Source organism: Ochotona curzoniae, unplaced genomic scaffold (genome assembly GCF_017591425.1).
Source record: "Ochotona curzoniae isolate NIBS_2020 unplaced genomic scaffold, NIBS_Ocur_1.0 contig_2688, whole genome shotgun sequence".
NCBI lineage: Eukaryota > Metazoa > Chordata > Mammalia > Lagomorpha > Ochotonidae > Ochotona > Ochotona curzoniae.
Genome location: NW_024465553.1, coordinates 26,987,952 through 27,060,040, shown reverse-complemented (window position 1 = coordinate 27,060,040; position 72,089 = coordinate 26,987,952). Strand labels below are relative to the sequence as shown.

General features: G+C 41.7%; 2 protein-coding genes across 2 annotated transcripts; one reads left to right on the top strand and one right to left on the bottom strand.

The window, feature by feature from the left end:
- Positions 1 to 19,794: 19,794 nt before the first annotated feature.
- CUNH14orf39 (chromosome unknown C14orf39 homolog) lies at positions 19,795 to 49,402 on the bottom strand. The gene is made up of 17 exons (XM_040975720.1): positions 49,354 to 49,402; positions 49,196 to 49,252; positions 48,150 to 48,276; positions 44,962 to 45,051; positions 41,989 to 42,176; positions 41,853 to 41,895; positions 38,814 to 38,934; positions 37,282 to 37,370; positions 34,782 to 34,912; positions 34,091 to 34,167; positions 30,694 to 30,755; positions 30,542 to 30,600; positions 28,111 to 28,172; positions 27,000 to 27,175; positions 26,133 to 26,277; positions 22,910 to 22,967; positions 19,795 to 20,001 (listed from the first exon to the last, which is right to left on the bottom strand). Exons 1-17 carry the CDS (start codon positions 49,400 to 49,402, stop codon positions 19,799 to 19,801), a joined length of 1,737 nt encoding a protein of 578 aa, XP_040831654.1. The 3' UTR covers positions 19,795 to 19,798.
- A 20,723-nt stretch (positions 49,403 to 70,125) lies between these two features.
- SIX6 (SIX homeobox 6) lies at positions 70,126 to 71,942 on the top strand. Its single transcript, XM_040975650.1, has 2 exons — positions 70,126 to 70,786; positions 71,767 to 71,942. Exons 1-2 carry the CDS (start codon positions 70,215 to 70,217, stop codon positions 71,933 to 71,935), a joined length of 741 nt encoding a protein of 246 aa, XP_040831584.1. The 5' UTR covers positions 70,126 to 70,214; the 3' UTR covers positions 71,936 to 71,942.
- The last annotated feature ends 147 nt before the right edge of the window (positions 71,943 to 72,089 follow it).

Here is a 72,089-nt window from a genome sequence, read left to right as displayed (position 1 = left end):
TAATTAACTCTGTTAATGCCACGCATCCATTTGTTTCTTCTTTACTGCACTTCAGGCAGCCAATTTAGCATTATTTAGCCTTTGCACTCAAACAACAAACTATTTGTCCTCCATTAGCGTCACGTCAAGGGAGACCCGTGGCGCGGGGGAGGGGAAAGATGGAGAAGCCGTGACTACGTCCTGATTTCCCAGGTGTGTGCTCACAGATTCCCTTCTGCTAATCTCCACGGGAAATCCAGCCCTGAGCCCCGCAGCCTGATCGCGCCGGAGTGGTCGGGCTGTAAAGGCCCCTCCGCGTGGTAGAATTGCTTCCTCCCCCCCAGATGTATGCAACCATGTCATCTGAAACAAATGTGTGGCCTCTACACGTTCCTGCAGGAGGAGTTCTCTATCAGCCAAGGAGACTGGGGCTAGGGATGCAAAGGGGCTCTTGGCATCTGAAAGAATCGGTTCTGGGTTTGGCCCATTATGGATGTGATGTTATGCCCAGAGGGAAAACTATGGTGGCTTTAAGATCAGTGCCATGATGGGCACCATTGCTGCTGGCTGGCTCCATTCCTGGCTCTCTGACTGTCCTGGACCTTCTGTTTTCTAAGACATAATTCCTTAACGGGTACGAAAGGTGATGACTTGCGCTTCCTGCTTATAATGGCTGGCCAGGATGATCCACCAAAGACTTGGCCTGGTGACTTGCCAACCGCCTTGGTTTAAGTCCCGGGTATTCTTCAGGCAGGTGTTTGAGACGTTGCCCGGCTCTCCTGCCTGCCATGCTAGTGTGCCCAGGTTGACTCCCAGCCTGGCTTATGATTCCGGCACCCTGGGAGGTGGCAGGGACGTGGGTCCATGCCACTCACATGGGATGCCTGGGTGGAATTCCTGGCTCCTTGTCACTGTGTTCATGTGGGAAGTGAACCAACAGGTGGAACATCTCTCCCTGCCTCTGTTTGCTTTTCAAATTAATATAAATAACTCATAAGTAAATGTCAGGTATTCCACTTGCATGTCATGTGACCCGAGGTGCTTTCATTTCTCTGTCTCTAAAATAGCGATGCTGATGGCGTCTGTCTTATGCAGTTGTGTGTGTTACAAAGAAAGGAGTTAAAACATGTAAAACCATCAGTCCTTACTGCCCTCACGGAACAGTCATCTGACTCACTTTGTTCCATGTTTGAAGACAAAACTGCATATTCCTGGTGAATAAAAATAAGAGGACGTGGAGATTGAAGACACCTCTCACTTAGGACCCTCACAGCCGTGTGACCCCCCGATCGCATTCATCCTCAAACTCCTCCAGGTTCCCGAGTTCTCCGTCTGTGTACGACAGAGGACCACACCGAAGTTAGCTCAAATGTACATTTTCCTAAAGGGCAGACGCTCTGTGTGTCCTGTAAGGTTATCCTACCTTTTGGATTAGACAAAGTGCTCCATCTGACCCATCTAAATTAAGAAAAGGCAGGGCACGCAGGCTTTTACGCCGGACATCTTTGGAAAGCATTAAGCTGTAATTATCCTAACCGGGTGTAGTGGTAGGTGGTGATGGCCCTGCTTCAGTGGTGGATAAAAGCAGCCTGCACTCTGAGAAGGGGGAGCCAGAGCAGGGACCATTAGGATGTCATTTACTACATTTTCATTTAATCAATTTATACTCTTTCATGTGATGGCCTAGTTTGCACGCTTCATGCAGGTGTTAACTCTTTGCCTTTGACTCTCTTTAAAACACGTCGCTGAAACACGGCAGCTTGCATGTCTGCTGACAAGTGCTGATGGCAAGAGAGCATATTGTTGGGGAAAATAGAGCCCAACCGTTGCTCCCCAACACCCCCAAAACAGCAGGGCTGCTAGAAATCGCTTCTGTCTGGCCTTCTGAGGGGCAGTGCCTCGGCGTGCTGGACCTAACACAACACCTTAAGCTCAATCAAACTGAAGACTGGATTAAAAATAAAAACCCATCAATTTGTTGCCTACAGGAGACACATTTCACCAACAAAGATCAGCGGAAATTATATCTCACGGATTTTGATTTTGTTTTTTGTTAGTTTCAACTCTTCAAAACTCTTCGCATTATATTCCTTGCTGACTCACAGGTCACCCAGTAACATCATTTTCTCCAAGAAAGCTCTTGATTTTTCTTTTTCATTTCTTCAGCAACACATTAGTCACTCAGTAGCACTTTCTTTAACTTCATGCTGTTGTTAATGTCTTTTTTCTTCCTGTTGCTGATTTTGTGTTGTGGCTTTTCATTTAAAGGGATGTATAGTAACTGTAATGGAGACTGTCATATCCAGATGTGAGGATACAATGCAGTATGCATCTCTACTCCCAGACAAAGATGGACTCCCAATGAAACTGGTGGGTATGTATCTTGAGCATAGGATGCTGGACTCTCTGCCAATGTCCGTGTCTGCAATGATGGACATACGACTGGGTATGAAGAACTATACTACAGTAATAATATAGGGGGATTCAGTGCAGGGGATGGGGAGGGGAATTAGTGAGGAGATAAGGGAAATCCAAGGACGTATGGAACTGTATCATAAAAATGATAAATAATGACTTTAAAAAGAAGTAAAAAAAGGAACATAAAAAAACTCAGTAATGTCACTCTGTACTTTGATTTGATCCTCTCGACTCCGTGCTGTCTTACTACAGGGATTTACTGTGCATGTCCGAAGCTGAGTCATGCGGATGCCACAGGAGGAACATGAAAATGCCTCCATTTTTGTCCCCACAACTGTTAAGTGTTTGCTGTATTCCTGCCAGAAGGAAAAATAAACCCCTGACATGAAAAAAAGAGAGAAAAGAACAATAAAGCTGACAGAACTTTGGATTAAACCAGGAAAAAACAATGAGAAAGGATTTAAATACTTAAACCTGTTAGTGAAAGGAGACGTTATAACTGATAGCGCTGGAGTAAGAATGTTTATCAGGAATGCGCTGAACAACTGCATGCCAGTAATTCGGATGACGTAAGTGAAAGGAACAAAATCCTAGAAACAGACAATCTCCCAAAAATCAGTCATGAAGATACAGGAAATCTGATCTTGTCTGTAACTAGTAAAGAGATCCACTCATTAAAATCCTCCGACATGAGACGTCCAGGGTCTGATGGTATCATCAGAACTTCTATCAAACATGGGGATAAGGGTTCATAAAAATTTCTACAGGGCCCGGCGCGGTGGCACAGCGGTTAAGGTCCTCGCCTTGCATGCCCAGGATCCCATATGGGCGCCAGTTCTATTCCAGCAGCCCCGCTTCCCTTCCAGCTCCCTGCCTGTGGCCTGGGAAAGCAGTCGAGGACAGCCCAAAGCTTTGGGACCCTGCACCCGCGTGGGAGACCCAGAAGAGGCTCCTGGCTTTGGATCGGCATAGTATCGGCCGTTGCGCTCACTTGGGGAGTGAATCATGGGACGGAAGATCTTCCTCTCTGTCTCTCCTCTCTGTATATCCGCCTTTCCAATAAAAAAATAATAAAAATAAATCTTAAAAAAAAAATCACTAGGACACTTCTCAGAACAGTAAGAGGAGGGAACCCTTCCAGACAAAGTCTGTGAAGCCACCAATTTTCCTGAAAACCAAGGCGGACAAAGACAAGAAAGCTATGGATCAATAACCCTGATGGATGCAGACACAAAGATCCTCGAACGTACACCCAGTCCGGTAACACCTTAAAAGGATCAGATGTGACGATCAAGTGGGATTCCCCCTGCCCCCAGCACCCAAATATAACTGTATATATGGAAACTAATCATTGTGCTACGTCACATCATCAGCCTTAAGGACAAAATCCACATTATCATTCTAATTGCCTCAGGAAAAGCATTTGCTGAAATTCAACACCATTCCATCATCATAAGGAGACCCCAGAGCGTGTTAACAGCCGGGACAGGGCAGCACAGCCCCGCGTGGGGAGCCTGGGACGGCGCTGGCTCTGAGGACCCGGTAACAGGGTGAGAGGCATTGCACTGGACGAGCGTGCATCATGTGTGAGTATAACCACGTCGTTTCTGGCCCAGGAGGTGTCGCGAAGCCAGCTCTCACCATCCAGTCCGTTCAAGGGACTTCCGTTGGATAACATGATATTATGATAGAAGATCCTTACGAAAAGCAAGCTGAACAGGATGCGCAGCAGTGCACCTTGACCTTTTAGGTACCACGGAATGGAGCAATTCATAGCAAAGAGGGATCTGTACATGAAAAACAGACAAGGCTTCGTGTTAGCTGATTCCATCACCGCACAGTCCACGATTTGTAACGATTTGTAAGAGCTGAGAGAACAGTCTTCCTGTGAAAGACATGGACGATGGTCCTGTCACTCTATAAGAATGACTTGAAGAGAAGCAAGTTGTAGCAGAGGACCAAGGTCGAAATCCAGTAAGACAGCAGAACATCTATATTCTTAGATTCTTCTGCCAAACAAAAAGATGACCTTCCAGGAAGGCTGGCCAATGTCATCAGGTTGGCTGCTTCATATACTAAGTGTGGCCAAATCAACAGGGCCAGCATCCCAATTTTCTTAAGCCTACAAGCATGAGAAATGCATTTTCTTACGATAGTTCCCCCTTTAATAGGCAGATGTAGCTACTCTGTTTTCAGAAACACAAGAGGGATTTTTATTTGTATAATAGCCCAGATAAAACTAAAGACTAGGGCCTAACACGGTAGCCTAGTGGCTATGGTCTTCACCTTGCATGAACTGAGATCTCATATGGGCACTTGTTCGTGACCCTGCTGCTCCACTTCCCACCCGGTTGCCTGCTTGTGGCCTGGAGGACAACCCAAGGTCTTGGGATCCTGCACCCCTGTGGGAGACCCGGAAGAGGCGCCTGGCTCCTGGATTCGGATCAACTCAGCTCTGGCCATGCCAGCCACTTGGGGAGTGAATCATCGGATGGAGGATCTTTCTCTCTGTCTGTCCTTCTCTCTGTAAATCTTATTTTCCAATAAAAACAAATAATAAATCTTTAAGACAAACAAACCAGAGACTATCTCCTGCATTACTACTGAGAGACCATTGTCCACCCACCAGTGTGTGTATGTATGAAAATGGTTTACTGCATACTTTAACATGCTCTGTGTTTTGTATTGGAGAGTCCAATAATGTAAATTTTAAAAGCATCACTACTTTAGCACAGTAAAAGGAAGTTCCAAGAGCTCCCATACGGACTGCTCCAAATGCTTCAACGATACTTGTGGAGTATCGTGATTTTTAAAAACAGAAATTCAACGTCAGTATCATTGTATAAATACCATTGTGTGCTTGTAAAAAGGACGTTGATGAACACAGCTATATACACAGATATACAGATGTACACTTTATATATTTAATGCACATATTAAAGACAGTGTTCTTGTCTGTCACTGAACTGATAGTACTTGCGGTGTAACATCTTACAGACGTCGCCTTTAAATATTGGTTGGGAAAGAAATGCCCAGACTTTTCAAATCCCTGTATCATATGTTTCCTTTGTTTGTTTGTTGACCTAGGGAACAGTGCTTATGACCGTAAGTACAACAAAAAGTGCATTTCCTCAAACTTTTGAAAAGATGATTTCACAGTTTTCGTGCGCCCTTTTCAGGCCCCTGCAGCTGTAGATTCTCCGTCCCTTGCTTGCTCAGCATAAATGCATTGGTAAGGCCAGATACACAGGTTTAGAACTTTCGCCTGTTGGTGATGTTAAGCGGTAGCTGATGCTGAATGATTAAATGGTAGACAAGTATTGTGGATGTGAATGTGGGAAGTCATTTTAATCACGTGTAATTGGTCACGAGGCCTAATTTGCAGTAATTACTGCTGTTTTGTGTAACAATGCCTGTTGCTTTGTATGCATTAACATTTGGGTGTAAAGATTGTGTGTCTGTCCAACAGGAAGCCACGGTATTTAAATTGACCGACCTACGGCTACAACTACTTTGACGTGGCCAAATGTAAACTAAAAGCCTTAATTAAAGTGATGCAATTTTGTACAACTTAGCATCAGTCGTTCAATAAATTTGGATTGCTTTGCAAGGGCCTGCATTATAATAATTAGTCTCTACAAACTAAGAACAGAACCACTGTCATATGTTAAAAAGAATATATGAGAATCCCACAGGAAACATTATACTCAGATGGAAAATGTTTCCTCCAAGACCAGGGATAAGCAAGCGCTCTTGCTTTTATCACTTTTCTCTAACACGGTACTGGAAGTTCTATGCAATTAGGTAAAAAGGAGAAATGAATGGTATCCACACTGAAAACGAAGCAGTAAAAACATCTGTTGGAAGATGACGTTAGCTAATCCACAGAACATGGAGAAGACCCCTCCTGTCCCCGGCACAGACTGGAAGGACTAACACGTGAGTTCAGTAGGGCTGCAAAAAAAGAAAAAATCAGCTGCATTTCTACACACTGACCAAGAACAATCTGAAAAAGAAGAAAACAACTCTATTTGCAACAGCATAAAAGAAAAAAAAAAACACTTAGGAGTAAACCTAATAAAAGATTTAGACGCTGAAACCACAAACATAGCTGAACTGAGAGACAGCACAAATCAATTAAACGATCTGCTATGTCCATAGATTAGAAGATGTAATATTAACATTTTTAAAATAGACTGATTTATTTGAAAGGCAGAGCTAGAGAGGCAAGTACAGGAAGAGAGAGCTTCTATCTGCTGGTTCACCCACGGGACGGCCACAAAGTCAGGCCCGGGACAGACGGCAGCCAGGAACCTGTAACTTGGTCCAGGCATCCTACATGATTGGCAGGGACCCGAACATTTGATTCATCATCACTGTTTTCGCACGTGTATTAGCAGGGAGCTGGGTTAGAAGTGGAGCAGCTGGGACTCCAACTAGCGTTTATGTAGGTAGCCATCGTCACTGGTGGCAGCTTAACGTGCTGTTCCACAATACAGACCCTGACCCTGACATAACTAAGATTGTCAGCATGCCAATTCTACTGGAGAAGATCTGATATCCGATGTGACCCTTATCAAAGCTGCAGTATTTCTGCACAAATGGAAAAATCCATCCTAAAATCCATTTGGAATCACAAAGGATTCCAAATAGATAAATCTGGATTATATCAATGCTGGGGGACTCACAATTCCTGATTTTTCAGCTTACTACAAAGCTACAGTAATCAAAAGCATGATTCTAGCATAAAGACAAATACATCAATGGGACAAAACAGAGGACCCCACGATAAATGCGAATGTATATGGTCAAATGGTTTCTAAACTTCCCATGGAGAAAGAGTGTTCTTTCAACTAATAGTGCTAAAATTAACTGGATCTGGTTGGGGAAACTGTATAGTCACATTAAAATGAAATTAGATTCTTGTTTACTTTTTTTCTTGAGGATTTATTTTGTTTTATCTGAAGGAATATCAGACAGAGAGAGAGGGAGGAAGGGAGAGACAGCTGCTGGTTCACACATCAGATGGCTGGGGCCATGCCAGGCAGAAGCCAGGAGCTACGAGCTTCTTCCAGGTAGTTCTTGTGGGTAGCAGGGCTCAGACACTCGGACCACCATCCTTGTTAGGAGGGAACTGGATCGGAAGTGAGGAGCTGGGGTAAGAACTGGTGCCTACGGGATGCTGGCATTATAGGTGGCAGGTGTTGACCGAGTTTGCCACAACGTCAGCTGCACAAACTCTAAAATCCGCAGGAGAAAAGAGAACGAAGGTTCATGACTTTACATCCGGCAGTGGCTTTCTAAATATGACTCCAGTAGCACAGACAACAAGAGCGAAAGTTATCATCAAGCAAAACAAACAAACAACAACTTCTGTGCATCAAAGACATGACAAACAGCTAAAAGTCACCTACAGAATGGGAGAAAATATCTGCAGATCACATAAATACGCAGGTGTATACTTAACAAAACATGTAGGGATCGGCAGGCTGAAAGTGACAAAACGCTCCACTTAGCCACTTCTGGCCAAGGAGGGCACAGGGAAGCTTATGTCGCGTGTCTCACCAGCAGCTCAGTCTGAGAGTGCAAAGGAAGGGTATAGAGAAGTGAATGCATTACATTTCTTCTTGCTTTAATGAGCTAATGTTTGCTCTTAAGGTGTCATGTAGAAACCAAGGTTTATTTGCGTAGGCTGGTATCCCCTCCTTGCCTGACCTAGCCTGTAGTACATACTGAATACTTGCTGAAGAAATGAAGAAATTGTGACAAGGAAGAGACGCTGACCATTTGGAAGGAAGTGCTCCTGAGAGCACTCACTTGATATTTCCGCTATCCTTCGGCTGTATTCTTTTTTTTTTTTTTAAGATTTATTTATTTACTGGAAAGTCAGATATACAGAGAGGAGGAAAGACAGAAAGACAGAGAGAAAGATCTTCTGTCCAATGATTCACTCCCCAAGTGACCCCAATGGCCGATGCTGTGCCGATCCGAAGCCAGGAGCCAGGAACTTCTTGCGGGCATCCCACACGCGGGTGCAGGGTCCCAAAGCCTTGGGCCATCCTCGACTGCTTTCCCGGGACTCAAGCAGGGAGCTGGATGGGAAGTGGAGCTGCCGGGACTAGAACTGGCGCCCATATGGGATCCTGGCGCATTCAAGATGAGGACTTGAGCTGTTAGGCCACACTGCTGGGCCCCTTCAGCTGTATTCTTTTCTTTGGAAGAGCAACACGTTTCTCTCTCTGGGAACCACGTTCCCCGACTCCAGGCAGTCAGATAAAGTGCTGAAGATGGAGTGGATGGCCCAGGCTCAGCCAGCAGGGTATTGTTAGCATTTTGAATGTTGAACATAGCGCTGGAAGCTGGACACACAGTTGAACTTGTTTTAGACCCTGGAATTTTCCCGGTTCCCAAACTCCCTTAATTTGTTTAGCTTTTGCTTCCTTTCCCCTAACTTCCCCCGAAAGATTCACTTAAAAAAAAAAAAAGATTTATTTTTATTGGAAAGGCAGATTTACAGAGAGAAGGAGAGACAGAAAGAGAAGCTCTCTCATTCTATCTGCTGGTTCACTCCTCAAATGACCACAAAGCCAGAGCTGAGCTACCCCGAAGCCAGGAGCCAGAAGCTTCCTTTGGGTCTCCCATGTGAATGCAGGGTCCCAAGACTTTGGGCCGCTCTCACTGCTTTCCCAGTCCATAAGCAGGGAGTTAGATTACGGCAGCCAGGGCTTCCAACTGGTGTCCATATGGGATGCCTACACCAAAGGCACACTCTATCCCATGGCACTGGCCCCAACAAAGAACTTCTTAAACTACTGGAATAACATTTATAAAAGGAACTGATCCAATATTTTCCAAAAGATCCTACCCTTTAGCGTTCTCCATGGTTGCCTAGCAACACACTTAATAGCACATGTTAACTACCTGCTTGTAAGACTGAGTCTGAACAAATTTCCTTTTCTTTTTATTTATTCATTTGTAGCACTGGATTTGGAGTCATCACCGTACAAAGGGATTTGCAGAAGAGGTCTTTAAACCTGTGCTTATTAACATACAAGAGTGCATGCATTTGTATCTATTGTTATTTCTGAATTTACGAAGTTGTGGTAAAAGCATTGACCATCAAATGTCATCTCTCATATACTGATAGCCCAGAGAAAAAGTAACTGTATTTGAAGTCCTGGAAAAATTTGCTAAGCCCTTAGCATTCCCTTGTCAAAGTCATTACTATGAGCCAAAAAAAAAAAAAAAAAAAGACAAAAAAAACAGAAATTCAAATAACAGTTTAAAAATATGTCAGTACAGAAAAAATGAGCTTAGCATGTGGTTTTCTGACTTCTTAAGTATTATTTCCTTTGGAAACTAAGGGAAAAATAAATTTCACATCTCGTGAAATCTCAAATCTCTCCGTTCCTCCCTACACAGGGAGGAGAGCATGAGAAAGGTTAACTTGTGCAAATGGAAGACTCCTTGTGGAAAGGTGTGTGTGTGTGTGTGTGTGTGTTCTCCTTTATTACCTAACCCAGAGGACACTCAGTGTGTTTACGGGTAGGTAGAGATTCCTAAGAAGCAGGGCGAACGTCCGAGAGTTGGCGCATCCGCGCAAGCTCCAGCATCCTTGCCCGTCCGCCACCTGCGCCTTCCGCAGAGCAGTAACCCTTCTAACAGGAAGCCAATCTTGGTGCCTGGTTAACCTTTCTGCTTTATGTGAAATAGAGGAGGTCACTTGATTACGCAACAAAGCGCTTCATGGCAGCTTCCTGAAGTTTTCCTGGCTTGGAAGATTCAGTCATTTGCAAAAATAATTTTAGGTGCTTTTGAAAGAGTTAAATATTTGTGAATTAAATACCTAATAACTAAATAGCTACGGAGCACCGATGATACAAGAAGCCTGTAGCGGGGGTTTGAAGATAGCAGTGAGTCAGACATACTTGGTCCCTTGCTTCCTGGAATTTAACGTCTAGTAAACCCTGAACAATCAGGTACACAATTCCTTAGATATTACAGCTGCGCTTAAGGAAGCCAGCACAGTGCAACGCAGCAGGCGTCTGTGCACTCTGGGCAGGAAAAGGGGCCTCTTAGAGAAAGTGACGTGAATCGGACCTGGAGCCAAATTTCTGCTTGCTTATTATTATTATTATTATTTTTATTATTAGAAAGTCAGATACACAGAGAGGAGGAGAGACAGAGAGGAAGATCTTCTGTCCGATGATTCACGCCCCAAGCGGCCACAAGGGCTGGTGATGCGCTGATCCAAAGTCAGAAGCCAAGAGCCTCTTCTGGGTCTCCCACACAGGTGCAGGGTCCCAAAGTTTTGGGCCGTCCTCGGTTGCTTTCCTAAATAAAATCTTATAAAAAGGAAGGGAATTCTGACATATGCCACAAGATGGGTGAACCTGGAAGACATTATGCTAAACGAAATAAATCAGTCACAAAACCATTGCTACATCCTATGTGATATGAGATACTTAGAGCAGTGAAAATCCGAGACTGGAAGTCAAACGGTATTGCCAGAGGCTTGATGGGAATGGAGCTTCAGCTGCACATAATGAACAGTTATGGAGAAGGATGGTGGTTATGGCTGTACAACACTACGATGTTTAATCCGTAATGCAGTAATCAGCCCATGTCTTCAGGGGATACATTCCTAGACCCCAGGGTATTCCTGAAATCAAGGACCATACCAAACTCATATGTATGTCCTATGTGTTTTTGTCCTATATACATATGATAAAATATAATTTACAAATTAAGGAAGAAATTAATACAAATTTACCACAAAAAGGAATATCATAATATACAATGGAAGAAGTTACATGAGTGTAGTCTTTTTCTCCCTAAAATGGCTAATGTGACAAACGGCGAGGTAACGTCCACCGCATGGGGACGCTGTGGCAGAATGGCACATGGCCCAGGCGGGCAGAGCAGGATGACCACAGGCTGGCCACCACAGGTGGGCAGGTGGAGCAGGACTGCCACAGGCCGACCAGAGGAGCAGTGGGTGTGGAGAACTCAACACCTCAGGCCCATGCAGTGCTTGTTTCTGCAAGGTTTCGTGTAACATTTTTGGGTTGAGTTCATCATCAATAACCGAAAATGCAGGAAAAAAAAAAAAAAGAACACAGGTAAGTGGGGATTATTGTATTATTGTGGCTGTGACTGTACAACTTTATTTGATGTATATTTTATCATGATAGAAGCACTGAAGAAAAAATAATCAAAAGAAGTATAACCAAAGGAAATCTCATCTGAAAGTAACTTGCACTAGCCTACCCCCACATCAACAGTGGAGTACGCAGTTCCCCCACGTCCTCACCACGGGTTGTGTTCTGTTGATGTCTGTCTGTAGGCCATTGGCACTGGGGTAGGTGGAACCCCGAAGTGGCTTTTATTTGCATTTCCCCGATCGCTGGGGAACCTGAGCATTGTCTGTTCGTGTGTCTATCAGCCATCTGAATTTCTTCTGAAAAATATCCGCTCCTCTCCTTCCCCCAGTTCTTCACAGGGTTGTTGTTCTGCTAATGTCAAGTTGTCGAAGCTCTTCGTAGATTGTGGATATTAGCCCCCTGTTGGTGGTGTCATGTGCAAAGATTTTCTCCCGATTTTTTTTGGTTGCCTCTTTGCTTTGTTGATCATTTCCTTTGCTGCACAGAAGCTTTTTAGTTTGACGGAGTCCCACTTTTTGTTTCGGCTGTTTATTTGCTTGTGATTTTGGTGACTTTTCTAAGAAATCTTTGCCTGTGGTCATGCCTTCTAGTTTTCCTCCGGTAACTTGACGATGTCGGGGTGCAGATTCAGGTCCTTGATTCACTTAGAGTTGGTAAGGTGACAGGTGGGGATCTTATGCTTAGTGAAATAAGCTAATCCCCAAAGGACAAACACAGCATATTCTCTCTGATGCGACCTTTGTGTAAAGAACAAAATCAAGTGAAGTATATGCTGATATTCTCATAGATGAGCTGTATAAAGGATACTTGCATACTGGGAAGTGAAATGACACTGCAGGATGCATCTCTATTTCTGAATAAAAGTCAGACTCCCTTTGGAAACATGTAAATACCTCTGTACAGATACCAGATTTCCCACCTTCGTCTGTACCTACCATGTCATGACACATCTAAACAGCAGAAGGTTAAACTTGTAACTGTTCCTAAGGAATTATGCTTCTGTGATAATCCAGGGAAAAATGGAAAGAAGGGAAAAGGGGAGGAGAGAGGAAAGACTCCTATAGCTACACAACTGGATTACAGTAAAGAACAAATATGCTTGAATAACAACAACAACAGCAACAACAACAACAAACCTGCAAGTGCAGGCACTTGCGAAGGCAGTTTCTGAAATGCCACTTCTGGTATCAGAGTTCCCGGGTTCGCGTTCTTTGTCCATTCCCAGTTTCAGTAGCAGCGATGACTCAAGTAATTGTTCTGTTCCCCGGGTAGGAGGCTTGGACTGAGGTCCAAGCCCGGACTTTGGGTTGGGTCAGTCCTGTCGTGAGTATCTGGGTGTTTAACCAGTGCATGGAAGGTCTCTGTCTTCCTCTTTTTCAGATAGAATGAATGAATAGAGTTTTTTTTTTTTTTTTAAGATTTATTTTATTGCAAAGTCAGATATACAGAGAGGAGGAGAAACAGAGAGGAAGATCTTCCGTTCGATGATTCACTCCCCAAGTGGCAGCAATGGCTGGAGCTGTACCAATCCGAAACCAGGAGTCCAGAGCCTCTTCCAGCTCTCCCATGCGGGTGCAGGGTCCCAAGGCTTTGGGCTGTTCTCAACTGCTTTCCCAGGCCACAAGGCGCTGGATGGGAGGCGGAGCTGCCAGGATGGGAACCAGCGCCCATATGGGATCCTGGCACGTTCAAGGTGAGGGCTTTAGCCGTGGAGCTACTGCTGGACCCGAGTGAATAAAGTTTTTAAATGATTTATTTATTTGAAAGAGTTAGAGGAGGGGAGGGAAATGTCAGAGAGAGAGAGAGGGAGGAAGGAAGAGAGAGAGATAGGTTAGAGAGGGAGGGAGAGAGAGAGAAAGAGAGAGAGAGAATACTCACTGGTTCACTCCCCAGATGACCACAATAGCCAGGATTGAGTCAGGTTGAAGCCGGGAGCCAGGAGCTTCATCCAGGTGTCCCAGGTGGACTTGGGCCATCCTCCACTGCTTTCACAGGCACATTAGCAGGGAGCTGGATAAGAAATGGAGTAGCTAGGACCTGAACCAGTGTCCATTTGGGGTGTCAGCACTGCAGGTGGCAGTTTTACCTACTTCACCACAGCACTGACTCCGAAAAAATAAATATTCAAAAACTGAAAAAGTAAGTTGCAAATAAGTAATTTCTAATTAACATCATACTTAAGAATTCTAATCCTTAGACAAGCATATCATTTAATGTGTGGTTTATATCGGAAAAACTAAAAGCAAGCCTGACAAGAGTAGCTTAATTACACTAATATTTACTGTTAATATTTTGATAACTCATTGTGATCTTGACATACACATATATTTTGTAACAGTTGAACCTAATTATATGTAACAATGTTTCAGTTTTTCATTTTTTCAACTGGCAGGGCTTAATATGTATTCTATGATGGTGTTAAAGATGCTTTATAAAAACAAAAAGTGATGTGTCTAGAAGCAGAACTGCTGAGCTGCAAACAACCCGGCTGGGAGTCAGAGAACATTAGGACAAGCCTGTGCAGAAGGAGATGGATTTGATTGCATGTGACTCGTGTCGACTTTGGAGAAATCAAGAGCAAACCATAAAGCAAGGCAAAGAAATGCGTTTCAATGAGCCAGCCAGCCTGTAAGGCAAGCTACATGGCCGCAGCGGACATGCAAAGGGAAGCCATCAACATGCCAGGTTCACCATCTTGAACGTGTACATCACTTGTTCATTCAATTCATTCAAAACATCAATTTTTACTAGTGAAAATACTAGCATTCCAAAATTGCAAGTACACTCTGGTCTGTTGGTAGTTAGGAAAGCTCTCTACCTACACAGCTGCCTGAAATTCTAGCATCCACTCAGATCATGAAAAGTTTACCTTCCTATTTTCCAGTCACCAAAAGGGATTTAGAACCTGAATCCACGGAGTACAGATCACTTTCTGCTTTTAGAACGCAACATGCACGTCCCCGCCTGAGAGAAGGAGAGACAGAGACAGAAAGAGAAAGAGGTCTTCCATCTGCTAGGTCATTCCCCAAACGGCCACAGCAGCTGGAGCTGGACTGGTCCAGAGCCAGGAGCCAGGAGCCAGGAGCCAGGAGCCAGGAGCCAGGAGCCAGGAGCTTCTTCCAGGGCCTAAGGACTGGAGCCATCTTCTGCTGGATTGGAAATGGAGCAATCAGATCATGAACGATGCCCATATGGGATGCTGGTACTGCGTGGTAGAGGATTAGCCTACTCTGCCACCATGCTGGCTCCATGCCTTCCTTCTTTCTCCCTAATACACAAAGAGGCATTTCCAGCTGCAATTCTCATGAACTCAGCCAGATATTGTGCACTCAAAAACTGGGAAGCTCTGGAACTAGACACTATAAACAAGAAGCTTATCTTCCTTTGTGACACTGGTCACAATCTAAGCTAGAAAAGACGCTTGGCCACTGAACAAGACTCAACATGAATATCATCTTCCAAAGTGACCTCTCTAAAGGAGGCAGCCAAGACAGCCACGATTCCTTACGTTTGGGATTGCATTGCACACTTTCCAAGCTCCACCCCCAGAAGGAGCTACGGATTCTATCATGTCTTTGCCTTCCCACCACAGACATGGAATCCAGACATGCAATAGAAATATATGATGGATGAACCATTATTGAGCTGTCCTCCACTATTCAAGAGTTCACCACACCTGAATGCCAGAACCATCTGCAGGAGCGCTGAGTGCTCTTACCCCGATTCTCTGCTTCAGCCCCCTTCTCTGCACAGCCCCCTCTACCAGAAGGGAGTCCGACCGGAACCACCTGTGATGTCCTGTGAGAGAAGCGGCGAGCGGAAATGCTGGGACCATTAGAGTACACGTCCCTTTCCCATGACCAACTTAGATCAAAGTTAACAAAAGCTAGGGCGGTTTTAGAAGACCCCACCAAATTTACTGAAGCATTTCAAGTCTTAACTCCAGTCTTTCACCCAACCCGGAGCGCCGCACACATTGTTTTCTCTGCTGTTGCACCGCAGCAGAGGAAAGCTTACCTGATTTAGATTCCAGCTTATGCTGATCCCATGGTGGCTCAACAACCTTGCCAAAATGATGGTCCCATTAATAGGATGTGATTGAATTTATCAAAGAGGTCATGGTGAATTAAAGCACCGAGATCACTTGGTGCTTTATTTATAGATCAAGTCCATAAATTTTAAGTCTATAAATTACAGATAAAATCTGCAAATTGTCATAAAGTCACAGAGGCTACACAGGATAAGGAAGATAACACAACCTTATTTCAGGGAAGAGTGATAGAGGTCTTACGAAAAAATATTAACAGGGGCCTGGTGCAGTGGCTCAGAGGCCAAATGTTTGCACGCGTCAGAATCCCATAGGGGCATCAGTTCGTGTCTCAGCTGCTCCACTTTCTGTCCAGCTCCCTGCTTGTAGCTGAAGAATGCAGTTGAGGACGGCCCAAAGCTTTTGGGACCTGAAAGAAGTTCCTGTCTCCTGGTTTCAGACAGGCTCAGCTCCAGCCGTTGTGGTCACGTGGGGAGTGAAGCAGCGGATGGAAGATCTTTCTCTCTGTGTCTCCTTCTCTGTAAATCTGCTTTTCCAATAATAATAATTATTATTATCCAATTATTATTATTATTCCAATTATTATTCCAATACTTATTATTATTCCAATAATAATAATAAGTAAATCTTTAAAAATACCCATATTAGCATAGACCCTAGCACACATGAATGGCAGATACTACTTGCTACCTTTTTGACCAGTCAGAACTAGCCATGGAACCCCAAGCTCCCACCTTCCAGCTTCTCCTTCTTACCTACCTCCTGGGCCCCTAAGCTCCCACCTTCCAGCTGCTCCTTCTTACCTACCTCCTGGGCCCCTAAGCTCCCACCTACTACCTGCTAGACTTAGCACTGATAGTGAAGCACTATCCCAAACTACTCCCTTTTGAATGAATGCTCAACTGAACTCCAGCCCAAACACCACCTCCTGTATATCTTGACAGCATAAAAGGATGGTCCAAACCTCATTGGAAGGAATTATTTTGCTGGCTTGTTTGGGGGCCTTTGTGTATATGTTTTGACTTTTGGTTCCCTCTTTATCAAGTTGGCTGACTTACCCCTTGAATATGCGTACACTTGTTTGGCTTTCAATAAATCCTGCTTTCCTCTCCACGTCTTGCTTCCACTCTGAATTCTTTCATGCATGGAGGAAAGAATGTGGAATAAACTCAACTTAGGGCCTGTGGCTCAAAGAGAAATCAGTGAATTAAAAATCAGATACAAGGAAATCACACTAACAAAGGAAAATGAGTTCAGAGAGAGGGTCAGATCTGTGAACATGCAAATGCTTTTTTAAAATTTTACTTCATTTTATTATTACCATTTTATGATACAGTTCCATAGAGCATGGAATTTCCCCTATCCCCTCCCCAACTCCCTCCCCCTTTGCTGAGTTCCCCTATATCATTACTATAGTATAGTTCTTCATACACAATCACACGTCCATCGTTCTGGGCATGGACAATGACAGAGAGTCCAGCATCCTATGGACATTCAAATGCTTAATGCACAAATTTGAATCCTGGAGGAAAGGAGAGAGAGACAAAGCACAGGCAAGGAAAAAAATTCTTAAAGAAATATAACTGAGAATTTTATAAAACGAATAACATATACCAATCCAAGAGGTCACTAAATCTTAGCACAAAGCCAAACAGGGCACTATATTCAATAAACAAACCACACCCCTAAGTATATCATATTCAGCTACTGAGAGGAACAGAAAGACATAAATCATAAAGCTTCAAAAGAGTGAAGAAATACATACACAGAACAAAAATATTCTAATAGACTTTAATTCAGAAACCCAAGTAAATTAGAAAATTCATAAAATTATAATCCTTTCAACACTGTTTTTGCTGCAACTCAAGGTTTTTGTTATTCTTGTTTTTATTTTTATTTCTTCAAAATAGTTTCTTCCCTCTTATCAAATTCTTTACCGACTCAGATTACATAATAGCATTATTTTACCCAAGAAGCTTTTGTGTTTTCATTTTCTCATCAACACATTGGTTATTCAGTAGCATTTATACATACTGTATATATTAGGCAATAATTAACATGAAAGATCTTAGATCCACTGGTTTACTCCCCAGTCTGCACAACAGCCAAAGCTGGGCTGAGCCAAGAACTTCTGAGTCTCCTCTGTGGCCTCAGCCGCCCGGGCGCTTTGGCCATCCTCCACTGCTTTCCCAGGTGCACTGGCAGGGAGCTGCATTCAAAGTGGAGCAGAAAGGACTCAAACTGGCACCGGAAGGAATGCTGCTGCCACAGGTGAGGCTTCACCTGCTATGCAACAGCGCCAGCCCCCTGGAAATACTTTTTAAATGCACATTTTATCTTACTTACTGGCACATGATAACCATACTGCTGTTTCTGGATATTACTTAAAGTAAAAATTACGGAATCACTGGAAATCTCAAGGCTAAAACCAGTTTGAATTTAATAACAAAAAATAAATAAATAAATTCAACATTTTCCCTCATTTTCAGTATACTTACCACATCAATCATAACTATCAATTTAGTGATTAGTACTTAAATTAAACCTTATACAAAAATTCCATTTTCTTATCTGTAAATTTTGACTTTCAGCCAGTTGAAGGATTGAGTGAAGTTTTCTTAAATTTCGTTATTAGATTCATCTTAAAGTCTTTGGAAAGGCTAACTTAATACAATTGTGACATGTTTAGCCACTCCAAAGAAGCAAGATGGGTTTCCATATCGAGACTGACAATGCCACAAATATCCCAAACAGAATATAAAGATTCTCAGCTCACATAAACAGGCTTTCTGGGGAGAACAGGGCATTTAGCCTGAAAATGGTTTGAGAAAGCAGAGAAAGGAGAGTGGTTTTGGGGATTAAACGGTGGGACAGGGGTAAGGGGGGAACAGTTTCCATACATGACTTGAACTTCCTGCTGGAGCCACAGGGAGCAACCAGTTTTACCAGCTGTGGGAGAGCAGACGAAAGAAAGGTTGTGAGGTTTAAAGTCTATCAGTAGTCACACAACAAAATATAGTCATATTCTTTATTATTTGACAACTCAATCCAACTAAAATTCAAATACAGATATTGAGCAACATGTTTACATAATTGTATCATGCTAAATGTCTTCATTTAAGATAACTGACAAAAATACAAAATATAATAATGAACTGTTTTGTTGAAGAAACAAATGTTTTCTAAAAAAAATATTTAAGGAAAAAGCAACGCACTAATGCGACCACCACTCAGAGCAATAGTTTTCAGAAGTTATTCTATCCTTTCATACTCAATTTTCTTTCATTAAAGATACTAGTGCAACAGCTAATGTTACAATTTTACCAAGAAAACAACAAAGACTTTGTTTACTGACAATAACATAAATTCTTTGAAATTATTAATAGACTATCACTCTGAATCCAGACACAGTGAAACATAAGTAAAAACAGTAATTTTAAGGATTTCGCTTATTTTTTTTAATTGTGAAAGTAGATATACAGAGAGAAGGTGAGACAGAGAACAACCTTCCATCTACTGGTTCACTCCCCAAACGGCTGGAGCTGAACCAGTTGGGAGCCAGGAGCCAGGAGCTTCTCTCAGGTTTCCAGCATGGGTGCAGGATCCCAAGGACTTAGGCCATCTTTCATTGCTTTTCCAGACCACAATCAGTGAGCTGGATCGGAGGTGGAGCTCCAGGGAAGAAACCAGCACCCAAATGGAATGCTGGCATTTGAAGTTGGAAGATTAGCCAGTTGAGCCATTGTACTGGGCTCAAAAACAATAATTTTAAAAGAATGCTTTAGTTGCTAAAGTATACCCCAGCACTAATTCTGTAGTTACCACTAAAAAGTATGCTGAGCGCCTGAAGGAACTCTTGTTCTTATTAAACCATCTAAAATACTTCTATCATAAAACTGAGGTACCAGAGACAATCAAGGTTAGCATTCACAAAAATAGGAATAGAAAAAACCTATAACAAACATTCTTCTCAAACATGGCTTAAAAATCAAAATCAAATAATCATCAGCTACTGCCATTAAACAAAAGTGAAATGTTCATTACTTAAACATTTAAATTACAACAATCAGATAACCATGTTAATCTATTACTGCTTTAACCGACAAAACAATCTTTGAATTTTCAGTAATAAATTTATGCCCTCGGTGATTTCAGAGTAGTAGAATAATTCAAGAAATTGGTAACCAGGTCAAAAAAAAGGAAACTGTGCTGTATTTTGAGAGGAAGACGAAAAATCCTTCAAGGAAGAAGAGGGTATTGAGCTTTGATCCTGTTCAAATGAGAACGGAAAACTAAAATCATCTTTTCTAGCTCCAAATGCACGAGTTGAAGTATCCGATGGAAATGAAAACGTGAAGGCATCTTCTCCTTCCGGTTTCCTAAATAAATTTCCTGAAGAGAAATATTATAATGTCATATCATTCGTGTTATATATAAAATTTACTTACTTACTGAATTATATATCTTATATACAACAGAGTAACACTGGATCATTCATCTGTTTAGCACATTTAACTGTATTCCCCTTTTGTTGATGGTGCTCATTTTTAGAAACTGAAAGGTTAGAACACTTCTAATCATCTGAACTCGGGCATCAAAAGAACTAGTATACCAGCACAGGGCCAAGCTAGGGTAGAGAGCTTAAGTGAAGAGCCTGAGAGAGACAGAGTCAAGTACACAGAGCAAGCACTGCAGTAACAGAAGTCAACCCCCACTGGCAAGAGCACTGAGAAGCAGTAGAGACGGAAATGAACTTGGGTGGATTAATGAATCTCCCACTTTAAAATACGAATTTTAGGGCCCAGCAGCGTGGCCTAGTGGCTAAGGTCCTTGCCTTGCACATGCAGGGATCCCATATGGGTGCCAGTTCTAATCCCGGCAGCCCCCGCTTCCCATCCAGCTCCCTGCCTGTGGCCCAGGAAAGCAGTCGAGGACGGCCCAAGGCTTTGGGACCCTGCACCCATGTGGGAGACCTGGAGGAAGTTTCTGGCTGCTGGCTTTGGATTGGCGCAGCACTGGCCATTGGGGTCACTTGTGGAGTGAATCAACAGATGGAAGATCTTGCTCTCTGTCTCTCCTCCTCTTTGTATATCTGACTTTGCAATAAAAATAAATCTTAAAAAAAAAAAAAAAGCACACTGGGTTGTGCTTTGGCTGCTCAACTTCCAATCTAGCTCACTGTTTATGGCCTGGGAAAGCAGTCGGGGACGGCCCAAAGCCTTGGGATCCTGCACATGTGTTGCAGACCTGGAAGAGGCTCCTGACTTCTGCCCCCAATAGGCTCAGCTCTGGCCACCGTGGCCATTTGGGTTGTGAACCAGCAGACAGAAGGTCTTTCTGTCTCTCCTCTCTGTTATCAGCTTTTCCAATAAAAATAAACAAATCTTTAAAAATAAACCTACATGATTTCAAAATTTTTGTACCAAAATAGGTTTATTTTAATAAACTTACCTATTTTATAAAAGATTTGTTTTTACAGGAAAGTAATATATAGAGAGAAGAGAGACAGAGAGGAAGACCTTCTGTGCGTTGATTCACTTCCCAAGTGGTCGCAATGTCTAGAGCTGAGCCAATCCAAAGCCAGGAGCCCAGAGCCTCTTCTGGATCTCCCACACAGGTGCAGAGTCCCAAGGCCTTGGGCCATCCTTGACTGCTTTCCCAGGCCACAAGCAGGGAGCTGGATGGGAAGTGGGGCTGCCAGGGTTAGAACTGGTGCCTATATGGAATTCCAATGCATTCAAGGTGAGGAATTAAGCCGCTAGGCTACCGTGCTGGGCCCATACTTACCTACTTTTTAAAAAGTTTGTTTTATTTGAAAAAGCAGAGCAACAGAAAGAAAAAGAGAAATTCCTTCCACTGATTCACTCTTCAGGTGTCTGCGACAGCCAAGGGAGGTCCAAGATGAAACCAGGAGCCAGACCCGACCCGGCTCTCCGCAGTGGGAGACAAAGCCTCAAGCTGATGCGTTATTCGCCGGCTGTCTCACAGCTTGTGCAGCAGGAGGGCTCTGGGCGCAAGTGGAGGAGGGACTTGAACCCAGGAAGTGAGACATGGGATGTGGGATGCAAACATCTCACACGGTGTCCTAACTGGTGAAGCACGTTCACCTCTGCTGCCTGCAGGTCCTGGAATTTCTGAAGGGCCCTTGCACGTGGTATTGTTAAGTAAACAGACAGAATAACTAAGAGATCATAGGTCTTTCTAATTTGTTAAAATAAATTTATGTATAAAATTATTTAGGTGATTACTTCTAGGATTGACATTAGGAAAAATACTGTTTTTCACTAAACATGTTACTTAAAACTACAATTATAAAATATTGAAACATCTTAATCGTAATTTTAATGCACTATTAAGCAATTAAAAGCCCATGGTAAATAAGATTGATTTGAAAATAAGTCTTTTAAGGCATCTATACTTATCCCAAGAGAACGAATCAACCTATACAACATTAAACAAAGGAAACGACTCTGTGTCACTTTGAAATATTTATGTATTTCTAAACAATCTCTCTCACTTCACCCTAACTAGAGTTGGACCAAACAGCAATAAACGGGTAGGTTTTCACACACCCTCTCTCGCCCTTCTCATTTCACATTTACACTGACATCAGTAGCCATCCCTAAGACTTGAATGAACACAGCTGTAAGGTAGACATGGATGCAAAAAGAACGAAGATCCTGAATCTTTCTGAGCAAATCTACTGATTTTGTTTTTTTTGTTCAGACTTCATCTGAAATCATTAAGTAACATATATGCTCATCAAAAATAAAATTTTAAGTGACTATGCAAGATGGTGATTCTAAGCGTGTGGAGAACTCAGAGGTGAATAAAACTGAGTTCATGGCCTCAAAGAAAGCATCTATGATGACATATTCATAAATAACTAATCACAGAATTCAGAATATTTTTAAAGTATAAAAAAACTACTTAAAAAAGTGAGGGAAGCATATTTTCAGAATGGGAAGTTGAGGAGGGAACCTGGTCTTAAAAGACAAAGAAATACAATTGGGTAAGGGAATGTGTGCATATCTGTGACCCACTGAGTGGATTTCATTCTAAGTGGGTGAGGACATGTGGACATATTTGTTTTATAAACTGAAATACAATTAGCAATATTTAGAAAAGCAAGTTTTGGTAAAGAAGTAATAGAAGAAGTTAAATTGCTTTATAAGAACAATGAATGGTGTGTAATTATTGATGATTTTTGAACAAAAAAAAACCTAAGAAACTCAGAAACTAAAATACTAATCAGAAATATTAATATGCTTTCATATATAGCAAACTTCAAATTACTTACCAATTTCTTGTTGTGATGAAACAGGATTTAGATTTCCCTCAGAATAACGTTCATTAAACTGGAAAATAATTACCACAACATATTCCTTAAGCAATCCGGACAACACTACATGTGTACACATATATACGCATATAATGTTCATATCTGAATCTAAAGCTTAGAATTAGAGTCCACATACCGCCAGCTTTCTGAACAGCATCTATAAACTAAAAACTCGATCTGTCGTCAAAACCTTTTACTTACACTAACACAGGGCCACAAATATGATTTCAGGTGATACAGAAAACGTGAAAATATACATTGTGCTAAGGTTAGCTTGTACTTTTGAATCTTAATCTAAGATTCCATTTATCTTTTTGCTGTTTTTCAAAAAAAAACAAAAAACTAACAAACCTTCCTATAAACATAATAATAGTGTGTCCCATAACAGTGATTAGAGCTGCATTTACAACGCCAGCATCCTGCTGTTCCACCTACAATCTGACTTCCAGCTAATGAACCTGTGAAGGGCAGAGGATGGTGTACCTACTCAGGCCTCTGCATCCCACATGGGAGACCCAGATGGACCTTTGGGCTCCTGGCTTTGGCCTGGTCCACCTCTAGCCATTCCAGCCTTTAAGAGTCTACAACAGCAAATGAAAACATTCTCTTTTTCTGTAACATTGCCTTTCAAATAAGTAAATCTTTAACAAATAATAATAAACCTTTAACAAATAATAAATCTTTAACAAATAAAAAAACAGTAATAGGAAGTTGATTCATATCAGTTAATATCAATTTTGTTGCCACCTCAGCAATATGGACTTATTAAACATGGAGAAGAGGACTGGATGCTAAGCACAACAGTTAAGACACGGGTTGAGATGCCCACATACTCTATCAGAACGCCTAGGCTCAGGTGACTCCTCTCTTTCTGATCCTCCTTCTTGCTAACGTGCACCCTAGATGCAGGAGGTGATGACTCAAGCACTTGAGCTCCTATACGCCCTTATGGGAAACCAACACGGAGTTCTGGGGTCCTGATTCTTGCCTGACCCAGGCCTGCCTGTTGAGGGCATTGGGGAGTGATTCAGTAGATGAAAGAAAAATGAAAATAAATTTAAAACTAGGATGCTTCAATACTATAAACAGCTAAATACTAAAATGAAAATAGACACGAGACAGCTGAATAGTAATCTATAGCCATTTTGAGGTGTATAGAACCCAGTTGAATATAAACCAAAATTGAAACGTCTATGAAGAAATCACAGGATGCAGTTAAGAACCTGCATTTTCCTATTAACATATTGGTTAATCAATACCATGTCAATTAATGCCATAATGTTGTAAATTGTTGTTGATGTTATGTTGGGGCTTTTAATTGATTGGGATGATATTCTGCCAGCTTTACCTTCAGACCAGAGATGGTCTCACCAAGAAATTGTTGAACTCACTAGGATAATAAGATGCTGGACTTTATGCTTGGTAAATACTTCCAATGAAAGAATCTCAACTGAATTTGAACTGTGGTAATGCAACAAGGTGGAGAAATCCACCATGGGGAGAGGGTTCGGGGAGGGGTGGGGGGAATCCCAGCACCCATAACACTGTGTCACATAATGCAATGCAATTAATAAAAATAAAACAGGATCACAACAGCACAGTTTCCAGTATTGCTTTTATTCTTCTAATGTTGCACTGTCAACATTTTCTGATTTTATTCTGAAACTTGGTCCTTCAGCAGTATAGTATTCTCTCACGTACACAAACCAAAACTTTTCAGCAGATCTCTTATTTTGAATATTTAGGTTGTTTCAACTCTTATTCTTTCTTTTCTTTTTTTTTTTTTTTGTTAAGATTCATTTATTTATTGGAAAGTCAGATATACAGAGAGGAGGAGAGACAGAGAGAAAGATCTTCCGTCCAATGATTCACTCCCCAAGTGAGCGCCACAGCTGATACTATGCTGATCCAAAGCCAGGGACCAGGAACTTCTTCCGGGTCTCCCACATGGGTGCAGGGCCCCAAAGCTTTGGGCCGTCCTCAACTGCTTTCCCGGGCCACAAGCAGGGAGCTGGATGGGAAGTGGAGCTGCTGGGATTAGAACCGGCGCCCACATGGGATCCCTGGGAGTTCAATGCAAGGACTTTAGCTGCTAGGCTGCTGCGCCAGGTCCAAGTTTATCAATTTTTTTCAATTATCTTCAAAGACCTAGCTTTGGTTTTATTGATTTTCTTTCACACTTATCTTTCATCTCATTCTTTCTGTCCCTAGCATTCGAATTTTCTACTTACTTTGAATTTGCTTTACTGCTGCTTTTCCAACATCTCATGACAGAATTTCAGGTCGCAGATTTAAGATCTTTCTTCTTTTCTATTAATTATTTCAATCATTAATAAAAATATTTAAAGCCACCATTTTGTTCTGGCTTTAGCAACGTCTACAAGTTTAAAATTATTTTTTCATTTTATTTGGGAGGCAGAAAAGCAAAGAGAAGTCTTCAACCCACTGCTCACATACCCACAATAGCAGGGTGGGCCAGAAAAAACTTCAAAATTTCAACTACAAAAGTTCAAAAATTGTGGCCTAGAGCCAGAAACTGAATCTGTGTCTCCAACATGGGTGGCCCGAGACCCAAGCTCAAGCATCTGCTGCCTCTCAGAGTGCACTTGGCAGGAAGCTGGATTGGAAGCAGAAGAGCTGGGGCTTAACCCAGGCATCCCCATGTGGGATGCTGCTGTCTTAGGCAGAAAACAATTTGCAAATATACACTTGATTCTTTTCTCCATGGTTTTTTATCAGCTGAATTTTCACTCTTTTTTTAGAAATATTTTCTTATTCATCTCATGATTGCTTTGATCTTTGGGTCCCTACACCCATGCTAGAGACCCAGAAGAAGCTCTTCGCTCCTAGCTTCCGGCCTGCATTGCTCTGTCTATTGTAGCAACCAGTGGATGGAAGATATCTTTGTCACTCTTCCTTTCTTTCAAGTAAAATGAATCTTTTAAAATTAAAAATGATAAAAATAAAAACCCTACCCAAAGATTCTTCTTGTACTGACCAAAGATTTTTCTTTTATTAATGTCAATTTGGGGTATTCTTTACTGTACTACCAATACTCCAAATTTCTAAAATATTGCCTTTTTATTATTCTTCCCCAGAACAGTTTGGAATTAGACCACTAAAATTACTGAAAGTTACAGTAAACAGTTTTTAGAAATAAAACTTTAATATATCATGTTACCTGATCTGATGAGATTTCTGAATCAAATATGGAAGAATCAAATAAATTCAGTCCAGGTGATTGAGAAGTATAACTCATAAGAAAAGAAAATCCAGGGGATTCCTTTTGTGCTTGATCTTCAGGTATTGCATTCCTATTTCTGTTACAGAAAAAATAAAGTCATCAAACTTGCTAAAAATCTACTGTTAACCACACAGACTGATTCCATTATTAAGGTTCCTACCTTAATAATGACAGAGAGAAGGGAATTAACTAGGAAAATGTAGGAAGTAGCAAATCTATGGAGAAAGGGTGATTTGGGGTAGACAATAACATTAATAAAGCGGAAAAATGAATTTTGGGGTAATTATGAATCATGTACACTAAGAACATACTGTCAGACTTCATACTGGTGCTTAGACATAACTAGCTATTCTCCCAATAACCCTGTAAGACGGGGGACTGAAGGTGGCCAGTGTTGTGGCATAGGAGCTAAGCTGCCCCTACAACACCAGCAGCCCAGAGGAGTGCTGGTTTGAGTCCTGGCTGCTCCACTTCTGACTCGGGTCCATGTTAGTGCCTGGGGAAAGCAGCAGACGGCTCGAGTGCTTGGGTCCCTGCCACCCCCGTGGGAGACCCACATCAAACACCTGGCCTCAGGTTTCCACTGAGCCCATCTCCATCTCTTAATTACTCTTCGAAATAAATCTTTTCTCAAAAAAAAAAATAGTCACTATTTCTATCACCCTTAATTTACTATATATATGTTCAAAATCACTCCATAATAAAGACTTGTTAAGATTACAGGTTTAGGCATCTTCCAATCCCTATCAATTATTTCTACAGCCCAAAATAGGTAATTTTATTATGACTGTTAAAATATCCCACATTTCAAATGTCGGGGTTTTTGGAAACTGTATTTTCTCCAATGAATCAGGTGTTTTCACAGCTTCAGTTCTTAAAAACATAGGAATTTCAGGAGTTTGTGAAAAGTTCTCAGTTTGTTCTTCTACTTCATCACTACTATTTTCTATTGATTTTCCAAAACGTTCTGTGTAGACAGTCTGCAAATGCAAAGCAACAGGAAACTATAAAAATTGCAGTAATTGAAGACATAAAAGCATATATGGTAAAAGCACTAAATCTATGATGTTATTATTTCACAAAGTAAAATAATAATCGATAAAAGTGATGTTAATATATTTACCTAGAATCAGAAAAATAATTAATTTCAGTTATCTAGGTTCTCTTTTCTTCCTGGCTCAAACAATGCGAGTGACAGTCAGAAGATACTAAAGTTGACAGAGAAAAATGGCTAGCAATGATTTTTCTTTTATAATTGCCACATTCTACTTTGGTTGAAAAACTGCATATACCACCTCCTTAAAAGAGAAAAGTAACTCAAATCTTAAAACCAATCTTATTGTCTGGCTTAGCATGTTTTTGCACCATTTTGCTCTTATGACCTCAATATTCTATTTTCTCCACAAAGATGAAGAATCTGAATACCATTTTTTTAAAATTATTATTTTGTAGCCAGAGGTGGGAATACACAAACATGCTTACTACATCAAATCTCATGCCAGCATCACAGGCACTGTCTTAACTTGGCATGCCACAGCGTCACTTTCTCTCTTTCCTTTCTCTCTCTGCCTTTCGAATTAGTAAATACATAAAATCTTCTAAAAATAATTCAAAGATATTTTTACGGGTATCATTAGTCTGGAATTAATATGGCAAATCATTTACATTTTAGTAGTGGTCTTCACATATACCATCAGGTATCAATAATACTTTTTTATATATTTTCACATAAACTTTTTGTGGATTCCTTTTTAATACGAGAAGTGGAATCTGAATCCTCAGAAACCTGATTAACAAACCAAAAACATCACAGATTGATAATCCTCATTGTACTGAATCTAAAATGTAAATGGATGCAGAAGGTCTTAAATTGGGATGCTTAGCTTCAAAGTAAGAAACGAAACATTTAACTTACTTGTGAAGTAGATTTTGATTCTCTCAGTTTTCTCACTGGCCCTTTATCTCCATACTCAGCATCTGCTTTTTTGAAAACAAATTATTGGGGGGTGGGAGTTTGGGGGGTAATCCCAGCCTTTACGTAATTATACCACATAATTCAAAATTCAAAATAAAAATCTATTAAAAATTATTTCTCTTTTTGTAACTTATGCTAGTTGAATCATGAAAATACCAGTATTTGGCTGTTTTAACCTACAAAAGTGGCAACTTAATAGTTCAACCCACTACAGCAAGAAAAGGATAAGAAAATATAATATAAACAGTTAGACAAAATTACAAGGAACATTCACAAAACCACCACGCAGCTAAAGAAATAAAGTATCATGAGCACTCCGAAAGACCCCAAATCTCTGTCTTCCTCCTCAGGAACAATCACGATCCTGACTTTCTATAATAATTTTACTTTGCTTTATGTAGTTTCACCACTGAAACAACTGTTTTTTCCTATTTTAAAATGTACAATAAAATGTGTGCCATTACATCTTTTTCACATAGCATATGCTTCTGAGATTCATCCACATTATGCCAAACACAGATTTCTTATTCTTACTGATATCAAATATTCCATTGTAAAAACAATATGGTATGCCTATCCATTCCACTGCAAATTAGCATTTGGAAAGCTTCTGCTTTGAGGCTATTACCAACAATGATAGCATAAACATTCTTTGACACATACTGTCACAGGATGTACACCTAGGAACAGAATCGTGAAGTTATAAGTGTGTCTTTCATTTTGACAGATGCGATTTTTATCGTGACAAGAGACCATCCTGAACTGCCCTCAAGAAATCATTCACTCTTTCTGCACAAAATTATCAGTTCCAGTTATAATTAAATTTTGATCTCATTAAATGAGCTTACTAATAACTGTTTTGTCCTATATTCCCATTAATTCTTAGTATTGAAGACTTCAAAAATTTGCTTAATTGGTGAGTATGTAATGATATTTCACTGTTGTTTTATTTTGCAGTTCTGTGAGTTGCTAAATATATTTTTAAGAACCAGACAGACACACAGAAAGAGAGTAAGTTTTCCTCTGCTGGTTCATTGTACAAATGCCCCTAACAGTTGGGGCTGAGCCCAGCTGACTAAGAACTCTAGCGGCTTGTGGCTGTGGGGAAGTGAACCAGTGGATAGGGGAGTTCTCTCTTCCTCTCTGCTTATTCCTCACTATCCCTTTCTATCCCATTCCCTTACCCCTTTCAAATAAATTAAATTTCGGAAAGTCTCAAGGAATCCTATGTTCTTCCAAAATAATTATACCCTTTTTAAAACATAGGTAAGTATGTTAAACAGCAGGTAGAACTAAGTCAGACACGTAAACTTCTTTACACCTTTTATTAGAAGGATTATAAGCAGTTGGACAGATCAACTGGAAATGTAAAATACAAGTTTTTCTCTCAGAAGAAAGAAGAGAGGATATTAAAATTGAGTAAAATAAGTGTATTGTGTTGGGCAGGTACACTACGAGAAACAGAGCCACACTACGTTATATGATTGCTCCTAATATGCACATATTTGCATAATTTTCATGCCACCAAAATGAAACAGCTTTTCCATGCTAAAAATAAGTCAGTAATCAGATAAGAAATGGTAAAAATTAATTAATGTAATAACTGTCATGGACTACTTGGTTACCAAAATATGTGCATAACACATAACATTATACATAGATATACACACATGTATATGTATGTATATATAGAAACACACACATGTATGCACACAGGTATGTTGTATGTATCCATATGTACACATGGAGAGAGTGTTAGTGTTTTCAAGGGTATGTCACAAGTTCCAACAACTAGTTGATTTTAGAATAATAAACTCAAATATATATTATGTAATTTTTCTGCGATTTTATTCAAAGCAAATAGACCAAGATAGTAAAAAGATTAGTGTAAAAGAATATAGTAGTATTATTTAAGTTTTAAACACTAGAAATGACAAAATATTCAATGTGAGAGAGTGGCTGGATAATTATAGCATATCTACACAATAGAACATTACAAATAAAATCTATTTAATAATATAGGGAAATATCTCAAATGTGTATCAAGCGAAAAAGGATACAAAATTATGTAAATGGTATGACTTAAATTTAGGAAGAGAGATGAACAAAGCATACATACTCACAGGAAGAAAAAGAGAACAAATGTCAGCATATGTATCATGTCACTGAAGGCTAGTGACAGTATTTTTGGTTCCTTTGTAATTTGCTACAATGACTGCACTTTTTGTTTAAGAAAAAAACTTGCTTTAAAGCCACACTTGCATAGTAAGTTAAAAAGAGACACAAACAATTCAAATGATATTTGTAAAGTACAAAATCCTATACATTATTTATTATCCCTACTTGGGAAAAATATGTACACAGTACCTACCTGTATGTCCCTTTTCAAACCACTGGTTACAGTTTGAATGCCTCTGTGGAGTCAGCAATCTAAAATGCAATAAATACATTTTAAGTAATTTTCTAATCTCATATTCATAAACTGCCCCGGAAATTATGGTATTTCCTTATTTAAAAAAATACCTGAATTGCAGTAAATTTTGTGAACTTTTTGGATGGCTATTTACCACAGAGTCATTAAATATCTGAAAGAAAAATATTAAGTCTCAGACTTTGCTATGCTTCTTCACTTGTTCACCCGTCCTAACTCAGTGCCCTTTTAGTTCATGAAGTTCATCACCATCATCACCACCATCATAAATCCTGGCAACTGAACCTATTACATACAAAACACACAGCCAATTCTGGAAAATGAGAAGTTTAAGACTCTCAAGGAATCTAATGCTTCTGACAAGTGTAATAACTATTTGCGGCTATACTTCTACAGTTTAAATTAAACCATTTAAAATATTATCCCATCCATTTACATAGTAATTAATAAATCTTTTCATTTTCTCAGTTGATCACCTGATTTTTGTGCCCCTCTATCCTGTAAAATGTTTCAATCTGCACATAAGAAAACAACAGATTAAAAGACTATAGCTCAGGCCTGGCGCGATAGCATAATGGTGAAGGTCCTCGCCTTGAACACACAGGGATCCCACATGGGCGGCGGTTCCAATCCCAACTGCTCCACTTCCCATCCAGCTCCCTGCTTGTGGCCTGGGAAGGCAGTCAAGGATGGGCCAAAGCCTTGGGACCCTGCCCCTGCGTGGGAGACCTGGAGGAGGTTCCTGGCTCCTGGCTTCGGATCGGCACAGCACCAGCTGTTTCACTCACTTGGGGAGTGAATCACTGGACAGAAGATCTTCCTCCTGTCTCTCCTCCTCTCTGTACATCTACCTTTCCAATAAAATAAATAAACCTTTAAAAAAAAAAAAAGACTATACCTCAAAAAAAAAAAAAGTATTTGAAAAGCTGAGTTCCGGAGACAAGACCAACAGATATAAGGAAATGAGTCCTCCATGTGCTGGGTCACTTCCCAGATGGCTGCAACTGGTAGATCTGCGTGAGGCTGAAGCCAGGAGCCTGGAACTCTGTCTAGCTCTCCAACATGGGCAGTAGCAATTCAAGCACTTGGGCATTCTTTCAGAGTCAGAAGTGGAACAGCAAGGATTTGAACTGCTATTCATATGGGATACTGCCCTTGAATTTTTTTAGAAAATGCATATGAAAAACACCATTTCAATTTTTTAAGTATTTAAATATTACATACTAATATCTAATATCAGTATCTGAACCATTGCTTTATTAATGCTTATTTGAAGTCTGTCATTCTCCCTGTACTGCTGCAGATTTTGAAAAACCCGATTTTTATCTGACTCAAGATTAAAAGTGTCTCATTTATTAAAATAACAGCCTTAATTCTGTCATTTTGTTTTACTTTTAGATTCTAAAAGTGTCAATCTCCCTTAAAGAACAAGTGCTGTTACTACACTGATACTCATTGAGACAATGTATATATCTGTTTTTTTTTTGTTTTTTTTTCAATATAAAAAAATAAAATTTATTTCAAAATGTTAAGTGTATGAAAATGACAAATTATGCCTGCTCAAAAATTATCAAAATATCCCAAGCTAAGCCTGATTTGTGAATTGTGAAATGTATATATCTGTAATGACTCCCAGCACAAACTATCCATATATCTGAGAACATGCCAGGAAGTGAAACTGCTGAGTATGTGCATTTTTAAGTACTGTTACCCACTCTTCCAAGTGGCGATATCAAATTAAACCACTCACATTCTATCCTTACTTGACGGTGTAAAGCTTTTAATGGCTGCTAATTTGATGGGCGAAAACAGGAATTTCAAGGGCTTAATTTGCCACTATGTGGGTGGGGGAGGGTGTGTGTGCGTGTGTTTGCTGGGGGCATTAGAAGAGTGAACCATCAAATGGGACCATCACGTCTTCCTAAAAAAATAAAATATTTCTTAAATAAATAGCTTTTATGTGAAACAAAATAAATAACCCTTTAATATCCTGAAGTATTTTCTTCCTTCCCCTCCCACCCCTAGGTTCCTAGACCCCTCAGAAGATATTTTTTGTGGGTTTTTTTTTTTTTTTTGGTGTATTCCACCTAATTTTGAATAATCAGACCAGAATTTCTCAAACGAGATGCTACTGACATATGACTGGGTAATTCTTTAGACACATCACACTCAAGCAGCATCTCTCCTCCCCATTTTGATGACAGAAACATTTCCAGATTGTCAGTATCTCCTGAGAAGTTAAAGCACTCCCAGTTGCTTAAACCACCGATTCCAGAACATAGGGAGAGGGAATCTTTTATATTCAGACTTTGTCACAGCCGCAGTTTTTCACAGTATGAGTATATAGGTGTAATTTGTCCATGGAGCCTGCAGATACGCAGTTCTGTTAATGAGTGTTAAACCGGGTCTCATTTTTACGGTTACTTTTTTGGTTTGTTCAGAACTGTTTCTGGTGTCTTGTTTTGTTTTGTGCTTATAATGCTTTCCAGTCATTTTATCTATGCCCTCATGCCTGCTTTTGTAGGCTCAAGTTTTCTTTGCTTTATTTTTTTCCTCTACAGTCTTAAAAATAATAGTCTATTTCTCTTTTTCTCTTAAATGTTTAACCTACAGGCACACATTTATATTTTCTACCACTGAATAGGATTTTTGCATCATGTCTTCACCTGCATCACATTCCTCCAAATCAAGACGTACGTAAACTTCATTTTCCTATTATTCCATTTTATCCCTTATTGATAGCATCCGGAATTTTAGCACCAGGTTTTAAAGTTGGCATAACGAATACATATATACTTAGTTTGACTTAAGGAACACTAGATGCTTTGGTTACGGTTATCCTTTATCAATGAGTTCATGGAAAAAAGTTATACCTGCCATTGAGAACTTCCCTTTGGACTATTTGCAGGAGGATGGGAAGAAAGTGGCGCGCCAGCAGCAGTTCCCTTTCTAGGAGCCCCTTCATTCTTCACACACATCAAGAACAGGGCACCCACCTGCCCCTCCCCCGGGTCCCGTACTCACTGTTTTCACCTGCAGGCAACCCTCATCCTGCTGACCCTGACCAAAAGCAAGAGGAAAAAGAGATTGAACAGAGGTTAACTTAACTCCCAGCAAGAAACCCAACCCAGCTCCCTACTCATTAGCCCTAGACTTCCATATAACGGAACAGATTTCTCCCAACCAAGTCTCAACCTACAATTTCTCTCTCAATTCAATCCTGTTTTTCTTTCAGAGATTTCTCCTAGGTTTTGATCTACCAACTATAGGGGTTGGTATTTTTAATATATTTCTGATTATTTCTAGAAGGGGGGAAGATCATGTTCAGAACATCATACTGAAACATTTTTTTAACACTGAGGTAGTTTATAGTGGTTGATTTAATATTTATACACACACATATACACAAACCTGTATCCTTAGTATATCTATTATTTCATTAAATATAAGAGAATATTTAATTTATGCTAGTAAAAAGTAAATACCCACCTGTGTATCATTTTCTTTTTGTCTGAAGTCAATACTGGCAAGCTTTGACTGCTTCACAGAGCTTTCTTCACTTTTATCTAGATTATGAAATAGTACTACCTCAAATCAATTCTGGAGACAGAATCAAATACCATCCCCAACATTTAACCTTATAGTTTAAAAATCAGAACTGCAAGAATGAAATTATAAATAGTGACTATAAAATTACAGATTGACTCTTAATTTCTCACTATGCAAAAGTTAGTATAATCAGAATGTGAAATGACAGAGTAACCAACTAACAAAACTACATTTATGGCTACCCAAAGTTAAAGTGGTGCTATAAATGCTGGAGGGAAAACATCCAATCTAATTAAATCTAACTTGTAAACCCATTTTATGAAACCACAGTCAGATACAAAATCAGATATCTTAGTGGCCAATATATAAGTACCATTAACACAAATCCCACTTAAACTCTCCTGTTCACACACGTTTCCTCAAATGCAAGAATTATTCATTCTCCTCTGATAGCTGTGAAATCAAATAAGAACATTTTCTTTTTCAAAGAGAAAAATGAAACATTTACTTTAAGAATACAATACTTGGACCATATAGGTTCTTGTATACCAAATATAACACAGTATCTGTTTTTACTTCTTCTATATGTTTGCAAAGAAAATGAAGTTTATGAATAATAAATATACTGTACCTGTAACTCTTGGTTCTGAAGAATGTATCTTAATCGGTCTTACTAATTTCTGAGATTCATAAGGGAGAAATAATTTACTGCTTTGAGGAATTTTATTCAATACAACTACGTGTTCATCTTTTTCAAAAATCCTAAAGAGAAGAACAGATTAAATATTAGCTAAGTAAAAGCTAATGTATTTTAAGGCCAGAAGAACATTTAATACTGTATGGTTAAAGCACCTCTCACTTTGCTGATCATTTAAAGGCTTGCCCGATAGCATTAAATTGTTGGCACAGTCAGAACTAAAACAATTTCTTTTCTGATTAAGTCCAATGTTCTTCTGAGTACGCTACACTTCTTAAAGATATTATTGGTTTACATATAATGTATGTATTTTGAAAGGCAAAGAGACAGAGACATGCCTTCCACCTGCTGGCTTACCCACCACCAGACCAAAGGTGGAAGCACAGAACCAGAAACATGCTTCCCCATCACGGAAATGTCTAAATGTCTGAGCCATCACCTGTACCTTGGGACTTGAACTCATGCACCTGAGCTCATAATGTTTCCATAACTCCTGCACCAAACACTTGCCCCAGTATACCATTTTTATTTTTAAAACATAAGGGTCATAAATCATGACAGCGTCCCATGAAAAATGTCTGGGCTTAAATTACAGCTCTGCTCTCAATGCCAGCTTCCCATTAATCCATGCCCTGGGAGACAGTAACTGGACTCCTGAAGCCCACTTCAGAGACCTAGACTAAATTTCTGGCTCCTGGATTTTGCTCTGCACAGCCCTGGCAGCTCTGAGCTTTTACATGGTGAACCAAAGGAAGGAGAAATCTTGTTGCAAACACCCCTTCTTCTCCCTAATTAAAAATGTTGACCACATTAATATTTCAGAGTTAAAAATGATTTATACAGATACACAGAAACAAATCAATTAGTATGAATACAGGGACCAATAAACAAGTACTATAAATATGTCTCTTAAGTTTTTTATTTGAAGAACAATTTCGTTAATTTGTTTCTAATTCAAACAGAATAAATGTTATAAAAATGCAGTAACTCTCCATCTGCTTACCATTGATGGACATGTTCCAGGATTCAGTGAATGCCTGTATATAACCCCTTTTCCTTACTAAGTGCTTATCACACACTGTGGCCACACTTGCAGACTGAGCTACAGCAAAATCAGCATGAATTTCTTCTTTTCTTCACAATTTCACAGGTGTGTTTTTACCAGAGAAATCAATAATATTATGACACAATTTTTTTCTTTCCTATTATGTCAATAACTTTTACCTTTTTCACTTAAAAAAGGAAGCACTTTGTGCTTTGATTTGGCAGATACAAGCTGGGACCAAGTTCCACTTTAGGATCATTATTAAGTAAAATAAGGACTAACTGAACACAAACATGGTGTTACAGTGACAACCGAGCTGAACATCAGGGGGCTATTTCATGATTAACGTGGGGGAGTGGTGTGGCAAGAGGTGGGAGTATTAAGGCACTAAATGCAACCTGGATACACCAGACAAAGGGATGGTCGTGAGCTGAAAGAATTAGATGGTGTAAGAGTTTATCAAGCTATTCAGAGCCATGCACAATTTAAATTTCTGCATTGTTCTTTTCTAGAATTTTCCATTTACTATTTTCGGGCTATGATTCACTACAGGTAAACAACACTGTGGAAAATCAACTCATGGACAAAGAGGGTACTACTTTATATAGTAAATAAAATCGTGGACAAAGAGGCTACTGTTCTATATACTGGGTAAAGTCATGGACAAAGAGCATGCTGCTCTATATACTGAGTAAAACTCTGCAACCCATGCAGGTGAAGCTCATGGTTCCTACCCTCAGTCTGGTCCAGCCTCAGCTGTTGTAGTTATCTGGGGAGCAACTTGCAGATGGAAGATCTCTCTCTCTACTGCTCTGCCTTTCAAATTAATCTTTTTAAAAATTCTTAAATAATTATGTAAGTTCCCTTCAACACACAAGATTTTGGATTAAAAAAATCAATCTTCATCTTTAACGCCTCCACCACTGACACCTATTTTTATCACCCTTTGTGCAATGTCACAGATGAAATAGCACGTGCTGGCTTATCTGTATCCTTTGTAGCAAAGGAGCAGCTGATGGCGCTGGTAACAGGGCTGAGGCAATCTCGGGGAGACCTGCCAGCAGGCCTCCAGGCCACTGAGGGGAAGGCGGCCAACTCCACTGCCGTTCCTCTCCGTTTCTCCTGCTTCATTCCCACTGGAGGAATTGAACACATCAAGTGGGAAATGGGCTGCTGCCATCACCTTTCTCTCTACAAATTATCCTTGCTTTGCTAACACTTAGACATAAATTCGTCATCTTTAAGTTATTCTTGATAGCAAATGAACATAACGAGGCGACACAAGAAACATACATAGATGCTGTGTAAGTGTCAGTGGCTTGGGACACGACAGACTTTGATAAGGAGTACTTCACTCACCGAACAGCCAGTGTTAGAGTGTAACCCTACCTTTCTTTCAATTCCTTTCTCTTTTCTGTACTTTTGATCTTTTCTTCCAGAGTTTCTGAAAGATTCTTATTTTCATAAAGTCTTGCAATCTATGAAACAGAAAAATGAATAAGCAAAACAACTGCCTACAAAGCAGTGTGTTAACTAATAAATGTGATTTCTCTATATAATCCCATAACTTATAGTTTCAGTAGTATTCACCCTTACCAAAAGCTGCTGAAACAGGGTTAAAATAAACAATAAATCACATTTCTTTAACTCTTCTTTACATTCTATTAACAAACACTAATTTGGGGAAAAAGAATAGTATTTAGAAAAGTAGATACTGATTACCACATACATGGGCTAAAATTTTAAACAGCTCAAGAAAATGTAATTAAAACATTCATTTTGGTGTCGGTGAAACCTGAATTTAAGCATATGAAGGGTCTTCAGAAACATTTATGAAAAACACGAATGGAAAAATATGCATGGATTTCAGACTTTCACACCAAAATAACCTATTTCCATATTTCTTTAAAATACCATTTATTAAAATCCACTTCTCATTAGTAAAATTATGTTACTATCACTTGGTACTTCTTTGGTTTTTTTCACTTGGTATTCAAGAAAAGTTGATAAACACACCATCTTTAATAGAATTTTCAGACCTAGCATGATGGTTCAATTGGCTAATCCTCCCTTGCATAGCAGTAGGATCTCATATGGGTGCCAGTTTATGTCCTGGCTGCTCCACTTCCCATCCAGCTCCCTGCTCGTGGCCTGGGAAAGCAGAAGTGGTTGGCCCAAAGCCTTGGGACCCTGCACTCATGTGGGAGACCCACAAGAAACTCCTGGTTCCTGGCTTCAGATTAGCTCAGCTCTGGAAATTGCAGCCATTTGCGGAGTCAACCAGCAGATGGAAGATTTTCTGTCTCGCCTTATCTTTATAAATCTGCCTCTCCAAGAAAAATAAGTAAATATTAAAAAAGAAGAATTTCCAAAAATAAAAGTCAAAATGTTAGGTATTAGACTCATTTTTATTTTCTCAAAATTAGAAAGTGACTTGATGGGTTCTCATCCATGTAAATTAAAACTACAACTCAGCACTAAAGATATTTTCAAAAAGTCTTAAAGGCTAGATGTAATTGTAACATATATCACGAAGACTATAATGTTCTAGCATACATCTCTAAAGACTGTAAACTACACTCATAGATTAAGAAACAGTTGTAGCTGTCTTACTGTATTTAAATTGTTACTAAGTTACATATCTTTTTTTAAAGATTTTATTTTTATTGGAAAATTGTATCATTTTCCCCTCTTCCTCTTTCCTCAAAAATCATAAAAAATCAAACTGTTTCCTAAAACTCAAGTTGAATAGATTCAGAATATAAAATCACAGCTGATTTCAATAATCATCTGAGGCAAATACATTGTCTTAAGTCTTTCCTTTACTTAGACTCTCAACTATATCTATGGTAAGACTATCAACCAACAGTCCATTACACATATATGTTAAGATATTAAAATATATATAATAAAATGTATACCTGATTTAAATAATTGATTTCTATTTCCAATTCTTCTGCTTCTTTCTTCAATTCAGATGACATTTTGATAAAATTGTTAGCATGCTTAAGAATTTCTTGGGTTTTACATCTCAGATTAACTCTTTTTTTATGTTAAGGAACTATGTCATGTAAATAAATTTTATATCTATACTTTATATGTATATTCCACAGTAACAACTAAGAATATCTGGAAACCAAGACTAATGGTATGACAAACTAATAAAGATAATTTATTGCTACTGTTAAACATTGAGATTAAATCTCAGTTGAATCTTCCATCTGTACTTTCTCCTTGAATTAGATTTACATCAATTTCAAATAGAATCTCTGATATTAATAGATATCCTACATGATTATTATCTAAAATAATTTGCTAAGTGTTCTCTACATCTGTTAAGGAGAGTTTCAGATGATTAGAATAGAAATAGTGTACAAAAACTTCAAAGACAAGGGAGCATTTGGCCAGGCTGTTGATGATGTCTCTTGGGAATGCTTGGGGTACAGTCCCAGCTCCACAAACCCAACTTCCTGTTACTGATCACCCTGAGAGGCAGCATGTGGTAGACTGAGGACTTGGGTCCTTTGTACCCACAAGGCAGACGTGGATGGAATCCTTGGCCCCAGTCCAAGTGTGGACATCTGGAAAATGAACCAGGGAATGAAATGCTCATTTTGCACGTGCTCATGCATGCTCACGCTTGCTCTGCCCTTTAAAAAAAGTCTTATTTTGTTTATTGCAAAGGCAGAGTTAGAGAGACAGAGGTCATACATTCACTGGCTCCCTCCCCAAAAGGCCACAAGGCCTCGGTCTAGGCCAGGATGAAGCCAGGAGCCTGGAGCTTCATCCAGGTCTCCCATATGGATGCAGAACACAAGGATTTGGGTCATAATCCACTGCTTTCCCAGAAACACTAGCTGGGAGTTCCACTGGACGAGGAGCAGCTGGGACTCAAATCCTGTAAGGTGGTGGCTTAACCCATTACATCACAATGTTGATCCCTCTGCTTTTCAAAAAAAAAAAAAAAACAACTTCAAGGAAAATTTATCAGATCTTTCCTATCTAGTCTCAAAATCAGACAATTTATATGTTGCAACACAAAAGTTCAGGTGAGTAATTATATGATTTATAAAGCTTATATGAGTTGTTTTCATCAAAGTAACAATTAAAAAGGTTACATCTACATTTAAATCCATTTCTTCAATTCGTTCTACCTCCATTTTTTTTTAATTTTAATTTTTTTATTCTGTTGAAAGGTAGAGAGACAAGAGAAAGATTTTCCATCAGGGGTGGGGCCAGGCTGAAACCTGGAAGCTGAAACTCAGTTTGAATCCCCAACGAAGGTGGCAGGAATGCCTACTCCCCTGCTACCTCTTGGGGTGTGCATCAGTAAGAAGTTAGAACTGGTAGGAGAGCCAGACATGGAATCCGGGCACTTGACTAGAGTACCAAATATCCATCCCCATCTCGTGTTTTCCCCTTACAGGATGTTCAGCATCTACCACCCCTTTGGTCTTTCCCACTGAGAAGTTAATGTGTGGAACTACAGCAAGTAGATAAAAACAAAATAGGCTACAATTGAAATGAGCCAGCAAGCAGCAGTCCAAAGGATAGTTCAGGAGGAAGCACACAGAAAGCAAGGTAGAAATCAGGGATAAAGACGACTTAGTACAAACAGCAGAGCTGTAATCTGATAGGAAAGCATATGAAGGATTACGGAGGCTGAAAGAGGATTAAAGTTTCAAGTTCATCAACAGGAAAGATCTCTCTGACAAACAGGTGAGACTTAGATGAATTAACAGTGACCTAAGCGTCTATCACAGTGGTACTCCACCAGAGCTGTTCACATGGTTGTCTCTTCTACCAAACCATGAGCACCTTTCTGCCAAGTTCTATGTCTTCCTCAGTACTGCCTGACACAGGGTTGGGTACTGAACGGATTTCTTTTTTTAGCATTTATTTATTTCGGGGGCTGGCTTGATGGGTCAGTTAGCTAACCCTCTGCCTGCAAGCGCCAGCATGCCATCTGGGTTCTGGTTCATGTCCTGGTTGCTCAACTTCCCTTCTAGTTCTCTGCTTATGGTCTAGGAATCAGAGGAGGATGGCCCAAAGCCTTGGGATCCTATACCCATGTTTATGAAAATGAATAAAAATAATTGTCCAAAAGTTATTTTTATTCAAAAAGCAGATTTACAGACAGAAGGAAAGACAGGGAGATCTTCCTTCCACTGATTCACTCTGCAAATGGCCACAAATGCTGAAGCTGACTCAAAGCAAGGGCTTTTTCCTAGGTCTCCCATGTGGGTGCAGAAGCCCAAGGACTCGGGCCCATAAGCAGGGAGTTGTATTAGAAGGGGGTCAGTTAGACTAGAATCAGCACCATTACACGATGCAGGCACTGCAGGTGGAGAATTAGCTTGATAAGCCACGATGCTGGCCCACTAAATGAATTTCTATAGAATAATTTCTAATGAATAATTATGACTCACCTTATTAGTCCCCATTCTAACAAAAAATAATCACTTGTTTTGACCGAACGTTCTTTGAAAAAAAAAAAAGTGCAGGACAGGGCAGTATGTCTTTTGCATTGATTTGATTGTTAAGATACACTGCTTTAAAGCCACATATATAATTTATTCAAAAAACTACTTGAAAGGCAGAGTTAAGGAGCGAGGGAGATACACACAGAGATAGGGAGAGAGAGATTTTTCATGTACTAATTTATTCCCCAAATGGCCACAAAAGCTGGGTCCAGGTCAGGCTAAGCCAGGAGCCAGGAACTCCAGCTGGGTCTCTCATGTGGGCAAGGGACCAAGCACCCGAGCTCAAACCGACAGTCATTAGGTTGCCAGCATTACAGGCAGTGTTTTAACTCACTATGCCACAATGCCAACCTCATTTATCATTTTATTCTCACCAAAATAACTTGATCCTGACACTTAGATATTAAGCCCTGTAACAAAATACAGAATTAATACTTATGTAATAAAAGATATGAGTAGACACACTATTGTGGATACATGTGTAATGTCCATTTAGTAAGCGATGGGAATGGAGCAGGCGCTGAAAAATAAAGTCACAGTTTAGGCTGATTTATTACATTTTTCATTATAAAAATATCATAATCAAAATAATACATTATAAAAATGTTAATACCTAGAAATTCCATGAGAATATTTTCATTTACTTTTAGCTGTTCAGAGCATGCCAACACTCTGTTTTTAATTTCTTCATGTTCTCTTTTCTTCTCATAATACTCATGTGAATAGGGAGCTTCTGCATATTTTAGTTGGTATTGCTTCAAGACATCTTTATACTGACACACATAACCTTGATACATTTTTCTATTAAGATGAAAAGAAATGATGCCCATTTAACATGAGTAGATAAAGAGTCTTTATAATTACCACTTACTAAAGTCTAAATTAACCACACAAGGCAAGTAAAAAAAAAAATCTCCCTATTCCTACTTCTCTCAATACTGGGTCTGCTTCCATCTCTCCTAGTCCTCCACACCTCTCGACTCGACTCTGCTTCACTCAATGACTCCTCAAGTACTCTGACCCAACTTCAGCTCCCATAAATTGGTACTTCCCTCTCCAAGGTCACAAATCTCATCTGTCCAACTGAAAGATCTCTTTACACTCTCTTCCTAATTATCACCTCGGCATCTGGTTTTTCCCATTCCCTTACTACTTCTTGAACCTCACTCTTGCTTGGTTCTGAGTTTCTGCTCTTCCCAATTCAGTTGCTCCTTCAATTTGCTTTAGCTACAATTATTCCATGAAGCCACACCCCGTGCGTTACAACTCTGGATTAAGTTTTGCTCACACCCCACAGATACCTTACAAAGACAATCTTAGCACTGTTTAGAGAAACTGCTCTGGCTCAACCCAAATATTGGTGGATATTCATGTATTAAGTTACACATGTTAAGTGGGAAGTTAATTCTTGCAAAAAAAATAATTACCTCTTTTTCCTTTTTTAACTATACTTGATCTACAAGAATCAATTACTATGGCATATGAGCCTAATCTAGTCTGTCACCTATTTTTGTATAATCTGTGAGCAAAGAATGGTTATTAGAAAAAATCAAATTATTTCGTGGAACATTAAAATCATGTAAAAGTCAGATTTCAGTGTCTATACTGGATAATCATTTACTAATACATTGTCTAATATTTCCTGTATTACATCAAAGTGGAGTAGCTAAAATAAGGACCACAAAGTCTACTCAATTCTTGCCAAAAAAGTTTGTAAACCCTGAAGTAAATCACTGAAGCTTTCCAACCTAGTTCTTTAATTCTTGAATTCTTTTTATGCAAATTTATCAGACTTAGGTTCAAAACCTAATATTCACAGTTGTTTGAAAATACATCATCTTCATATTTTATGTTTATTTATTAGATAAGCTATTCTAGTTTCTTAAAGTATATTACAACAATTTTCTTAACTTTTCAGACAAAAAAGAACACGTATAAGCAAATGATCCACATAATAAGAAAAATATAGAAAACAGCCTGTAAGGGCCAATATGTATACTTAACAATGTTTTAATCTTTCAATACTACTGAACTCCGTCCAATTAAGCAAGAGAAAGCAACTCCTATTCTTCTAAATATACAGTTGCTAATTAATACGGAAATGGTGTAAAGAACAGAAAATTATCTAAAGAAAGCAAAGCTTGGGTCACCAGTTTCAAATAAGACCACAGTGTGCCTTATTGATTCTGTTCATATTTCATATTTATATCCGTTCTACCTACACTCCATATAGGAACTTTGGCAAAACCAGGCGTAATGAAATCATGGATCCAGAACCATTATTCTGTATTTCCTACAACAGCAACCTTCATGAACGCCTGGGACAGGAATGGGAGAGTAGAAGAAACAAAGCAGCTGATAGCTCTCCTTCTTTCATTCATGATACCAACAAATTTATTCCTTTTCTTTTATAAATGCTTAGTATTGAGTCATCAGTCAAATTAACCTATGTGGCTTGTTTAGAAAGAACTAAACAATGAAAGCAACAAACTAAAGTTAGCTGTTTTGACTCTAGCTCAGAGAAGTCATCAAACACTGTCAGAGAGGTACACATTTGATTGCTTTAGTCTAGCCCATCACAGAATCACAGATGTAGCTCCTGGATCCTGACTGGCCCGGCACAACTCTGGCTGTCTTGGCCATTAAGAGAGTGAACAAGCAGATGCAAGATTTCTCTGTCTTTCCCTCTTTCTCTGCAACTCTTCAAATCATTTTTTAAAAATTCAATTTTAGGGCCCAGTGCAATAGCCTAGTGTCTCAATCCTTGCCTTGCACACACCAGGACCCCATATGGGCACCGGTTCTAATCCCAGCTGCACCACTTCCCATCCAGCTCCCTGCTTGTGGCCTGGGAAGACAGTCAGGATGGCCCCAAGCCTTGGGACCCTACACCTGCATGGGAGACCTGGATGAGGTTCGAGGTTCCAGGCTCCAGGCTTCAGAACAGCTCAGTTGCAGCTGTTGCGGCCACCTGGGGAGTGAGCCAATGGATGAAAGATTTCTCATTCTCTCCCCATCTCTGTATATCTGCTTTTCCAATTTAAAAAATTTTAAAAATTCAAGATTTTAGTTAAACTTGAAGAATGCTGTTCAAAGTCTCTTACCTTAACTATACTCATTAATTACATCTAATTTGCAAGACTATGTGATTATGCACATAGTAAAATAAATCTACATACTGACTAGTTTTTCTCTATTAGCATACAACAAGCCTGCTAAATCAGCAGTCTGAAAAGCACGAGTTTGATATAAAATACTCTTTAAAATATTTCAAATTTTCATAAGCTAATCCTACAGATAATTATTCCCTAAATGTCTAAACATTTCAGTCATAAAGATTATTAATTGAAGGATTCTGCTGTAATTGCTACCGGAAAGCAGTTTATATCTAAAGCAATATTTAATCATATCCAGACAGAGCTTTACATCAAAAACGTAGATTTCTAATAGTAGCCAAGGAGTCCAAACTACATGTAGTTATAAAAAACTTCCTGTGGTGTACAAACTTTATCTAATTCATATTCTTATAAGACATGCCAAACTAACTTATAGAATGAATTAGTCTAAATTGATATTTATACGGTACTTGTCTTTTTCAACAGTTTCTTGATAAGCAGTAAACTGGTCCTGCATATAATCTTCATGTTTATGAAAAACATCACATGTTGGCTTCCAGCTATGAAAAAAATTATTTGTAATTAGCATCTCAGAATAATAAACTAACACAGTAAAAAATGATTGCAATCATTTAAAGACAAGTTTATGTCAGGAAAAGTATTCCTGGCGCCAGCACCACGGCAGCCCAGGTAAAGCCGCCACAGTGCCCGGCTTCTACACAGGCACCATGTGTGTCTCGGCTGCTCCACTGTCGATTCAGCTCCTTGCTAATGAGCCTGGGAAGGCAGAACGCAGCCCACATGTTTGCACCCCTGCACCCAAATGGGAAACTGGAAAGCAGCTGCTGTTCTGCTCGGGCCACCGCAGCTGCTTGGGGAGTGAAAACAGCACACATCAGATCTCCGTCGCTCCCTTTAACTGTCACATGTGCTTTCATATAAATACATCATTCTTTATAAAATACTGTTTCCAATCTATGTTTAATTGCCATTCACCATTGCTATTTTCAAATGTTAATAGCCATTAATTTTCACCCAAAAAAATCCTTTTACAGGGAAAGAGCTAACGAGGTGTGGCTGGACTCTGTATCACTCTGACATTCTACTACACCTTGCTGTTCATTATCTTTCTATCATGTTTCCAAGATCTTTCAAAGAGTTAAAAGCTAAAGAAAAAAATTTTCCCTTTAAAACTTGTAAGGACTTGATAATACACTCTCCTGATTTTAAAAACAAAAGCTAAAATGAATAACAAAAATCAGAATAAACTTAAATATCTATTTCACGCTTTTACTACGTAATTTGAAAAAAAAATACCAATATGAAAAATCTAGTTTTGTCTGCCCTGTTAGCCTTCATTTAAACATTGATCAAATAATTCCTTTTATTCTAACTTTTTAAAGCAGTGGTTCAGATTCAGGAAGTATATATTTTCACTTTTGAAGTAAAGAAAATTATATGTAAGGAAATAATTATCACCTGCTTTTTTTTTTTTTACACAAAATCCCTCGCTCACCAATTACTGCACAGAACTTGTACTTAATTTTGTTAGACCAAACTGCTATTTCATTAGAAAACAATCTCCAAATGAAAAGGAAACATGGCTACACACAAACATACTGTAAGAAACACATGTTCACTGAGAAGATAATTTCTTTAAGTATCTCCATATAAAGTCCTCTTTTTTAATAAACAAATTAATTAGGGGGCATCACTGTGGCACAGCTGGTAAAGTCACCACCTGTGACAACAGCATACCACACGTGGGCCATTTCATGGTCTGGCTGTCCTAATATTGATCCAACTCTGCTAATGGCTTGGGAAAAGTAGCAAAAGATGGTCCAGTATTTCGGCATCTGCCATTCAAAACCAAACCCCAGATGAAGCTCCTGGTTCCACCTGGTCCAGCCCTGACTGCTTCAGCCATCTGGAGAGTGAATCAGCAAACTGGTGACGGAGGGAAGAGAGAGAGAGATCATCCATCCACTGTTTGACTCTCCAGAACTGAGAAGATCCAAAGCCAGGAGCCAGGAGCTCCTTCCAGGTCTCCCACACAGGTGCAGGTTCAAGACTTGGGCCATTCTCCACTGCTTTCCCAAGTCCTAAGCAGAGAGCAGGCTTGGAAGTGGAGCAGCAGGGACACAAACCTGTACCCTTAAGCAGTCTGCTTCGCCACCATGCTGGCACCATTGGTTACTTTTGGTGTTTTCTTATTATTAAAAAAAAGACTGAAATAAAACTAACAACTCACTAACAGGAAAACAAACAACCCAGTTTGAAAATGGGCAAAAGGGGGCCCGGCGGCGTGGCCTAGCAGCTAAAGTCCTCTCCTTGAACACATCGGGATTTCATATGGGCGCCGGTTCTAATCCTGGCAGCTCCACTTCCCATCCAGCTCCCTGCTTGAGGCCCGGGAAAGCAGTCAAGGATGGCCCAAAGCTTTGGGACCCTGCACCCGTGTGGGATGCCCAGAAGAAGTTCCTGGCTCCTGGCTTTGGATCAGCATAGTATCAGCTGTGGCGCTCACTTGGGGAGTGAATCATTGGACGGAAGATCTTTCTCTCTGTCTCTCTTCCTCTCTGTATATCTGACTTTCCAATAAATAAATAAATCTTAAAAAAAAAAAAAAGAAAATGGGCAAAGGAATGAAACAGATTTCGCAAACGAAGTCTTTTATTATGACAAATATAAAGCTTTATTCCCTTAAACATAAATAAAAGATCTTGAAAACTCATAAGATGAAGATTATTTCAAATTGGGACTGGTGCTATTGAACAATAGTGCCAGCATAGTTTATGGGTGTTGGTTCAAGTTTTGACTGCATTACTTTCTATTCAGCTCCCTGCTTATGCTCTAGGAAGGCAGTGGAGGATGGCCCAAAGCCTTGGGACCCTGCACCCATGTTGGAGACCTGGAAGAAATTCCTGGCTCCTGGCTTTGGATCAGCTCAGCTCCAGCCATTTGTGAACATTTGGGGAGTGAACCAGCATATGGACGATCTCCTTCTCTGTCCCTCTCCTGTGGTTCAACTGTGATTCAAACAAAAAAAATTCAAAAATATTTCAAATGTATGTAAGAGATATTTTATATATACTGAGCTTATTTATATCAACTGGATATGAACCAGCAAGATCCTTTGGCCCTGGGCCCAGTGCGATAGCGTAATGGTTAAGGTCCTCACCTTGAACCCACCGGGATCCCATATGGGCACTGGTTCTAATCCCGGAAGCCTCACTTCCCAACCAGTTCCCTGCTTGTGGCCTGGGACAGCAGTCGAGGGCGGCCCAAAGCCTTGGGACCAAGCATCCACGTGGGAGACCTGGAGGAGCTCCTGGCTCCTGGCTTTGGATTTGCTTAGCTTCGGCCGTTGCGGCTGCTTGGGGAGTGAACCATTAGATGGAAGATCTTCTTCTCTGTCTCTCCTCCTCTCTGTATACCCGTCTTTCCAATAAAAATAAATAAATCTTTAAGAAAAAAATCCTTCGGTCCTAACTTCATTTTTTGTTTGAAACTTTTGTAAACCCTTTCCATAGTGACACGTAACAAGGCTTAATTATTTTACTTATAGATTATTTTAATGCAATGGCATCTTAATCTATAAACACAGAAATCTTAATTAGAAGAATCACATTTATTGAAAGTTCCTTTAAATACTCACTCACTACAGTTGTCTTTAATGTCCTTGCTATGTTTACAGTAATAGCCAATTTCTTCATCTGTTGTATTTATAGATTCACGTATCTTACAAATAACTGCTCTGCTTTCTTTAATATCTTCAAAACATTCTGGAAAGATGAAATGTTTGCTTCCTTGGGTTAGACATCATAAATTTCAAATAAATTAAAGTATTATAAGTCACATAAAAGAGGCAGAAAATGGAAAAGCGTGGCTTCATACAGCTAACGGCAAAAAGCAAAGAACCAGGGCTAGAATGACCCTAGTCCTAGAAGGATTTGTTTGACATTTACAAGAAGCAAATGTGACTTGTCCCTCATCTTTAATGTAATAATGCTGGATTACATGACATGTAAGGTCAATTGTATCTTACACTCTGAATTCACGTAAACACTATTTACATAAGCACGTAAACACAACAGCATGACTTTCTTTTCTGATCAACATGAAATTTCTATTCATCAATTCCACACCAATTTATTAAATACACATTCAACTCACTTGTTACTAGTAAACATAATTACAATTTCTTGAAAATGTTTACGATCTTCATTCTCGTTAAAGACAAACTTCTAAAACCACTGAGAATCAATTAATATTATATAGGTAGAACCTTAAAATATTGTATTTAGCGAAGGTATTTCACTATTATTTTTAAAAGACTGCTACAAGAAACATGGCATCCATTAATCTGAGTCCCTAATTTCTGGCGATTTCTACAAGACAGAAAAAAATTTTTAAACATTTGAAATAACTTAATATTTGAAATACTGCATTTCAAGAAATTTTTTTCTAAAGCAAAATCCCTCACAAAATAATTAAATGCTGAATGCAGAAATTTCTTATTGAAAAATTCAACTTAAGGCAACACTTTTTTTTCCCTAGGGTAAACAGCTCATCAGGAGTCATTACAGCAAACTGGCACAAAAGTTATGCCAACCAGAAGTTTCTGTCCCCAGTCGGCATCTCTTATCTCATATCCCATAAAGTGTTAAGACAAAAATATCCTTATTATGCAGAACTACTTACTATTGATTCTCTGAATCACATCTTCTTTGGTACTTTTGTCTTGCTCATACTGGAAAACTAAGATGAAACAATTCTTTGTGACGTCATCATTAAATGTCAAATGAAAATACAACCCCCCCTGCCCCCCTCCCCGTTTTACAGTCTTATTTCATACCTACCAAATTCTAGCAAGAGCCTGTCCAAACTGACAAACAGGTTGTCACTCATCCTGGATACTGAGAAGAGAAACAAACATTTATAAGGAGGGATTTTTTTGTTTAAGCCACCTGCACCCAGATGTTGCCCACTAGGCTATGGACCACGTGGGCCAGGGGCGACCCGCGGGAGTGGGGGGTCTCCGCCTCGCGTGGCCCCGCGTCCCACTCCACTCAACGCGCTTTTCTGCTCCAAGCCTTCGAGAGCCGCACTCGGATTTGAGAGCGCACACTCGGATTTGTCAAGAACGTGTGATTTTTTCATAACACAACTCCGCACTCTCCCTCGAGTGGAGGAGATGCTCCCGCGGGCAGCCAGCTTCCCAGAGCGCCAGCCAGGGAAAAGCCGGCCAGCTTCCACGCCTGGATTTGCCGCCCTCCCTCCCGAGGCTTCCGATGGGACCACCGACTCGCCACACCTGAACACGCCTGGACGCGAGTTCGGGTCCCGGGGAGCCCGCTTAGCAACCCCCCCATCCCCATCGCGGTGCCATGGCCGCCCCTCCCGTCCAGCATTCTCCTCAGCCCAAGCTGAGAACGCGCCCACAGCCCGGGCGGCCGAGTGTGTGTGTGTCTCGCGGAGCCGAGCGACGGCGTGAGGCGAGGCGACGCGCAGGGAAAGTTCGCGAACGTGACCCTGGCGCATCTCTGAGGGAGCCGGTCACCGCCTCCCTCCTTCCCTCACGCACAGTCTCTACCTCAGAACCACCCTCCACCGCCCAGCTCGCCCTCCCATCCACCTGTAACAGACCCGCTACACCCAAACGGCCGCAGCCTCCTTCCCCACCGCCCCTCAGCACCCGGACGCCCGGGACTCGACGACAGACCTGGGCGCCCGGCGCGCGCCTCGCCCCGCCCCCTGGCGTGGCCGCGCAGCACGCGGTGGGCGGGGCCTGCGGGGCGCGCGACCCGCCCTTCAAATGCGCGCGGTCCCAGCAGCCCCGCCGCGCAGGTGCCAGGAGCTTGTGGAAAGAAAGGTCAGTCGTTCTTCCAATCACAGTTTTTAAAATATTTTGGAAAACAGAAAAAAAAAAAGTCTCACACCGACTCTAACATGACAGTAGATGCCTGACTCAATAATGAAAATAAAGGTTTTTTTTTTTCCAAAAATTCTTGAAGACCAAGTATAAATTCAGATGCATTTTCATGAAATATTTTGAGACTCTTCTGCTTCCAAAAAAGCTGTAAGGTACAAATCAGATAGTGTATGCCCTGAGGCTTTGTTTGTTCAAATTGAAAGTGGAGGAAAAATTAAATGCCCCGAAGTTCCTTTATCCTTGGCATATTTCTGGTGGAAACATTTTTAATCCTTAATGATCTAAATGTCACTGTAAACTATGTTGTTTTATGGATTGTTAAAATAAAAAGGAAGTTTGACCTTTTTTCTAAGTTCTACAACCAGCTAGACACATTAACACTGCAATTTGCTGCAAAGCAGTTGGTATGTAAGAATGAAGCCAACAGATTCTTTTGTGTTTATTTGTGTAAAATCTAATTTTATTTCTTTCCCCAGGCTTATGGATATGTAATTAATAGAGCTGTATATGAATGAGGTGCATATTTAAATGATGTGTATAATTAAATTGATGTGTATAATGGATGCATCACACACTGTGTGTGGGTGGTGAGAACATTTAATAGCTCCTCTGTAAATTTTAAACGCGTGGTGCAGTGTGTTATGGTCCCCACACTGTACATTGGGTCTCTAGAACGGACTCATCCATCTGATGGAAACACTGTCTCCTGTGCCTGCCGTCTCCCCGTCCCCCCCATTCTCACACCTCCCAACCCACAGCCTTCTGCTACCATCATTCTCTCTGCTTCCGTGACTTCAACCTTTGGAGATTTCACATGTCAGTGATAGCGGCAGTGTTTGTTGGCTTGCCATGCCTGAATTATTATTATTATTATTATCCAGGCTCACCCATGTTGGCAGCAGTTGGAGGAGTTCCTTCATTTGTAAAGTCAAGCCCTGTTCCATGCGTGTATGGGTGTGTGTCACATTTTCTCCATCTGCTCCTCCATTGGCGCGACGAAGATTGCGTCTGTGTCTTGACTGTTGTGAATCGTGCTGTAATAAACACAGGGATGTAGGTATCTCTTCGACATACAAAAGATAGGAAAGATACAAGATTTCGTACTAATTTTGTATCTTCTGAATATGTAATTTTGCTGAATCTTATGGTGGTCCTAATTTTAATTTCTTTTCCCTTGCCTCAAGTTTGTTTATAGAAACAGCACAGGAAGACACTAATCGCATTCACACAGGGAGCCTTTTTGCTATTTTCTCTAATGGTTTTACCAATGACATTCCCACCAACAGTGTATAACTTTCCCTTTGGCTGTGTCCTCATCAACTTTTGCCTGTTTGAGAATAGCCATTCTATTACGTGTGATAGGGTAACTCCTGACCTGCTAATAGTGGTGTTAGACAATTTTTTAAAGGTATCTGTTTTCCATTTGGATGGCTTCTTTTTTTTTAAGATTTATTTCTTTGTATGTAAAAGGCAGATTTACAGACAAAAGGAGAGATAGAAAAATATTCCATCATTGGTTCTCTCCCCAAATGGCCACGTTGACTGACCTGAGCTGACCTGACAGGAGCCAGAAGCCAGGAAATTGTTTGGGTTCTCATGCAGGTGCAGGGTCCCAAGGTTTTGTGTCATCCTCTGCTGCTTTCCCAGGCCACAAGCAGGGAACTGGATGGGAAGTAGAGCAGCTGGGATGCAAACTGGAGTCCCTTTGGAATCCTGGCGCTTCCAAAGGGGTATTAGCTAATTGAGCCATTAAACTGCTTGGGGAGTGAATCATCAGAAGGAAGATCTTCCTCTCTGTCTCTCCTCCTCTCTGTGCTTCTGACTTTCCGATAAAAATAAATAAATCTTTTTTAAAATTTTTTAAAAAGAAGGAAGGAAGGAAAGGTGGTGGATGGAGGGAGGGAGGGAAGGAAGGTGGTAGGGATAGAGGGAGGCAGGGAGGGAGGGAGGCAGGAAGGCATGGTTTATCTTACCTCTCTTGTAGCATTCTGCCAGTACCACATTTCTTCTGCTTCTTTTCCCCTCAGCCATCACCACTGGCCCTTATTGACATTTTTTCGTTAACTCTGCCCCTCCCTATATTCCTTTCTTTAAGTCATTCATAATGGCTTTAGTATCACTTGTGCTAAGTCTCCCAAATTTGTACTTCCAGGCTTATTCCACTAAAAATTAACACCAACATTTAATTTACCCACCTTTTCCCGGCAACCTGGTCCAACCCTTCCAACATAACCTGGTCCAAATCCAAGTTTTTCTCCACCTCTCCATGAAACAGTAATCATTGCCCAAATCAACACGTCAAAACATGGCATCTAAGGTGATTGCCACCATGTCTCATGCAATCATTCGTAGAGTCTTATTGGCTCTTTACTATATCCTTTGGATGTGTCCAATCAACTCAATAAATAGTCTTTGAAAGCAGGTAGATGCAGATTTAACTTCTGGTTCTATTAAAACTGTAGTCAGGTTTCTAATTAAGCTTTAGTATTCTCAAATATAAAAATGAGAATCAAAACAACTTCGACATTACAGAATGTAGTTAACTTAATTATTTAACAAAAAATTAATGTAGGGCCCGGCGTGGTGGCGCAAGTGGTTAAGTCCTCACCTTGAACGCCCGGGATCCCATATGGGCGCCGGTTCTAATCCCGGCAGCCCCGCTTCCCTTCCAGCTCCCTGCCTGTGGCCCGGGAAAGCAGTCAAGGACGGCCCAAGGCTTTGGGACCCTGCACCCGCGCGTGGGAGACCCGGAAGAGGCTCCTGGCTTCGGATCGGCATAGCATTGGCCCGTTGCACTCACTTGGGGAGTGAATCATTGGACAGAAGATCTTCCTCTCTGTCTCTCCTCTCTGTAGATCCGCCTTTCCAATAAAAAAGTAATAAAAATTAAAAAAAATTAATGTAACACCCAACATACAATGCAAAGGAAATGTAGAAGCCATCAGAATGCAACTTCCTCAAGTTTTAGCTGCGAAACACATCCTCTTGACGTTGTCATCTTTCTTTTCTCCCTCTCTCCTAATACCGAAAGCCAATTGTTTCGCCCGTGTTTTTAGTGACATACCCTCTTGCCATCTCTGAAATGTGAAAATACCAAGTGTCCCTCTTCTTTTACATGGACCAGATCTCTTCCATTCAATTAGATCCCTATCATAAGCTTTAAATGTGGTCAAGCCTCTACCAGAAAAAGAAAAACAAAAAGGAAGAAAAGAAGAAAGGAAAGGAAGGAGAAAGGGAAGAAGAGAGGGGAGAGGAAGAAGGGAGGCAGAAAGCAGAGGGAGGGAAGGAAAATTTCCCTGAATAGTAAAGGTCCTAAGAGTCAACATTAAGTATCCCGTACAATCTGTTTCCTAAACAGTTTTTGAAACACACTCTCCCTGCTGTCACCTCTTCAGTTTACCCCAGTCTTCCTTCCAACCGCAGTGTGCCATAGAATTTGTTCTTGTCACTGAATCTAATGCGCGTGGTTCATCATTCCCTGAGCTGACCCCTCTGCAGTGCCCAACAGCATTCCTCCTCCTTCTAACAACTCAGTGGGTACCCGATTTTCCTCCTATTCTAGAAATTTCTTTATCTCCTTTTACATAGGCATTAAATTTTATAAATCTTTCTGGCTGGACCCTCAATCTTCTATTCTGTACCACATGTGCTTGTTTCCAGTACAACCACTACACAAATGCCTACCTCTAGCGTGAGCTTCTGCTATCAACCACACCTGAAGCTGCAAACAGTTGATGTTGATTCTATCTTAGTAAGGTAGGAAATTCTGTAATCATAGTAGGAAGTGGATTCAGATGCTGGACAACAGTCAGAAAGAAGCACTTTCCATGACGCCAGTCTTGATTCCCATGCCTTCATGGTGATTTGCCAACATGATAAATTGCCTTAATCTATTCCATCTGCTCTAACAGATTGCCACAGACTGAGTAAGTTTCAAATAATTGAAATTTATTTCTCCTGATTCTGGAGGTTAGAAAGTCCAAGATTAAAAATACTGATGTATTTGGTGTCTGGTGAAGGCTCACTCGCTTCTTGGAAGATTGCATCCTCAGAGGACACAAATGCTGTGCGTTTTGTTGGCAGAAGGCATGGAAGAAATGGATTCACTCCCTGAAGCCCTTTCATAATGGCACCAATTCCATCCATGAGGGCAAAGCCTTCCTATAGGTCCCTGTTTTCATATTACTGTATTGAGGATTAGGTTTCAACAAGAATTTGGAGAGACACAAACATTCGATTCGTAGCGCAAGCCAAAGCACAACTCACATTTCCCACCACTGATACGAAATCTCTTTTAATATTCTCTTTACTTTCTGTTTATGTTCTCCAGGGACATAGCTGTCATCTTTGGCAACTTTCCCTCCTGTCCTCCTCCTTGCCCACCAGTTTTATGTGTTTCTACCTTTCAACTCTTCTCTCTTCTCTCCGTTTCAATTGCTTTCATATTGGTCCGAGTTATCATCATTCTTCACAATAGCTTTCAAACTGGCCTTGTTGCCCAGCAATTCTAGCTCCGTCCCTATTTTTGCCTTATTCTCACCTTAAAGTACATCAATAGCGTTCTGCTATTCTAATAATAAAGGTCAAAAGGCCTACATGGACCTGTATGATCCTGTCCCCATCTATCTCTACATCTTCATAATATTGTACCAGTCTTCCTCTTTGCAATCCAGTGTCATTTTCCATTCCTGAGCTGCCCCTGTGCATCACAGGGACACCGAGATCACTAGCTCTTCAATCTGAAATGCTCTATCCTTCTTCATGTAATAATTTTCTACTCATTCCTCAAGTTTTCAGTATCACAGCTTCAGTTATATTGACTATAATCTCTCCTAGTCTGTGTATCCTTCTTTGCCATTGGCACATTTGTAATTCTCCATTATTTGTGTGATTATTATACAAATATCTATGTCATCCATCATACTGTAGGCTCCATGAGAACAAGCCCAACCCTGACTTCACACACACTCACACACATACACCCCTTGATAGTCAGAAGCAAATAGGTTACAGAAGTAGTTTGTCATAATGGCTATAATTCCAATTCAATTCACAAGCACTTCCCAGGGAATAAATGCCACTTCACTGTGCTTCAGAGCAGTGATTACAGGAAAAGCAGTCACAGAAGAGGAAGTGAAACAATGTGACTGCTAAGACCAATCGATCTACACGTGAGGCTGTTAGGTCAGCGAGAAAGACAACAGACTTACGGTGTGCCAGGATTGGCAAATACATGTACTTGAATTTACATTTTCAGAGAGAAGCAACAACCCTTTTTTCTTTGTTTTCTCACTGCTTCCCGTCGTCTGTATCACAAGGGCTAAATTTGTTAGCCTTGCTTGAAATGCCGTGTCAGTGGAACATGGGAATTGCTTGTCAACGACGCTTTCCATTCTTAATAATCCTGAATTTGGTGGTGTCCTTGTAAGTATGTGTAAGCTTTATTAGACAAAGCAAAGACCAGACCTTGGACACTGCCTAGTATTTATTAGCTTAACCCATGCAATGCTTTATGGTTCATGTTCCATCAAGTTAGTTTTTGGGACAAAGCCTGCTTCTTCTCAAATATATTTAGTTACTTCTAAAATCCTAATAGGTAGAATTTTACATTTTAATTTATTCCACATTATTCTATTCATTATGTCACTTTTAAAATTTTATTCCTCTTTTTAAGCTTTTGACTTTATTCTTTAAACTTTATTTTTATGAGAGGCAAAAAGGGGAAAAATTTTTTCCTATCCATCCAATGCTTTATTTCCCAAATTGTAGGCCAGAGTGGAAGCAGGAAACTGGGAACTTCACCCATGTCTCCCATGTGGACAAGAGGGGCTCAAGGATGAAGCTCCCATCCTTCCTCCAGGGTCTGTTAGCAGCAAGCTGGAGTCAAGACCCAGAGATAGGATTCAAACCCGAGTACTCAAGTCGGTTGGCAGATATGTTGACCACTGGGCTAAACTCCAACCCATGTTCCTCGTTTTGCTTACCATTGTATCCTCAATACCTAGCACAGTGCCTGAAACATAGCAAAAACTCATTTGAGAAGTTAGATTTGTGTTCAGGATAGCAAGAGTTGAGTTTCTATTACCTGCACCCATAAAATCATGTTACATTCAGAAAAGTAAGGATTGTAACAGGGTGTTAGTAAATATGCCATTTGAAAATTTATTTGTACTAAATTTCCAGTTGTCAAAGTTATTTCCATTTTCTTTGATGTCCATCAGCTGATTAGAATCGTGGGTTTTTTTAGGTTTTTTTTTTTTTTCATATTCAACCCAAAAGCCCTCACATAGATCCTGTCTTCCATGTTTTTAATTGTGTTTTTCTTTTTCTATCTACAGAAGAAACCTGTGTATTCCTCACCATAGCAACAAAATCTTTTGGCTTTACTCATTTAAAAATTAAGCATACATTTTTTTCCATCATATATTGTGAATATTTCTTCTCAGTTGTTTTTAAGGACTTATTTAAAAGGCAGAGTGGTAAGAAAAGAGAGAGATGAGTTAGCACAATTTCCAGGCTCAAAAGTCAACAGAAACAATTTGCTTTTGGCAACTTCTACCTTCCCAGGCTAATCAACCCATTTCTGGAGCTTCACTGTGGGTTTGTGGTCAGGATTAAGGAGGATAGGAAAGGACAATTATCATAGCACTCTTCCATTCGGGCAAGTTTTGCTCTAAGTTGATTTTCTGTTCCACTTTCCAATTATGTGTTCTTGTATTTACCAACTCAGAGGGAACTTAATGAAAGAAAAAAAAAACCCTCCTCATTCACTTTAAACAATACTTAATGTTAATTATTATACTTCTCTGTAATACAATGATGCATTTAAAATCTATGGAGTCTCATACAACTTAAGGCCTTCTCAATAATAACCTCTAACTGTTAGGTATTTTCAATTCTCATGTTTTGTTTCCTACAGGAAGAAACTATTTAAAAAAACTTTGACTATATAAAAACTAATCACCTGTGGGCAAACAACATAGTGAGATTGAAAAAAAACAAATGGAAAACTGAGAAATCGGAGCAACATGGTGATGCAATCAGTCAATATGCCTATATTCCCTAATATATATGTATACATATGTATGTATGTATGTATGTATGTATATATATATATATATATGTCCTTGTTCAAGGTTAGGCTCCTCTTAATACATCTGGAAAGGCAAAGAAGGATGACCTGCATATTTGGTTCCCAACCACCCACAGGATCCAGGTGGAGTTACTGGATCCCCTGGCTGCAGCCTGGCCAGCCTTGTCTAGGTAGTGGACCAGCAAGATGAAAGATTCTTTCTCTTTGATTTTCTCTCTTCTAGTCACTCTGCCTTCCAAACAAATCCTTAAAAATAACTGAGAAGAAATATTTGCCATAAGCGACAAAGATTTATACTCAGTATTTAAAGGAATTGGACAAATGACATTAAAAAATAACATTCCTTGAGTGGGTCGTTGATGTAGTGGTTAAAAGTCTGCTTAGAGGAGCTGCACTCCACGTCAAATGCCTGGGTGAAAGTCCCCAGTCTTCCAGTTTCAGCTTCTTGCTAATGCATACCCTAGGAAGAAGTAAGTGTTATCTCAGAGTACTTGGGTTCCTGTCACCCATATGGAAGTATCTGGAAAGAATTCTGGACTCCTGGGTTTGGGGACTTTACATTCCTTTTCAATGTACCCAGGCTCACGTATTTGTTTGGCAGAAACAGAAAACAGAATAAAAGAGCAGTTGTCTCTGAAATAATAGCATTGCCACTTTTGACTCCTCATAACCCTATGTATGGACTTTCGTTTCAGTGAGCTGATGTAATTTTTATAACAACAACAACAAAAGGTATTTCCAGGAGGAAATAAGAAACCAGCACCTCAGATGAGCAAAACACATGAGAAAAAAAAATGAACCAGAGCAGAGACCATGAAGAGATGTGTGTTTATGTGAATGTAGACTGTTGCATGGAAAGATGGGAGGACATTGTATCAAATGGAAGAAGCCAGGCACAGAAAGATAGATATTGCATGATCTGACTCATCCTGTGTGGAAGCTGAAAAGCCCATCTCAGCGACAGGCTTTAGGACACACTGGTAAGACTACCACTTGAAATGCCCACTTTCCATATTAGAGCACCTGGATTCAAGTCCCAGTTCCCACTTCTTGCTCATATACCTTCAAGAAGACAGCAGCAGATGGCTCCCTGCCATTCACATGGGAGGCCTGAGTGGTGTTCCGTGCTCCCAGCTTTATTCTTGCCTGATCCTGACAGCTACAGGCATTTGATGAAGGAACCAGCAAATGGAAGCTATTCTTCTCCCGTCACACCCCCCCCCTTTTAAAAAAATGACACCAGCATCTCATATGAGTGTCAGATTAAGATCTGGATGTTCCACTTGCCACCCAACTTCCTGCTAATGCTCCTGGGAAAGCAGTTGAAGATAGTCCAAGTCCTGAGACCCTGTCACACACATGGGAGACCTCATGGAGTTCCAGGCTCCTGGCTTCAGCCTGGCCCAACCCCAGCCATTGTCACCATTTGGAGAATGAACCAACAGATGGAAGATTTCATTTTTCCTCTCTGCCTATCCCTTTCTCTCTGTCACTCTGCTTTTTCAAATAAATCTTACAAAATATACATATAAAACACAAGTTGACCTCATAGAATTGAATAGCAGAATGGTGATGACCAGAACCGAGGAAGAATGTGAGGTAAGAAGGCAAGCAGGAAGGATGGTTAATGGACCCAGGGGTACAGTTGAAGAGGAAATTCTAATGTTGCATTGCCAGGAAGATAACTGTGAGTAACAACAATTAATTGGATATTTCAAAATACCTAGTAGGATTTTTTTTAATGTTCCCAACACAAAGAAGTTATTTATGTGTAGGGTGACATATAAATTTCCCTCATAGAATCATTATACATCGTATATATATTTTGAAACATACATACATACATACTGCATAAGTATGAACAATTACTGTGTCAAATTAAAAAAATAGACTTCTAGAAATGTAACAATTGTTTTTTGGTTTTCTTTAATAATGTTAACTTTGTATTCTTAATTTTTTATTTGTTTTCATTGTATCTAAAAGGCAAAAAGAAAGAAAGAGAGGGAGGAAGGAGAGAGAGAGCTTCCATCTTCTGCTTCACTCCCCATTTGCGTGCAGCAGCCAGGCCTGGGCCAGGCTAAAGCTGGGAGACAGAATCTCAATCTGTGTGAGTGGTAGGGGTCCAGGCCCTTCATAAATCATCTGCTACCTTCCCAAGATACACATTAGCAGGAAGATGAATTGGAGTCTAACTAGTGCAGCAAATGCCCGCTCTCATGTAGATGTGTTCTTACGTCTAGCAAAGAAGCGGAAGGGACACATTGTCTCAGAAATCCTTGTGGATAGAGTAATGACAGAGAAGAAAAGTGGAGTCAACATGTTTTGAAGTCTGCTCTGGTTTGGACAGGGAGATGAATGGGCAAAGAAAATGTGTCACAGTAGGACACTCTGCGCATCTTAGTGGGGAAAACATTGAGTGCTGGGTTCTAAACAAGAGTAAGATCAGGTGTCACAAATAAGAGGGCAGGCAAAGGCAAGATCTCTCTGTCTCTCTCTGTCTCTCTCTCTCTCTCTCTCTCTCTCTCTCTCCCTCCTCATATGTATACATATGGCATTATTAACTTCTGTACACCTGACTTCACAATGGCGCTTTAAAGCAATGAGATGAATTTTTTAAAAAACCAGCTTCCACGGTGCCTTATGTGCAAAGAATCCTAACAGAGACTGGAGAAAGGGGTTCAGTTTGCTAGGTCTTCTCCCCTTGGTTTTCAACTAGTTAAAGGAGAACTAAGGGACTGGGAGCTCCCAATTCTTCCTAAAAGAAAAGAAAAAAGAAAAAGAGTAAGATGAGGTGGCTGGGACCATGGAAAGTTGAGAATGGAATTCATCCAGATCCACGCAATAAAGTTTCTTTTTTTTTCTAAGAGGAGACTCCCTTACAAGACAGTAGGGATAAGGAGTCTTATGCCCAATTTCCCATTCCAGCAGAATTAAGGGCTCCTTGAAGTGGGATCAAAAAAATAATCAAGAGTGTAGGCGGATCTGGAGCAAATGAAAAATCCACAAAATGTAAAAATTAATAGATTTAAATCTTGCTTGACAAAAATTTGCCCTAAACACAAATAACTCACTGCTATATATACTGCATTGAAGAACTAAATCACTTCTGTAACATACTAATTTTCACAAAATTCTTCTGACCCCTGTTCTATGTTATCACTAAGACAAAATGAGCTCCATTTCAGCTTACTGAAATATAAATAAACTACAAATATCTTAATACACTTCACTCTATACTAGAATAATACAGAAAAAAAGATGGAATACTTTGTCATTTATCGTATCCCATAATCTAAATATGCTATTTAGCTGTTCATTTATTTATTGTCCCAAAAAGGAAGCATTCAAAGTCAACATTAGGGCTGGCTTAGCAAGTTAATATTCTACCTGCGGCACAAGCATTTTGTATGGGTGTCAGCTCTAGTACTGGCTGTTCCACTTTTGATTCAGCTTTCTGATAATGGTCTAGAAATACAGCAGAAGGATGGCCCAATTCCTTGGGCCCCTGTACTTAAATGGGAAACTCAGAAGAAGCTCCTGGTTCCAGGTATGTGATAGGCAGGATCGGGCTGGGCTCTAACACCCATCCATTGGTTTGCATAGAAGACAGGGCTGGAGGTAGAACTGACCCAGCAATTGCAACTACTCAGCATGTGCATAAACTGATTTGGGCAACAGATTGTGCCAGACCCTGCATTGGCAAGAACAAATAAGAATCAGGCCTGGGATCACAGAAGAGGTTTCCTTGGGGATCCCCACAACTAAACTGCTGGACTCACAACTCCAACCATGGAAAGATCTGCAGATTCCGTGGTCTGATTGTGGAGTGCATGTGTCAGAACTGGGCTTCATCACTGGCTTAGATGGAGCGGTGGACAGCAAATCCAGATGTACTTGGAGGGTGTGGCAGCACATTAGAGCCTGCGAAGGACACCTGGTACCACAACAGAGGATAGAGGACAGAACAAATTGATCAACTACCCTGCCAAACATTGGCAGTAAATATCTGGACAAATGGAGATGCTAAGGTGGACTATGTCAACCAGTGGAACCTGGAGAGATTTCATTGTGCTTGGAATGGTGAAATTGACAGCAATGCAGAACTGTTGAACTATCAAAATCACTTGAGCACGTCGGGGACCCTGGAAGGGTTGGGAGGCTGGGTGTGACTTCTCCCCTTATCTGTCTGCTTCCCCCAGATACAGGAATAGAAAAAGAGAATGTGGAAACAGTGGTCTCACTCACTTCTCTCTAACCCTTGACCCTTTGTACCCTAATCAACTATGTAAAAATCATCAAATATAAATATTTTTAAAAAAAAAAAATGGAGCACATGCTGGATCATCCAGGTGGGCCTTAAAGGCAGTCCCAGGATCCGCATAAACTACAGGGGAATTCTCACAGATGTACGGAGAAGGCGATGTGAGGAGGCAGACAGCAGGAAGATGCAGCTGTAAACCAAAAAAAATGCCAGAGACCTGAAGAGAAAAAAAATAATAATAATGCCCTAGAGCCTCTAGAAAAATCATGGCCCTACTGATACGTCAGTAGGATGAGAATAAATTTCTGTTGTCACTCAGATTGTAATAACTTGTTATATTAACCGCAGGGAATGCATATAGTGGGAGCTTGGGCAATTTCATACAACCTATCTAAAGATTTATTTATTTATTTAAAATGCAGACAGAGAAAGAGTGAGATCTCCCATTTGCTGGTTCATTTCTCAGATGGCTGCCAGAACCAACACTGGGCCAAGCTGAACCCAGGAATCAGGAACTTTTTCCTGGAGTCCCGTGTAACTGGCTGGGACCCAAGCACTTGAATCATCTCCTGCTGCTTTCTCAGGCCATGAACAAGAAGCCATTAACAAGAAGCTGGATGGGAGATGGAGCTGCTGGGACATGAACCAGGACCCATACCAGATACATGCATCACAGGTTTTAGTCGTTATAACATGACGCTGACCCCCATAACCTATCTAATGCCTCCTTTACAATAATTTATTTTCTTCTGATTTTATTTATTTATAAGAGAGAGTTCAATTCTACTAGTTCATTTCCCAAATGTCCACAATGGCTAGGATTGAGCTGGGCCAGAGCTAGGAGTTGGGAACTCAATCCAAGTCCTTCATATAGATGTTGGGAACCCAACTGCCTGAATCATTGCCTGCTGCCTCCCAACAGAGAACATTGTCCGGAGGTTGGAATTGGAACCAGAGCTGGAGCTTGAACTGAAGCACTCTGATAAGGAATGCAGAAGCAGTGGCTACTGCATCAGTGCCTGCCCTTAGCCTTGTTGTAATAACAGTGCTTTATGGGCCAACATTGTGGTATAGCACGTTAATCTCTGCAACACATTCATCTCTTATAGGCACAGGTTCAAATTCCAGCTGCTCCACTTCTGACCGAGATACCTACTAACGTGCCTGAGTTTCTGAACCCTCCTAGGAGACTTGGAAGAAGTTTCACTTTCTTGGCTTCCACCTAACCTGGCCCTGGCTGTTGTGGCCATTTGGGGTATGAACAAACGCATGAAAGACTCTCTCACTCATTTTCTCAATTTATCTCTCTCTCTAATTCTGTTTTCCAAATAAATTAATTAAATCTGAAAAAAAAAAAAAAGTAGAATTGGGAAGCCTACTTCAAAAGAAACTGTTTGGAAAGTTTCAAGAAACCTAACCTGATCACGGGGGCAAGGACAAGATGAAATTTGTGACATCACTGAAACAACATGAGGGGCCCAGTTGACAGAGTAAGAGGATGGCTGCCCACCAGAAGGGAACTTACATATGGGCTGAAAACTTAAGTATGGTGGCACCGTGCGGGAAAGAGCCATTTGGAATCTCATCTAATATCTGCAAGGACTACATAGGATAAACATTTTATTACTTATCAGTAAAAGAAATCACAGCTAATACCAGATCTAAACTTAATCTATCTAAAGATCCTTGTTGCTTCTACTGCTTTATTTGCTTCCGTAAAGTTGTGCTGGAGAAACAGCTCATCCCTAAAACACCATGATGTGGTGCTGCCCTTTGTGCCCTGATGCCCACTCCCTATGCCTCCAACCCTTTTCAGGAGCGAGCATTCTGTCTTTGTCTACCTAACAGTTTTAACAAGGCTTGGTCTAAGAAAAGGTACTGGGCAATTGGGAGCAGAAACAGAACAGAAAGAACAGCGAGAACATCACATAAATGATCCAATTTACAAATGACAATCACTGAGAATAGTTAATATTCAGAGGTCACAGAAAAGGAGTGATAAAGATTTTAAAAAGAGAGAGAGAGGAAGAAATGTTAATGAAATGATGGAGGATGATGTAAATACTAAAATTTCAAACAGAATCAGTGAAACCCCAAGTTTTAGCAGCGCAATGACAAACTGCTTTAATATTTATTCTGTATACAACATTTGAAAGTCAAAGCAGATAGAACAGGGAAAAGGAGGGAGTAAATTTTGTAGTTTGAAGGATCTGAGAAAATAATGTGCCTCTAAGAAAACATGCTCACAAGTCTGTCGCTTCTTTCTTTTTAAAATCTGTTCCCAATGTCTGTGTAATTCCCTGCCAGAGCTTTGCAGCTGGTCTCCACTGGGGCTTACGCAGCGTCCTCTCTGTGTTTCCATTTAAAAATCTTTATTTCAATAGGTGGGCCTAGAGCATCTGCACTTCCAAAATTACCACACAACTGATCCAAAATGATTGAAACAAAATTGGTTTCAAAAATTGCCCTTGGGCTGAAAAGAAGATGAAGGTTAACATTTCAGACCTAAAGAAACACTCACCACAATTCTGCGGTCTGTAATAGACTTCTGTCGTCGTAATAGAAATGTTGACAGCTTGTTAATTACAGATATGCTTGTGAACATCACTGTTATTCTTTTGAAAGACCTGACAAAAGAGTTCGGACGATTTTTTTTTTCTGACTTAAGCCAAGCCTTACAACACCTCCAATCTCACTGCCTCTCTCCCAGCGTTGCAATCACTCCTGTCTTTCCTGCTATTGTACAATGTGCTCACTCGGGGTAGGGTGTTCAACAACCTGGACTCTAACATACTCCACCTCCAAAGAAGACAATGGAAGACTCAGCTCATTCTGTATCAAGGGCTTTCCAGGAGTTGCAAGGATGTACCATTTGACAAGACCTACAACAGTTTAAATCCCTCCAAAATCATTGACCTCAAATACACCAAGCCTTGCAAGTCCCAACAATGTTAAACAGTGCAGGACCTTATATGTGGCAAGGATTCATAAATAAGTGTATGTGATTTAAATTTTCAAGTCTTAAACTTACATGGAAGGAGAGATATACAATGGACAGGTGTTTGAATCTGTGTCAAAAATTTAGCCTTCCTCCAAATGAGCTGGGTGACATGGGTAGTCACTGTATCTGTTTGGTTTGCTTGTTTTAGATATTTGTGGAAAGAAGAGAAACAGCAATTTTCAATCAATCTATTGCAGTGGTCATTGTACGTCGTGATTACTCCAAGAACATAGATTTCAACACGACACAAACAAAAACCCCACTTTCCTCAGAGACATTGAGAGACTCATAAGTATGCAGTCACTGTAAGTAGCATTCACAGTCCTGGGGGGAGGAGGGGTGGGAGGCGGTGGATTACAAAAGGTTTTTAAGAACAAATGTTCTTAGTACGGTACAGGTGCACCTTTTCTTTTGAAAGTGCTTCAATGCCAGGCTGTGGAGGCTGTGCAGATCTGTGCCCTGAATGCTTTGGGGGTCTCTGAAGCAGTGTCTTACCAGTGATGTTACTTACATGTGTTGCAATGGGTTGCCTTGCTTAGTGATATCTCTGGGCTGCACTCCCAAGATACTAGCTGCAAGAACCAGAAATGTCTCCAGATATTGACAAATTTTCCCTGTGGGTGGAGAGACAGGATCGAACCTCTGTTGAGCATTGTTGCTTTGAAGGGTTAGCTGTTACGTAAATACACATTTTATGCCACCTGTAAAAACCACCTGTATAGCAACTCAGAAACTGTATAGTCCTTACTGGTGTTTAAAGCCTCTGTCTGACCTTCCAGTACTTGGGATTGTAAGTTATTGTAGATGTAATACATACAATTAATACATACATGCTCCATACACAATTTAATGTGAATAGCATTTGACTCATCCAAGAAGATATTAAACCAGCTTAAACTTGTCATCCAGTTATTGTTTCATAACTGCTAGCACTATTTACAAGTGTTGGGCTGGATATATTTTAAAGCAATAATCCTTAAGATAAGGCCCCACAGAATTATAATTCTACCCAGGCAACGCCAAGGTATAACTAGCCCTGTACACAGAAAGGTTGATCCCTAAAAGGTAAAAGAAAGGAAAAAATATTTAAAAGTTAATTTTTGAAAGATTTATTTATTTTTAATTGGAAAGGCAGACATACAGAGAGAAGGAGAGTCAGAAAAATCTTTCATCCACTGGTTCACTCCCCAAGTGGCCACAATAGCTGGAGCTGAGCCAATCCGAAGCCAGGAGCCAGGAACTTCTTCCAGGTCTCCCACGTGTGTGCAGAGTCCCAAGGTTTTGGGCCGTCCTCCATTGCTCTCCCAGGCCACATGCAGGGAGCTGGATGGGAAGTAAGTGAAACTGCCCAGATATGAACTAGCGCCCATATATGAACTAGCGCCCATATGGGTTCCCCACGCAGGCAAGGCAAGGACTTCAGCTACTAGGATATGGCGCATTGTCCAAAACCTAACATTTAAAAATAAAAAAGCGCTACTGATAATTAACCATTATTTTACAATAGACATTTCTCCACCTTTAAACCCAAAAGAATTTCCTTCGCTTAACAACATAAGCAATTTGGTATCATTTTCAAATGTCATTTAGGAAATAACTGGCAAATAATCGCAAAATAACAAGATATCCTGATCTCTTAAAATGAGGTCACTATTTTCACTGTAATCCTTTTCTTTTTCCCGTTTAATTTTACGGGAAATCTACACGACATTTCCCACACACCTCCACACAGAGAGAGGCTCTCTGGTCCTTGTGAGGGCACATACTGGCAAGGGAGGAAAACGTGGACTCCAATCGTAAGCCTTAGCAATGCCTTGGGATGGGCGGTACTTTCAAACACGATATTGAATTCATTCCCGAATCTGAGGATCTGAACCACCAAGTACATCACCAAACATCCATCTACTGTTTTCATGTGAAAATCAAAACGCTTGATTCGCGAATAAATCAGAGTGGGAAATTTGAAATGCTGTTGTTTCCAAGACTGTGAAAGGCCTTTGTGCAATCTAGGTTACTATTACAATACTCAGAAAAAATTCAAGCTACAGAAATGAAAGCCAGTCCTCACCAGCCATCCTGGTTTTGGGGCTCAGGAGGCGATTGGGAAGACCTGTGCCCCACCCCCAATCCAAGAGGACTTGCAAAAGCAGAGACCTGGGTAACTGCCCCCCCTGTGACTCTCAGTGTCAGCAGAGAGTCTGTAACCTGAAATTCAGACAGAATCCTTGAGTGCCTTGGTACAGCCCTTGACTGTGTGAAGTCGCATGGAGAGGCTGCAAGGAACCCAGAAGAGGCCTGGTTTTGCCTCCTAGGCCTGGGGCAGACATGCCCTTAAAACCGGGGCAGGGGCAGGATGAGGTGGAAGATTGCACGCACCTGCAAACACGCAGGGCTTCGGCCAGAAACTTGGGGGGTCACGTAGCCTACTCAAATCAGCACCTGCGGTGACACCCAGAATCTGTCCTTGTGCATCATCCTTTGCTTGTTTCCTTCTCCGCATTTGCCTACCCCCCCCCCCTAAAAAAATTCTAGCTTTGGGGAAGGCAGGCTTACGCTCTAGTTAAGCATCTGCCCAAATTAGAAGCCGCAAAATAACCCACAGAAAGTGGCGCAGCCCACTCTGACCCCAACTGGCTAGAGGTGTGGAGTGGGCATGGCGGGCCGTCTGCTGTGTGGACAGGCCAGCAGAATGGTGGGTTTTTGTACAACCCCAGCTTGCTGTAAACTGAGCAAAGGCCACGCTAAGGTGCTACAACCACGGGAACAAGCAAGAGGAAAGTGGTGAGGGTGCCGGTCTTCAGTTTGGGGTCATTTCCAGAGACCCCTGCCAAGCTTCTCCGTTTGCCAAAGCTTTAGACTTAAGGTTTCTTGCTGCGTCTTTGCCTCCGAGGAATCAGCCAACAAATGACTCCAAGGAGCCGGCCATGGGCAGTTCATTTCCTCAAAAGCTGATAAAGTTAAGTCAAGGGGCTTGCGGATCAGGTCTCCTAAGAGACCCCCGATCACTTAGCCCTTTCCTTGCGCCGGGCCGCCGGGGCGACCGGAGTCCGGTATTCTGCAGTCAGTGCGCTGCGGGCGCGGCTCCAACGCTTCCAGCTGGGCCCTCGGCGCCGCTAGAACTACTGCCCAAAAACTAGGCCCTGGGGTCAACACTCCCATCCCGGATGGCGCGTCTAGACTAGGAATTTGAACGCAAACTGTTCCCAAGGGTCAGAGCCTCACCCAAGCAGCTCAGCACAGCGGCCCCGGGGGCGGCACAGCATCCCCGAGCATCCCCGGCCTCGCCCGCCGCCACCGGCTTAGCGCGGGGACTGAGCTCCGCTCTGCGCAGGAGGTGAAGGGTCCCGGCGGACTCGTGGCCTCCCTCCTCTGGGACTGCGGGGTTCGGCCACTGGGAGAGCCGGCTGGAGAGCGGTCAGGCCGCCTCCGGAGGGAAAAGCAGCCGGAAGCACTGACGCCGCTGTCTTCCCCGAGGTCTGGGAAACCCAGTTCTGCCGGGGTCTGGCCTTGTCCCTCGGATTGCCCTCGGCCTCCGGGTCCCCGTGCCGCGCGCGGTGCTCGGCACTCCAGACTGTCCCTCCGGCTGAGTCAGAAGGCCCCCGGAGCTAGGCAAAGTTCACGCCTGGCCATTATCCTCGCCGTCCTCTATATTTTGCCCCTGCCCTGTCTCATTTCAGGAAAAAAAAAAAAAAAGACAAAACGAAACAGCTCGTGGAAAAGAAAACCCTTCTGTGCAGGCGGCTGACAGTGTCGCAGAAATGATGCGAAATGGTTGCAGGGCTTTTTCTTCCGCTCTGCTAATTTTTTTTTTCTTCTTTGAGTGAATTGCGAAGATCTGTGAAAATAATATCAGGGTTTTCCGTCAGAACGAGCTTGGCCCCGCACTCAGGCGTGGCGTGATCTGACCCGACACCTCCAACCATCTGTGCTATCTATCTGCCTTCTGATTTACCGGGAATGAGCACGCTGCGCACACACTGTGCTTGATACCGCGGAGAGAGGCGCAGACCCAGTCTAGCTCCGAGGGGCGCGCGCCCCTCCCGCCTCGCGCCGCCCAGACCCCAGGGATCCCTAGGGTCCCCGGCTCCCACCACCTACTGTTTCCTTCAAAGGCCCAGGCAGGTCAAGGTTTCTCTGCTCCAGGGCCCAGAAAGCTGTAGGATGCATATAACCAATACAAGTTGCCTATTCAGCCTGCCGAGTCCAGGAAGCTGCTTGTCCCTCCGAGAAGGGTGGGTGTCCAGCGGCTGGGGCGAGAGCGGGGGCACTCTGCGTTCCCGGACTGACTTGCTGTGGGTTAAAAGTCTGCACAGCTCTGCCTGTAAGGGCGTTGTGTTCTAACCCAGGCGGGGGGGGGGGGGGGGGGAGGTATAAATCGATAGTGCTAAAACGGTCTTTGAAATAAGCACTGAAGTTGCTGTCCTGACCTCCCCGTGACTTCTCGCTCCAGAAGCGGCTGCGCCGCGCCTTCCTCCAAGTTCATCCCACGAGAGGAGCGAACTACAGTCGCACAAGCTGTATTTGGGAGAAAAGCCCCTCCAGCCCCCTTTTCCTCCAAAATGCTTGACCTATCAGCACCTGTGTGGATGGGGAGTGTGGCCCTGGCGTTGCTCTCAAATCCAGTTGCTGCCTGTAGGGGTTCTTGGAGGGGCCGAGACCTGCAAATCCCAGGTCCTGCTCCTTCTGTTCGGATTTGCTTCGCGTTCAGCTGCTCGGGCAGCTGGAGCAGGACTGGCAGAGACCCTGCCCTCTCCCTTTCCCTGCACTCCCCCCGCAAGGTTTGCTTTTTCCCTTACAACGAAAGGTATACATTCTCGGGAAAATTTCGATTTGGCCCAGGCCTCTTTGTCCTCTGGAGACCTCTCTACCAAGGCCGCGCGTTGCCCAAAGTGAATTCCCTTCCAGTAGCACCACTGGAGGTTGGGAGGGAGGAGGAGGGCTGGGGGGCGGAGGCAGGGGAAGGGTTGAGAGCTAGCCGCTCCGGGCGCAGTCTTTCTGCAGCCACACGTCCTTTCCGCCTCCACATTGCTGCGAGATACCCAGGGAACGTCCACGGGCGAGCGGCTGGCGCTGTCGAGCGCGGGGAGGTGCTGAAATAGCCCTGGCCGCAGCCTTGATTGGCAGAGCTGGCAGGTGACTGACAGGGGTCTCCATGGCGCCCGCGCGACCAGTCCGCCCACCCCAATAGCTGCGGCGGCTCGCCACCCTGCGTGCCCCAGCGGAGTCTAGCCGTTCCCGAGCCGCGAAGCCCGCACCTCCTGCAGTCGGGATCAGCTCGGTCCCCGCCAACGCGCCACCACCGCCCAGGGCCGTGTGATCCGGCAGTCCCCAAGCAGCCTAGCCCCCAAGAGCCCGGCGCACCCGGCTGGGCCCGCGGGTGTCTGCTGCACGTCCCGCTCCGGCCTCAGTGTCTCCGCCGCCGGCCCCGCCTCGATGTTCCAGCTGCCCATCTTGAATTTCAGCCCCCAGCAAGTGGCCGGGGTATGCGAGACCCTGGAGGAGAGCGGCGACGTGGAGCGCTTGGGTCGCTTCCTGTGGTCGCTGCCCGTCGCCCCTGCGGCCTGCGAGGCCCTCAACAAGAATGAGTCGGTGCTCCGCGCGCGAGCCATCGTGGCCTTTCACGGCGGCAACTACCGCGAGCTCTATCACATCCTGGAAAACCACAAGTTCACCAAGGAGTCTCATGCCAAGCTCCAGGCGCTGTGGCTCGAGGCGCACTACCAGGAGGCAGAGAAGCTGCGCGGCCGGCCGCTGGGGCCGGTGGACAAGTACCGCGTCCGGAAGAAGTTCCCGCTGCCGCGTACCATTTGGGACGGCGAACAGAAGACGCACTGTTTCAAGGAGCGCACGCGGCACCTGCTGCGCGAGTGGTACCTGCAGGACCCGTACCCCAACCCCAGCAAAAAGCGTGAGCTCGCCCAGGCAACAGGACTGACCCCCACGCAGGTGGGCAACTGGTTCAAAAACCGCCGACAAAGGGATCGGGCGGCTGCAGCCAAGAACAGGTCTGTATCTAGACAGAGGCCTCCCCGCTCTGCGATCTCGGCTCCAGGGAGGGGGCACAGCTAGGCACTGAGGGCGCCCTTACATGGTACCTGGCGATTGAGTCGGCAAGAACTAGGGATGCAGTTGTCTTTGGTAGTTAGCCCCCTGCGTTCTGGGATCCCGAATGGGAAGTTTCCCTCTGGGTTCCTGCGCTCTCTCTCTCTCTCTCTCTCCTTCTCCTGGGGGGGGGGGGCTGCAACAATTGGTCCAGGGGTCACCAAACCAAGGCTGGGAGTCAGCATGAGGAGAGACAAGTAGCAATTTTAAATTCCATAAACAATTAGGGAGTCCAAGGCCACAGCTGATTCTTGTCTGCGTGGGCCCTAGCCCCTGGTAGGTGAAGCCTGGCTTATTAGCAGTGTGGCGGTTTCCTGCCAATTATCTATCATCTTTAGCGGCCACGTGCATTGCTCCCTATTGCTTTGAAAACAGTTTTCGTTGGGGCCCCATTTCGGAGAAGTGGAAAGGGCAGTTTTGTTCTCCCCTGCTATCCCGCCACTCCGCCCCCCTCTCTCCCCGCCTCCACGTTTTGAGTGTGCATCTCGGTCAGTGGAACATCTGGGCCAAGAGCATATAGTCTGGTACTCAGGTCCCAAACTCTTCGTGCGAACCTGAGCAGCCCTTTGTGCCTGTAGCTTGGTGAATTTGGCTCTAGAGATAATAACTGAGGCTTACGTCCCAGGCAGGAACCGCCTAGGGCAGGGAGCCCAGGGTCCAGAAGCCTGACCAGTTCTGGGACCCATGCTTCTGACGCTTCTAGCTGGGCAAGCCCCTGGGAGCCCAAGGTCTCAAAGATCAGGGAGGAAGGGCGAGAGGAGGGTGGCTTGTCTTCCCTGGCCTGTCTCTCGCACCCTCAGCCCCGGGGTCTGGAGGAGAGCTCCGGACCGCCACGGGAAAGGCCCTGTTAACACGCGATGACCCATGTCTCCTTCCTTCCCAGACTCCAGCAGCAAGTTCTCTCTCAAGGCTCCGGGCGGGCGCTGCGAGCCGAGGGCGAGGGCATATCCGAGGTGCTGGGCGTCGCTGCCAGCCCGGCCGCCAGTCTATCCAGCAAGGCAGCCACATCGGCCATCTCCATCACATCCAGCGACAGTGAGTGCGACATTTGAGCTGCCCGCCACTTGACACAAACAGAATCCAGAGGTTTAAAGAAAAAAAAAAAATCAAAAGCGAGATACACACGCGAGGAAAGGGACCATCAACCCCAGCACCAGGGAGGCCAGTGGCCACGGGTCCACGGGCTCAGGCTTCCGGTCCGGCCCG

Bases quoted from the DNA above. Each gene is read 5' to 3' on its own strand.
- CUNH14orf39 (XM_040975720.1), bottom strand. From the start codon at position 49,402: ATGAGTGACAACCTGTTTGTCAGTTTGGACAGGCTCTTGCTAGAATTT. The intron at 49,253-49,353 runs GTAGGTATGAAA...GTTTCATCTTAG, and splicing joins CAGGCTCTTGCTAGAATTTG to TTTTCCAGTATGAGCAAGAC. The intron at 42,177-44,961 runs GTACCGTATAAA...TCATCTTAATAG, and splicing joins GAAACTGTTGAAAAAGACAA to AAAAATGTATCAAGGTTATG.
- SIX6 (XM_040975650.1), top strand. From the start codon at position 70,215: ATGTTCCAGCTGCCCATCTTGAATTTCAGCCCCCAGCAAGTGGCCGGG. The intron at 70,787-71,766 runs GTCTGTATCTAG...CTTCCTTCCCAG, and splicing joins GCGGCTGCAGCCAAGAACAG to ACTCCAGCAGCAAGTTCTCT.